Here is a 72,089-nt window from a genome sequence, read left to right on the forward strand (position 1 = left end):
TCGTCAGCAACACCTGATATGGACACTCCCAACGAACAGTCAAACAACCTGAATGCAAGAAATTTCTGATCATAACATATTCTCCAGGTTCAACATCATGACAGTTAGTTTCAGGCTTATCATGTGACAACAATTTCAGTTTCTGCTGTTGCTGTTTTAACTGTTTACTCATTGATATAAGATACCTTACAGTTACCTCGTTTTTACCCTTCAAGTCTTCCTGTGGACTTATAATCAAATGAGGTTGTCCACCAAACAGTATTTCAAAGGGGGACAGATTTAGAGAGGGTCTAGGAGTGGTCCTTATACTATGTAGGACCAACGGTAAAGCTTCCTGCCATCCTAGTCCAGTCTCTGCCATGATTTTACTTAGTTTATTTTTAATAGTCCCGTTCATCCTCTCTACCTTGGCACTGGCTTGCGGTCGGTAGGGGGTGTGAAGTCTACTATTAATACCCATCAGTTTACACATACTTTGAAAAACATTACCTGTGAAATGAGTACCCCTGTCACTCTCTATAATTTTAGGGGTTACCATATCTGCATACAAACTCCTGTACAATTTTCTTAGCAGTAAACGCTGCAGTATTAGTGGCCGCTGGTTATACCTCAACCCAATTGGAAAACACATCAGTGCACACTAATACATACTTGAGATTCCTCCAAGGTGGTAATTGGATGAAATCAATTTGTATTACCTGGAAAGGTCCATCAGTTGGTGGAATGTGGGATGGTTTGGTAGGGATCGTTTTCCCAATGTTTTTCCTCAAGCAGGTCAGACAGGACATTGCTCTCTTTTCTGCTTGAGAAGAGAAACCCGGTGCGCATCAGTATGCTTTCACCAATTTGCACATACCTTGCTTTCCCAAATGAGTCAGACCATGCGCTGCCTCAGCCAGGCTGGGGTAGTATGCCTTGGGAGCTACTGGCTTACCTTGTCTGTCCCTCCAGAGTCCAGAGGACTCTTGCCCACATCCTTTGGACTTCCAGACTGACTTTTCTTGGATAGAACACAAATTTTGCATCTCAATTAATTTCAGCATATCAATTGTTTGAATAGACATAATTTGTTCCGTTAGTACATTCATTTTTAACCCTGCTGCCCATTTTGCAGCTTCATCTGCTCTGTTGTTGCCCAGTGACACCAGATCATCCTCACATGTATGGGCTTTACACTTAATTACTGCCACTGTTTTTGGCAGTTGAACTGCTTTTAGTAATCATTTTATATGTCTGGAATGTGCAACTGGTGTGCCTGCTGCTGTCTTAAAATGTCTCAGATGCCATAGAGCTCCGAAATCGTGTACCACTCCGAACGCATACATAGAGTCAGTGTAAATGTTTGCAGATTTGCCTGCTGCCAATTCACATGCCCTTTTTAGTGCTACTAACTCCGGCACCTGGGCTGAGTGAGGAGGACCAAGGGGTTCAGCTTCTATGATGTCTGTGTCATTTACAACAGCATAACCTGTACATATTTCACCTGTGTCTGTTTGTCTAAGACAACTCCCGTCCATGTAAAATGTCACATCCACATTCTCTAAAGGTGTATCATGTATGTCAGGTCGTGCAGTAAAGGTCTGGTCCAGATATTCCATACAATCATGTGCATCACTATGTCCGCTGAACTCACTTCCCACCAGCAACCCATCTCCCTCCACCCCTTGTGCATCATGTTGCACATATGGTAAATAAATTGCTGGATTTAACGTACTGCATCATCTAACAGTGATGTTTGCAGGGGCTATTAGAGCTAGTTCCCACTTGGTAAATCTAGCCGAAGAGACGTGTCTGGTTTGGACAGAGTTCAGCAGAGCAAATACAGCATGGGGAGTAAAGACAATCATGTCATGGCCTAGTACCACATCCTCACTCTTACTGGCCAATAGAGCGGTTGCTGCTACACTTCTTAAACACATTGGGAGTGATCTTGCCACAGTGTCCAATTGTGCACTGTAGTATGCTACGGGCTTACTGGCATCACCATGTTTTTGTGTGAGGACACCTGCTGCACACCCATCAGCTTCCGTAAAATATAAATCAAAAGGTTTTTCATAATCAGGTATTCCCAATGCAGGTGCTTTTGTCAGACTATCCTTAAGATTAAGGAAAGCCTGTTCTTATTCCTCTGTGTGTATGACACGGTCGGGCTATGAGGAAGAGACTAAGTCCTGTAATGGCAAGGCCTAAATCGAAAAACCTGGGATCCACATTCTGCAGTATCCACACATTCCCAAGAAAGTACGAATTTGCTGTTGGTTCTGCGGCAGTGTCATGTTCTGTATGGCCTGGATTCGATCAGTAGTTAGATGTCGTAACCCCTGGGTTAGGCAGTGTCCAAAGTATTTTACTCTGGATTGGCACAGCTGTAGTTTCTCCTTAGCAACCTTGTGTCCTGTTTGCGAGAGATGAATCAACAAAAGTTTTGTATCATTTAAACATGACATAAACGAATAAGAACATAGCAATAAATCGTCTACATATTGTATTAGAACGGACCCATTGGTAGGTTGAAAAGATTGTAAACAGTTGTGCAAGGCCTGGGAAAAGATACTGGGGCTGTCTATGAAACCTTGGGGCAATCATGTCCATGTGTATTGTACACCCCTGTATGTGAAAATGAATAGGTACTGACAGTCAGGATGAAGAGGCACAGAGAAGAAAGCAGAACAGAGGTCAATGACAGTGAAATGGGTTATATTTGGTGGGATCTGCATGAGAATGACAGCTGGATTTGGCAATATGGGAAATTGGCTCTCTACCACCTTATTAACACCTCTAAGGTCTTGTACCAGCCTATAACCCCTCCCACCACTCTTCTTTACAGGAAAGATGGGACTGTTGGCTACACTAGCTGTACGAACTAAAATTGCCTGTTCTAACAATCTCTCAAGTATGGGATAAACCCCTAATTCTACCTCCTGTTTTAGTGGGTACTGAGGAATTTTTGGAGCTTGCCTACCGCTTTTTTAAATTTACCATTATGGGGCTTACATTTGCCATTAATCCAGTGACCTGTCCATATTTGTTCCAAAGTGATCCTGGAATTTGGGATAACATTTGATCTACCTGAGATGGATTTTCATCTAAACCGGTAGAGTGATACATTATCCTTTGAGGAGTGTCCAACTTATCCCTCACCTCGTGCGCAACTCTCTGGGATATCTAAAAATACACCATCAGGGGTGCAATATATGACACAACCCATCTTACATAACAAATCCCTTCCCAGTAGGTTAGTAGGAGCTGCTGCTGCCAGGTGGAAAGAATGCCTGGTATGCAGCAGCCCGATAGTGACCTCTGTGGATTTTGTTAAAGGGTAATGTTGCACTTTACCCGTTACTCCCATTGCTGGTACTGTCTCATTGGTTACCTGTAAATTAACAGGAGATTTTATCACTGACCTGGTCGCCCCTGTGTCTACAAGAAAAGGATACTTAGTACCAGCTACATCAACCATCATTACCGGTTCTTCCCTAGTACTTCCTGTTAACCTGGCTTTCTGTAGACTACAGGTATGACCTGACCCCTAGCGTTGGCTCCCACTCTCCAATAAAGCATTAACAGCCACAATTGGAGCAGGTGCCTGTTGGACATTTGCTGGTCTCTGTGTATATCCTTTATGGGGATATCCCGGTACTCCTTGGTTAGGGTGTCCTACCCTCTTTGCCGTACAGTTCTTACTTAGATGTCCTGGCTGGTTGCAATTAAAACACCTTCATGGGTGGGGTGGATGAAAGGATTGTTGTGTGGGTTGAGCAGAAGGGAAAGGTGGTGTGTATGGGTAAGGATATTGAGGCAGAGGATATTGTGGGAGATATGGGGTTTGTGGATAGTATGGGAATTGTGGCTGTGTGTGATAAGTGGTGGAGGATTAGTGAGGATGTGTAACTGTTCAGGTGCAGGTGTGGATGTAGGTGTGTCTGCTGGCTGTGCTGTTACCTTCATTCCTTCTAGAGCTTGAATACTGACCACCATTAGTTTCTCGCTCTGGGTCTCTCTCTTTTTAGAGATGTTCTTGTCATGTTCAATTGCGGATTCTATGAGGGTGTCTACTGTGACTCCCCTCCAGCCAGGCTGTGAGGTCTGAACTCGGGTCTTTAGGTTCTTTTTAAGACCATCCATGAGTACAGTGACAATCATTCCCCTGCGGTGAGTGCTATCTTTAATATCTTCTAACCCAGTGTACTGGGTGATAGCCTGCAGAGCCTGGTCACAATAATCTTCTGCAGATTCACTCTCTTTTTGTTTTATGGTGAAGATTTTGTTCCAGTTAACTACTACTGGAAAATATACCCCCAATTGAGCTACAGTCCGGGAAATGTTACCTTGATTAATTTTGTCTGTTAAGGGAACATCTCCATCTAATACACAATCCGTGATAAAATTTGTCACGTTGGTATTGCGTGGTAGACAGGTCCTTAACACCACTCGCCAATCTTTGTTGGTTGGCTCATGAGAACTACCCAAATTTCTCAAAAATCTTTCACATTTGGCTAATTCCTTTTTGGGATCGGGGAAATCATTCATTGTAGAATTTAGCTCCCCTCTTGTCCAAGGACAATGCATTACTACTTCCCTTGTGAGAACTACTCCGTTTGCATCCGCATTCCCATTCGGAACAGTTATTGTCCGGATGGGATGCAGACCGGCCGCACTGCTACTTTTGACCTTATTACCTGGCTGGGGGTTTAGTCTACTACTGCTACGTATAGGATTAACAACTTTCTCTATGGGTGCAGTGGATGTTAACACTTCCTGTACTATCACTGATGGAGATGGCGGCACCACTTGTGCTTGCTGTGGTGGAGCATCTAACACGTGTACAGCATGGAAAATGGCAAACATAACAATAGGCTCATTATCCACATCATAAACATTTTCCTTATGGTTGCTTAAGAGAGGGTACAAATTACTTGTTACATTTTTATGGGTCTTTTCAACAACTGTACCTGCACCCCCGTCCGCTAGTTTGCGTCGCTTGCACACCTTTAAGCCATGCATCCCCTTCATGCTTCACAATTTTAAACATTCATTATATTTACCTTTCACTTGAGAATGCACCAGACTGATGTGATCTCGGACATTGTTCAATACATCCTTCTCAAAACTACCAATTCTGGGAAACGGCCTTACACTCTTTTATCATCATCTTAAACCATATATCACAGTACCTAATTGCATAAGCACCATACTTAGTATGCATAATACGATGTGCCGATCCAGGAGGCGCTTCTATTAGCAGCACATAATTGTCTAACATCTCTACTGTTTGCGTGGCTCCCATCCTGGGACAAATCCTACGTTTTTCAATAAAGATTTAAACTGGTGAAAGACAGTCAAGATAATTTCACTTACCTGTGGACGTCTAGGAAAAAGGGTGTATCCACAAACCCTATGGAAGACCTCTAGACGCCTCCACTCACCTATGGAAGAAAAGCTGCTCCCACGCAGAAATCCCTTTTTGAATACATTTCAACCGCTAGGGGGGCAATATATACCCTTTGTTTTCCAGTTGATTTTGTCTACCCTCTCACCATTTCACAATCACAGTTTAGCCCAAAACTATGCGGTTCAATTATAGTGCTCAAATAAGCCTAACCGATTACTGAATACTATAATCACACTGGGAGCCGAACCCTAACAAAAATCACAACCCATACACCTGCCTTGTGTAACGTAAATGGTAAGCTGCTACCGAGTCACTAGGCCGTTCGTTACGCCTAGCACTTAAGGATCCTACGATACCCTTAACATTCCCGTGTTACACCATAAACAAATACTCAGTTACACACTTTTTTCCTGAACAGAAAAATACACATTAACCGAGTTATTGGCAACAATTCATAATGTAATCTCAACGGCTTTGTTTAAAACATGTGGCAGCTAGATCGGAAATACGTATACGCTATTGTGCAACTAGTCGCATACACAATAAAGCGACTATTACACAACCATATTATGACTCTTACACTTAGCTGCGTATGCAAAAATGCGACTCAGCTGCATACGCAATAATGCGACCAAGCTGTGTACGCAATAATGCGACACCCCCTTTTTAACACACAAAATAAAACGGGAAAAACAACCTATCGACCAAGGAAAACAAACTTTTTCCTCCCCCGTCCCTGGATTCTCAATCAGCGCTCATAAAGTCACAGTAACAGGTAGCGCACTCTCAGCAACAACAGTAGTAACAGATTCCGAACTCACAATGTGTTCTCCTGTCAGGCGCCTCCACCCTTTTGCTGAGAGTTCGATACCGAGTGTTACAGACCGGTTACGTGATTAACACTGCGAGCCCCCAACTAATGGTACTATATTTAAACCTCTATACGCTCCTGCCTATACCTTCTAAATCCTGCCAATACCTTCTAGAATTGCCGATATTTGCGTACGCAGTCATACAGTAAATAAATGCCTTCAGACCTTGAAATGTGTTTCCAATACACAAAGGTTATTATTCACCATAAAAACAGTAGGTTACACGATGTGATCTAAAGACAATTTAGCGCAAAGAAATCATACAGACCCAAGATACAGTTATTACATACGCACACGCTCTGGGACCAGTTACTGGCATCAACAAGAAACCTCCATCAACATCAGCAAGAAGACTCCAGATTGGGGTCTGAATGCACATATATACCCTTACAGGGATAAGCAATACAATAGGCAAGTTTGGCATGATTCCATTGGTTCTCCGTCACGGTGCTTCTGTTACAGGACATTTAACAGGTCGATTCAAATGGACACAGGTCAGCCTCCAACAGCCTTTTGTCTCCTAGCAAATCTAAGCTGCTAACATTACAGAGTACATTTTAGTGTTATAACTCTCTACAGTCCATAACTTGCGAATTCATATTGCAATCTTCTCACCAATGACACCGGAAAGCTGTTGAGACAGAGTAGATCAGTACAACACCAAACACGGTTTGCGTTTCATGTACTAAACCTTAAATGTCAAATAGTCTTTATTTCACAACATTAGTAATAAATGAATAAACCTTGAACATTACACTTTGAAGCTATGGGACCTTCTATGTGAGCGTGCAGTGTGTAAGTATTAGGGGTTTGGGAAAAGATGCTAGTTAGATTTATGTAGTGAGGACTTTTAACTTAGGGAAGATGTGTACGCATGAAGCTAATAAACAGCATCCGTATGCAGGGTATTATGCATTCGCTAATGTTCGTATTTTTAATGTGTGTATGGGGTATGGTGAAATATGCGATCGCATGATGCTAATAATAGCATCACCATATATACTTAAGTGTGAGTTTCTCTAAAATGGCACTGGGCGGCCTTTCGCAAAATGGAGTCGGGCAGATCTCATTTTTAAAATGGTGTCTTGTTGCCATTTGCAAGATGGCACCATTCCAATCTTTTTTTAAACTGATTCTGTCTCAGCCAATTATCCAGCTTCGGCAAAGCAATGCTCGCAGCACTCCAGGGCAGAAAGAAGCCACTCAGCTGTGGCGAGTGTCTGCAGGGCTGAGCAAGGCAAGCCAGCCACCCATACAACACTGCAGGTCAGAGTAGCTGCATGCGCAGGGGTGGGAGTGCCAACCTCCGTGCAGAGAAGGAGGGCATCATGCTGAGGACCGGGAGCCTGGCTCCTGGCGCCCCAGCTCCACGGCAAGGTAATCGGCACTGGAGGGCCGGGGGCTGTGTGCTGTGCTACAGCCCCGGCCACCCCGGAAGCTGCAGATCTGGATAATACCCAGGGGGACTGGACAAGTTGGCTCCCTGTGCGATGAGGTAGGGGTTAAAAGCGCCGCTATAGCCTGGGCTGTGGTGTTCAGGAGGTTTAACCCCTGGGGGAGCCCCAGCAGTCCAGGACTGCAGGGATAAGGGTGCCCAGCACTGAGCGCAGGGCACAATAAAATAATAAACAACAATAAATATATTTAAAGGGGTATGTGCAGCACTGAGCCAGGAAAGCAGGTCCTGGGCTGCAGTGTGTAACTGCGTGCTGCAGTGCACAGGCATGAAATATTAATGTACTTAAAATGTATGATTAAAGTGTATAATTTAAGGAAAAATGCACTTACCTGTGATGCTCTGGATGGCCAGGGGATCCAGAGTCCTCCGTGGGCTGCTGGATCCCCCAGCCCTTACCAGAGGAAATAAAATGTTCACCTATGCAGCCTCATGCCTGGAAGTGGTATGAGGGGGTGCATAGAAAGCTGGAAAATGTGGGCAGCTTAGTGGGTTTAGGGAGCTTTAAATAGCTTCCCTTCCGTTGCAAGGAAACTATGCCAGGGGACCCTGCTTGCCCATCTCTGGAGCTCAGATACAGGCAGAGGTGGCAGGCTTGGCCCCTTAGCAGATTCTTGGAAGTCTATTTTGGTGGGAAGTCTTCGGGTCTTCCAGACGAGTCGGAGCTGTGGGTGTGCTGAGCTCTGTAGGTGGGCTCAGACACCAAGGAGTGACCACTCCCCACCGTCCATAGTGATCAATGTTAAATGTGCATGTGGCCAGCACATGCATAGGTCTTGCATTTAAGGAGATTGGTTGAAAACCACAGGGCGGACTTACCCCCTGTGGTAATGTGTATTGAAGTAGCATAAAAGAAGGATTCGTGCCTGGTAAAATTGTACATCCTTGTAAATCCTGTGTGGAGAAGAATTGCTGTAACATCTTTTGTATGCTGATAGTCCCCTTCAATCTGAAGGTAGGGTCTTTTTTAAGACTTTGAGCAATAAACACCTTTGCCTATTCGATTGCATCTGAATCCTGCAACCAACAGAATTGCGCCAAATGCTATTCCGTTCTCCTACTGTTTTGGGTTGATCCGAGCGTCTCCAAAGTTCAAGCCCTCTGCCGCTACCGTGCAGAGCCTGCTCCATTGTGAGGGATCAGGTGGGAACAGCCGACACCAAACAGGAGGTGTGGCCGCAGCTAGTCGATGCATACGCAGCAGAAGCGGTTCCAGGCACTGGCGGTAGGAGCCTGGGTGTTCAAAAGCGGTTCCGAGTGCCCATAGGAGTAGCTGGGTGGTGGCAGCATCGTTACACGCCCACAGCGCAATGGGCGGAGTCATAGACAGGCGGTCACTGATGGTAAGCAGGAATCCCTGATACCCCAAGGTCTAGTGGGGATCGAAACCCCAACCTGTGATCAGGAGTCTGGGCTGGAAGCCATTCGTTCACAGATATGTGCAGGAGTAGGTTTGTACATTGCATTGTAGGATACATTACAGGGGAATATCTATTACAAGGTGGTTCTGCTTTTTCCCTTCATTCTTGCATTCCTCACACCTTTTCATCCAAGCTTACTGCAATACCTCTATCTTTTTTGTCAAACCCGGATGGTTGGCTAAGACAGAATCTGTTTAAATCAAAATCTGCACTACGCCAATTTGCGAATCCTACACATTATACGGCGCTATATTATTATTTAGCATTGTGCGTTTCCTACACAATAGAACACGGTTAAAAGTCCTTACAAAAACATTTATTAAGACTACACATATATCAGTGATGACAGACATGTCTGGTGGACATGTTTGTGACAAATAATTAAGAATACACAAGGATACTGTGAGTGTTTGCTCTGCATATTGATACAGTGTGTCTATGACAACTGAAGTATAACACAGACACTGATATGCTAAATGTAGATTTGGAAACAATGGTCAGACGTTTAGCCATCATTTAACAATTGTAGGCCTTGTATCCAAAGTTGATGTGGTTAAGTAGAACCAACAGTTGTATTCTGGAGAGCCTTTTGTTAAAATTATTAGATTGTTTGCCAAAGCTTGCTACATTTATCAACAGGAAAAACCCCATTGTCTGTCATTCTTTTAGTTAAGACAGAAGTAATATTAATAATAACCAGTTTGAAGCCATGTATATAAATTATATATGTGTATATATACACTTAAACAATCACATGGGCATCCACAATGCGTGTGCACATATATATACAGAAACATTTGTAAATAGAAACACACACACAGTGCATGTTTTGGGCTGTAACACAAACCCTGCACACATTGCACCTTTTCACACTGCATGTAGACACACAACGCATATTTACATATAATCATAAATATACACGCACTCATAAAAGGTTCCTGCACATTATGGTTTATATTAAAGTTATTAATTATGATGTAAAATGCATGTATTTGATATTAATGGTATACAACATGATAGACATGACATGTTTGGTACTAAACTGACACACTGTTTATTTCCAGATATCTGAACCTATCAGCGAGGGAGTCGCATCTTGCGTTCGATGGTTATGGAATATAGGAAATTATTGGTTAGAATGTATACATTGTAATGGAACCAATGGAATTATGTTTGTCTGTCTGCATTGTTGTTATCATGATATGTTAGGGTATATAGCCTGTGTCCCGGTCCCAGTTAGTAGCCATTCTCTTTAATGACCACAGACCTCTGGATTGACGACTGTAACTGGGACCGGTGCGCCTGCGTAATGTATCGACTATACCTTGTTTATGTATAAACTTTTGCGCTAATTGTATTTAGATTACAGCATGTAACTAAATGCTTTTTTATGTGAATAATAACTATTTGTGCTTTGGAACCACACTCAAAGTCTGAATAGCAATTATTTCTTGGCCGACTTAAAATGATAAATAGCGACATTTAGGTATATAGATCATTAGGAATTCTCAGATGAGGGCTCGTAGAGTGAGTTCACGCTGCCAATTTACATGGTAACACATGGTTATCGATCTCTCAGCAAGGGGTGGAGGCGCCATACGCAGGAAAGAATGCATTGCTTTCGAAAACCTGCTACCACTTGGTGCTGAGAGACCGCTATCCGTTATTGTGTGAGTTCATGGATCGCTGATTAGAATCCAGGGACAAGCAAGGAAAGAGTTTGTTTTCCTTCGTTGATAGTTTTGTGTTAAAAGGGGAAGTCGCACAATAGCATACGCATATTTCCTGCATTGCTGCCACATGTTCAAACGGTCATTGTATGCATAGTGTATGCTTGTTAAAAACTCTTTGTATTGTACTGCCATAGTAAGTGAAAAGGTTCTATTTTCTGCGCAGAAAAGGTGTATGTAAACTGAAACGTGTGATTGTAAAGGCTACTGTCTGTTAAGCCTAAATAGTGGAGGTTACTGTCTGTTAAACCTCAGTCTAACTCGGTAGGTGCATGACGGGGCAGTACAAACTACAAGGCCAGTGTACAAAGCAGGTAAATTGTGGTTATCGAGAAATTAAGTTTCTTGGTCCAGCACCCATTAATCGCAAAGTCCATTGATCAGTTAGGTTTTTTGGGCAATGCGATCGAACCACATGGTTATATAAACCGTGATTGTGAAGTGGGTTATTGTGGGAGTGAAACTGCTGGCAAGGTTAGGAGTTATTGAAATTTCTAGATGCTACCAGTGGGAGTAAACTCAAAGTAGGAAGCAAGCGATGGAAGCTTGAGTTAATATCGTCGCAAATAAAATAATTTGCTATAGGTGGTTATTCTGCTCCTCGTTATACAAGCCGACTAACACCAGGCGGGTCTGCTGTGTATAACAGGAGGTAGTGCGTGAACGTAGCTCACTGAAAATTGTTCACCAATCGAAATTCTCTAGAAATTGCTAAGCGTTTACTCAGATGGGTGTGAAGCAATCTCTAGTTATGGTCGATGATGTGCTGCAGATGGAAGGGCCGCTTGGGTCGGCCAGGTATTTTATGTTTAAAAAGTATGGAGAGTACACTACGGTGTACTGTGACATATGGGTCAAAAGGACCAAGAAATGTAGAACACCTTTTAGAAAAAATGGTAGCTTTGATCCAGAGGTTCTGAATAATGTTAGAGAGAGTGTATGTTTAGTAAAATCTCTAAAGAAAAGGATAAAGTTTAATGACTGTTTAAAGTTGTGGCAGCACGAGGGAAACATGTGGCTTAGTGGTGTGCACGTGATGCTAACTAGCATCACACCCACGATGCAAAAGAGCGCGCATGCACAGCAAGGTAGTGTTGCGGTAGGTATTGTTAGTAGCGCCTGCACACCACCTCCACCCTATGCGGATGGTGACCAGATCAGTGATAAAATCTCCATCTAATTTACAGGTGACCAGCAAAACAGTACCAGCAATGGGTATAATAGGTAAAGTGCAAAATTATCCTTTAAACAAAACTGCAGAGGTTACTATCGGTCCATTGCATACCAGGGCATTCCTTTCTCCTGGCAGCAGCGGCCCCTACTAACCTACTGGGAAGGGATTTGTTATGTAAAATGGGATGTGTCATTTATTGTACCCCTTATGGTATAATTTTAGATATCCCAGAGAGAGTTGCGCACGAGGTGAGGGATATATTGGACACTCCCCAAAGGATAATGTTTCACTCTACTGTTTCAGATAAGAATCCATCTCAGGTAGAGCAGATGTTATCTCAAATATCACGTTCACTTTGGACCAAAGATGGACAGGATACTGGTTTGATGGCAAACGTAGCTCCCATAATGGTAAATCTAAAAAGTGGAAGGCAAGCTCCAAAAATTCCCCAGTACTCGTTAAAACCAGAAGTAGAGATAGGGTTTTTTCCCATAATTGAGCGGTTACTACAACAGGGAATTTTAGTCCGTACTGCAAGTGTAGCCAGTAGTCCCTTTTTTCCAGTGAAGAAGGCTGGGGGGAGGGGCTATAGATTAGTACAGGACCTTAGAGGGGTTAATAAGGTAGTTGAGAACCAATTCCCTGTAGTGCCAAAAACAGCTGTCATCCTCATGCAGATCCCACCAAATGCCACCCATTTTACTGTCATTGACCTCTGTTCTGCCTTCTTCTCTGTCCCTCTTCATCCTGACTGTCAGTACCTATTTGCATTTACATACAGGGGGGTACAATACACATGGACACGATTGCCACATGGTTTCATAGAAAGCCCCAGTATTTTCTCCCATGCCTTACACGACTGTTTACAATCTTTTCAACCTGCCAATGGATCTGTTCTAATACAATATGTGGACAATTGTTGTATTGTTCTGATTCGTTTATGTCATGTTTAAATGATACAAAACTTTTATTGCTTCATCTCTTTCAAACAGGACACAAGGTTGCTAAGGACAAACTACAGCCATGCCAGTCCAGGGTTAAATACTTAGGACACTGTCTAATACAGGGGTTACGATATCTGACTGCTGACAGAATCCAGGCCATACAGACCATGACACTGCCGCAGAACCAACAGCAAATCCGTACCTTCTTGGGAATGTGTGGATACTGCAGAATGTGGATCCCAGGTTTTTCTATTTTGGCTCTACCATTACAGGACTTTGGCCCTCATTCAGATTCGATCACTAGATACAAGTGGTCGCTCTGAATGAGGGCGGACACTTGTGGTGTGAAGTGCGGCCTCCTGGTCGCTAGCTAAGCTGTGGGTTACCACCCACAGCACTAGCGAGCGACCAGGTTGATGGTCAGGACCATCGCGACCATCGGAGCTTGCAACGAGACCCTAAGGTTGGGTCTCAGCAAGCGCAAGCCCCAGGGAGCTTCCTGCTCGATCATTGCTGATGTCAGTGGGGCCTCCCCCAAATGGCAAGCGTTCCATCGGGAATGCCTACATTTGGCCGGCCACCCCCCCTGCCCGCCTCCCAAATGGGGTGAGCTTCAATGACCATCGACAGCTCGCCCCCTTTGGTGCGAGACCCGTAGTGACGGAGCGCCCGTTGCTAGCTGGGTCTCGCACATGCACACGTCTGAGCTGGCTCCGATGTGTGCATGCCTAGTGGGCAAACATCGACCCGGTTGCGAGCACTCAGCGCTTGCGACCGGGTCTAAATAAGGCCCTTAGTCTCTTCCTCAAAGCCCGATCGTGTCATAGACACAGAGGAAACAGAGCAGGCTTTCCTTAATCTTAAGGATAGTCTGACAAGAGCACCTGCATTGGGTATTTCGGATTATGAAAAACCTTTTCATTTGTATTGTATGGAAGCTGACGTTTGCGCAGCAGGTGTCCTCACACAAAAACATGGTGATGCCAGTAGGCCTGTAGCATACTACAGTGCACAATTGGACACTGTGGCAAGATCACTCCCAACGTTTAAGTAGTGTAGCAGCAACTGCTCTATTGATCAGTAAGAGTGAGGATGTAGTATTAGGCCATGATATGATTGTTTATACTCCCCATGCTGTATCTGCTTTGCTGAATTCTGCCCAAACAAGACATGTTTCCTCAGTGAGGTTCACGAAATGGGAACTTGCTCTAATAGCACCTGCAAACATCACCATTAAATGGTGCAGTACGTTAAACCCAGCAATGTATTTACCATATGTGCCTCAGGATGCACAAAGGGTGGAGAGAGGTGAGTCGCTGGCAGAAGGTGAGTTTTGCAGATATACTGATGCACATGATTGTATGGAATATTTAAATCAAACCTTTACTGCAAGACCTGACATACAGGATAAACCTTTAGAAAATGTAGATGTGACATTTTACACGGATGGGAGTTGTCATAGACAAACTGACACTGGAGAGTTATGTACAGGTTATGCTGTTGTAAATGACGAAGAAGACATCATAGAAGCCGAACCTCTTGGTCCACCTCACTCGGCCCAAATGGCTGAACTGGTGGCATTGAAGAGAGCATGCGAACTGGCAGACGTTAAGTCAGCTAATATCTACACTGACTCCAGGTATGCCTTCGGGGTAGTACATGATTTTGGTGCTCTTTGGCATCTGAGAAATTTTATGACAGCAGCAGGCACACCAGTAGCACACTCATACCACATAAAAGGACTAATGACAGCGATCCAAAAGCAGTAGCCGTCATTAAGTGTAAAGCCCATACATGTGAAGATGATCTGGTGTCACTGGGCAATAACAGGGCAGATGAAGCTGCCAAATGGGCAGCAGGTTTAAGAGTAAACATGCCAATTAAACAAATGATGATGGTTTTCCAAACGATTGATATGTAGAAATTAATTGAGAAGTAAAATTTGTGTTCCATTCAGGAAAAGGCAGTCTGGAGATCCAAGGGATGTGGGCAAGAGTCCTCTGGACTCTGGAGAGATGGACAAGGTAAGCCGGTGGCACCCAAGGCATATTACTCAAGCTTTGCTGAGGCAGCGCACGGTCTGACTCACCTAGGAAAGCAAGGTATGTGCAAGTTGGTCAGGGCGTATTGGTGTGCAGCAGGTTTCTCTTCCCAAGCCGAAAATGTATTAGTTTGTACAGATGTATTTTCTAAATGAGTAGAGGCATACCCAGCTGCCACTAATACTGCTGCGTTCACTGCTAAAAAGTTTTTACAGGAGTTTGTATGCAGATACGGCATCCCTAGAATTATTGAAAGTGATAGGGGTACTCATTTCACAGGTGAAGTCTTCCAGAATAAGTGTAAGCTGATGGGTTTTAATAGTAAACTTCACAACGCCTACCGACCCCAGGCCAGTGCCAAGGTGGAGAGGATGACCGGTACTATTAAAAATAAATTAAGTAATATCATGGCAGAAACTGGACTGGAATGGCCAGAGGCATTACCATTAGTCCTTCATAGCATCAGGACAACTCCTAGACCCCCTCTTAATCTGTCCCCCTTTGAAATACTGTTTGGTAGACAACCTTATTTAATTATAAGTCCGCAGGAAGATTTGAAGAGTAACAACGAGGTTACTGTGAAGTATCTTATAACAATGAGTAAACAGTTGAAACAGCAGCAGCAGAAACTGAAATTGTTGTTACCTGATATGCCAGAAACAAACTGTCATGATGTCAAACCTGGAGAATTTGTTACGATCAGAAATTTCTTATGTTCAGGTTGTCTGATAGATCGGTGGGAAGGTCCATGCCAAGTGTTGCTGATGAGTACTACATCCTTGAAGGTGGCAGAAAGAGATACCTGGGTCCATTCAACTCACTGCAGGAAGGTCAACCAACCGGTGGAGATGCAAGGCGGAGTTGAGGCAGATAATGTAGACCTGTCAATTGCGAGCTTGTTCCGGGAGGGTTAAAGGTTGCAGTGAGATACCTGAGCAAGAGAAATTTGTAGATCATTGTTTTCAGCGATGGAGTGGCCTGCTGTGGTTACCTTTGTGTTTTCTTCCAGAGTTTTCATCATCCTGGGGTGTTTGGGGATTTCTGGTTTCTGTGACAGAGGACAGATAACGGAGAGGGGAGCTAGTGTTGATATCGATGGAGTGGAGTTGGGAGAAGGAGCTCTAAACCAATCGGGGGAGTATCTGACCAAACCCAGCACAGTAATTGCTAAGAGATCTGTTATGCCTGAAACTCGGAGACAGTGTGAAGGTCTATCGTCTGAGGAAAATTGTATTTGTGAGTTTTGTGGGTCTCTAGTCGATGAGAGATGCATCCAGCAGTGCCAGCCTAAGTATAACCTGTATTGGGGTGGGTATCCTTTAGAGGATTATCATAATATGGTGGGCAAAGTCTTAAATCAAACTGGCTGTTGGGTGTGCTCTCACGTGCCTCAGGGACAGCATAATGTAGGACTAGTGCCATCTCCATTAAATGCCTCAGAGGTTTTAGAATTGCAAAAAGGGGATGCACAGGATGGAAAATTTCTTATGTCCAAACCACCTCATTTTAAACTCTACCATTACCAAGTGGATAGATCACTTTTATGTTTGAACATCACCAACTTCAATAAACAAGGAAGTTGGGAGGTGACTGGGAATAACCAGACGATGACCTTCTCACCAAGAGCTGATAATGAGCCTATAGATTTTGAACTGTTACGCACAATTAGGTTAAATGGGAGACACTTCCGGTATCAGTATACACGTAGTGATACTAAAGAAATGTTGGTAGGGTACCAGAAGGGTACTGTGCCAGGGTAATACAACCAGAAATATGTATTGATCAGATGGGAGAACCGGAAATAGGATCACTTGCTATGGAAGTGTGTTTAACGATTATGATGTTTTCTATCCCTTATGTTCTCCCCGATGATGTATATTTTATATGTGAAAGGAAAGCGTATAAGTGTCTCTCTCCGAGTTCTGAAGGTTTATGTTATTTGTGAAGGGTACTCCCAAAGGTTATGACCCCTACACATGGTGAAATGCTTGGTATCCATAAAAACACACCATCTCCATATCTTCATACGCATTATGAACACTGGTGACCCCAAGGGTTTGATAGACCGGAAGATGGATGAAATTCTGCAGCTGAAATGGGAATTTTGAAAGAACCATAATGCTTCACTGGTTGAAGTAGAGGAAAAGGTAGAAGAGTGGTTCACTTGGTTGAACCCTGTGGAATGGTTCTCCGGTCTAGTGTGGTCCAGGAACTAGTTGCTACTATGGGTAAACTCCTGATCCTTATACTGATTGTCATCTTAGTAATTGTCTTATGTGTCAGGTGTGTTCCTAATGTACTGAAGTGCGGAAAATGTACCAGGGTGAACAGAGAAACCGAGATGATGGTGATGAGCAATGATATTATGGATACCAAGGTCAAGGAGGAACTGTATTACAATCCTGAATTAGAGTGTACAATATGATGATATAATCTGGATTTGTTTGGTCATGCAGAGATGTATTGTTGATGTTGTTTTTAAAACATCCTAGATAATGCAGTCCCAATCCCTCTTCAAGACTTCCCTTATAGGTTAGGTGCATCCCCACATCTTTCCCATGATCCCTTATAGATCCGCGGTGTGCGCATAAGGGCAGTTTTGTGTCCCTTCCAGAGGCGCATTATTTAATGGTTCAAATGACCACACTATGGACCTCATTCATAGTCAGTCGAAGCGGCCGCACGGTCGTACGGAAAAAGGGGCCAGATATGCGAATGATGCACTCGCATGTTGCGTCCCTAAGTTCGGATCGTTAGCTGCCCAACCAAGGGGAGGAAGCGGCCGGAAGATAAAAAATACGCCCACTTCTCGTCCGCATTACACGTCATCTCCGGCCATATAAGGATTAATCGAGACCATCGGGCACCATCGGAACTGGTCATAGAGCTTAAGGTTGACCATACCCTCTCTTAAGCTCTACGATCATGTCAGTGTAAAAACCTCCCATGTCACATGTGCCATGATGCTACTTTGTTAATTATGCACTCCCATAAAATGCCATTCACATAATTAGGCACGCCTGCGTTCGAATCTCCACTCCCCCGTTTTCAAGCACCTTCCCCTGTTACCACCCACAAACGCCTCAATCTGTCACTCAAACTACCAACCTGGCTGTGTTCAAGGAGAGAGAAATTTCTGATCGCAGCAGCTAGTTTGCGCACGCGCATTGCGAACTTTATGCATGCGCAGTATAGCGAACATCGGTGGCGTACGACCGTGTGGCCGCTTCAACTGACTCTGAATGAGGTCCAATGTCATGCCATACATAACATTAAACAGTATATTATCATGCATGGCTAAACAGATTCAGGACAGGTTGTGATAGCGCTTGAATTGCTATCAAAGGGTGGACTGTCAAAGCCGGATGGTTGGCTAAGACGGAATCTGTTTAAATCAAAATCTGCACTATGCCATTTTGCAAATGGCTACTCAGCGCCATTTTGCGAATCCTACACAGTATACGGCGCTATGTTATTATTTAGCATTGTGCATTTCCTACACAATAGAACACGGTTAAAAGTCCTTACAAAAACAATATGTACATTTATTAAGACTACACATATATCAGTGATGACAGACATGTCTGGTGGACATGTTTGTGACAAATAATTAAGAATACACAAGGATACTGTGAGTGTTTGCTCTGCATATTGATACAGTGTGTCTATGACAACTGAAGTATAACACAGACACTGATATGCTAAATGTAGATTTGGAAACAATGGTCAGATGTTTAGCCAACATTTAACAATTGTAGGCCTTGTATCCAATGTTGATGTGGTTAAGTAGAAGCAACAGTTGTATTCTGGAGAGCCTTTTGTTAAAATTATCAGATTGTTTGCCAAAGCTTGCTCCATCTATGAACAGGACAAACCCCATTGTCTGTCATTCTTTTAGTTCAGACAGAAACCCTGCACACAGCGCACCTTTTTACACTGCATGTAGACACACAACGCATACTTACATATAATCATAAATATACACGCACTCATAAAAGGTTCCTGCACATTATGGTTTACATTAAAGTTATTAATTATGATGTAAAATGCTCGCCCGTTTGGCTGGGTGAGGGTGGGCGCCAGACCGGGTCCGGGATGCCATCGGGCTGGCCTGTCCAGAGGCAGATGTTGTGGCCTCTGGACTAGGCACAGGGCTAGGCACATTTGGAGGATTGCCTGATGTTGTGCCAGAGGTAGAGGATCTGGATGTTCCGGCAGGAAGGGAGATCAGCTCCACCATGTGCTGGCGAACGAGCTGCTCCAGGGCATCGGCGATGCGGATGTTGGCCCTGGTATTTTCCGCCAGGGCCTGAGCAATGGTCACGTTGGCCGCAGCATTTTGCTCCAGGGCCTCAGCCACCCGTATCAGACTGGCGTCCATCCTCTGCAGAATCTCCGTATGGCAATCCGATTTAAAATTGAGTTCTGTGAGGAGGCCCACTGCCTGCGAGGGGGCACGCCCTGGACTGGCTTCTGCAGGGTCCTCAGCCGGATGTACTGGTTCCTCCCCTGCAGAGTCAGCAGAAATTCTGCGGCCAAGGCTCCCCTCTGGAGCAGACTCATCCGCCTCTGTCTCTGTTAGGAAATTGGAGAAAAGACTCACATTAGAATCTACATATTGGCACAATAGCATTTCTGAGTTGGTGACATCACAAGACTTACCTTGGCCAACATGAGGAGCCGCAAAGTCTGGCATGTCCGTATCCATGTTGGACACGCCAAACACCTCCACAGCCTGCACACACCCCTGTGCCATCTCTTCTAAGTCTGTCAACTCCAATGACACAGGGGTGGGACCCCCACCTGTCCCCCTTGCATGCCTAGCCCTGTCGGCAAGTTTTTGTTTTAGACGATATTTGAAGTCTGCCCATCTGTGGAATGAATTTGGAACCATTATCCTTTTTTTTACAATGGGGTTTGTTTATAGGATGGGAAAGTGTTTACTTACCGCCGTTTGACATCCCGGGCTAGACGGACATAATCACCCACCCTATTGACAGCAACGGCGACCTCCTCCCACATTCTCCACTTCTGGCTTTGGCTCATATTCCTGGCTGCCTGGGGCAGGATGTCAATGCACTTCTGGATCAAAACCTCCATCTCCTTGCTTGTGAAATGTGGCTGCCTTTTTTTTTTTGCAGCTTTGGCGGGTTGACTGGGGCCAGCAGTCTCTTCCATGTCATCCTCCTCACCTATTTGGGTAAATATGCAGATTTAGCCACTTCACAACTTGCACAATATTATGTTTTAAAATACTCATTGACACAAAATGCATGAAGGCCTTACCGCCGCAATTTTGACCATTGTTTCCCTGGTTTGAAGCCATGTCTCTGCTTCCAGCATGAAATCATCCAGAAATTCTATGTGATTTCGTGACGTATTTATACATGCGTCGTTAGTTTGCGGCCGCATCATTGATTGTGCGTCCCTATGATTCATCCTTAATTTGTGCGGGAAAATAAACACTATTTATGGCTTGGTGTGTGTGGATTCGAGGTGGGGTTGTTGGAGTGTTGTCGGTTAAGTGGTTTGGATTTGGTTGGTTGGTTGCGTTTGGAGGATTTTGGAGAGTTGTTTTTTTGTTTGTTTTTGCTACATTTCTTTGGTTTTTCCGTTCGCATTTTTTTCATTGTTTCAACATCCTTTCCTGATTTGGTAAGTTTTGTGCATTCAAATTTGTGGCCAATTGGTGTATTCTTCTGTTTTGTGGTTAGTTAATTTGTTTAACACTCATTTCATCTTTTTTAGTTTTTTTTTGTTTTCGGACCCAAAGAAGTTTTTTGAGGACATCTTATATATTCGAGTTGGGTAAGTCCATTTTTTGTCTTGCATTTGCGAATGAATTACGGCATTTTTGACTGTTGGTGTAGCGCCTTGCATTTGCGAATGAATTACTGCATTTTTGACTGTTGGTGTAGTGACTTGCATTTGCGAATAATTTACCGCATTTTTGACTGTTGGTGTAGTGACTTGCATTTGCGAATAATTTACCGCATTTTTGACTGTTGGTGTAGTGACTTGCATTTGCGAATAATTTACCGCATTTTTGACTGTTGGTGTAGTGACTTGCATTTGCGAATAATTTACCGCATTTTTGACGGCTTATTCATCATATAATCCAGTTTTGCTTTTCCCTTTTCCATTTTTTGGGTCCATTTGAACCCTATTTGACGTACGGTGTGCAATGTAGTTTTCATCGATGGCCAAATGTGTTTTTCCGCTATTTTCTGTGTTGGCTTGCAACAATTTTTAAACAAAAAAAACACCCTCTAAATTTTTGAAGACTCATTGTTGCCTTTTTTACAGTTTATACGTATCATGACAATACCCCGGCATGTAAGCAGCTATGGATGGTATCAGAAAGCTAAGTTGTTTTTTCTTACTTTTGGGGTGGGTCAAAAGCCTTACATTGTAAACTTTGAATTTCAGGTAGATCTGGGGCGAATTGTTCTGGCCCTGCTCCCGGAAGACGACCAACCTCAAACTCGTCCCAGGCGTAGGCATCGTAGGCATGCAAGGCCCCAGATATTTCGAACACGTGTCACCCTTTTTGGAATGCCCGATGATGAGGTTTTAAGACGCTACCGTCTACCTCCCAAAATCATCATAGACACTCTCTCATTAATAGAAAGTGATCTTGAGCGGCAAATTGACAGTCCAACAGCAATACCACCACTGACGCAATTTATGGCGGTGTTACATTTCTGTGCTTCAGGATCGTTTCAAACAACGGTGGGAATAGTGGCGGGCATCTCCCAATCCTCCTTTTCCCGGATCCTGAGGGCAGTGATGGAGGCACTTTTCAAGCACCTCCATCATTTTATTAAAATGCCTTTGGATATGGGTGCCCTTAGTGTGGCCAAGGCCAATTTTTACCAAATAGCTGGCTTCCCACACATCATAGGGGTTGTGGATGGTACTCACATACCACTTCAGCCTCCAGCACGGCTGGAGGCAATATTTAGAAACAGGAAACACTATCACTCCCTGAATGTAATGGTGGTATGTGATGCCTCCCTCCAGATCCTGTCCCTGAATGCTAAATTACCAGGAAGTGCACATGACTCCTTCGTCATCCGGCAATCAGGGATATGGCAGAAATTAACCAACCTACAAGCTGGTGATGCGTGGCTTCTGGGTAAGTGGAGACCTTTAGTACATAACAATGTTAAGCTTGATACACAGTGTTCCTGATGTGGTCTATTTTTGTTCACAGGAGACAGTGGATACCCTTGCATGTCCTGGCTGCTCACTCCTTATTTGGCTCCCACACCAGGGCCACAAAGTGCGTATAATTCCGCACTTACAGCCACCAGGCAAGTGGTGGAGCGCTGTATCGGCCTTTTAAAAGGCCGATTCAGATGCCTCCACCGCTCTGGTGGCGAGCTCATGTATGTGCCGGATATGGTGTCTAAAATTGTGGTCCTGTGTGGGATATTTCACAACATTGCCATAAGGAGTGGTGTCCCAATGCAGCCAGAGGATGCCTTACCTGAGGATGGCCCCCCCGAGGTTGGTCGAAGGTCAGTATGTGGGGGGGCCATACGCGATGATGTGGTGGCCAGATTTTTTAGGTAAGTTTGTTCAAAACTCCAGTGTTTATACCTAATGTGTTTGTTTTTTTTGGCAAACATCTAATTTTTTTTTAATTTTCTCACCATCTTCTGTTTGTTCACATAATCTTTGGCACTCCAACGCTCACTACTTCCTGCTACCCTTACCAAACCTGGATCTGGTCCTTTTGGGCATATATTCTGGAACCCATATCGCAACGCCATGTTTGTGGAATCATGTTGGCATGGTCCTTCGTCAACCAGTTCTTGATTTTGTGTTTTTATTTATTTTTTTCTTGGTATGTGTTGTATTTGAATTTATCACTGTGTATTTTTTTTGGGAGTGACCACTTTGTTTTCTCTGTTATGTGGTGAATAAATGTTTGAAGAGTGAAATGGTCTTCCTTTTTTGGGACGTTAACAGCAAGTGTAACCAGGTTAACACCAGTTACATTTGACTAAGGGGTAAACCAGTACTGACGCCAGTTGAGCAAAACTGAAATATGTTTTCAGCTTTCCAATCCACACCAAAAGGAAGCCTGGCCCAACCTTGGGATTTGTAAGATTGGCCTAAGCAGCTTGCGCACCAAGTAGGAACCTGGAAAATGTAGAAATCTGAAATTGACACTACACCCAAAAAGGGAAATTACATTGTTACTGTTATGTGTTTCTGGTGTCTGTTTGACATACAAAGACAAAACACAATCTAACTTTTAAAAAAGGGAAATCCTTGCAGGAACTTATGTCAGGCTAAACTATCTTGGTTTTGGTTTTTAAAAATGAGCCACAACGTATATTTGTCTTTAAAAATTTATTTGGCAAATACAACAAAAAAAAAAAACTAATGCCGAAGGAGGCCAGACAGCCGGTCGAGGGCCACCAGAAGGCCGATTACATGGTGGCGCATCTGCCCCACAACATCCGCCACCTCTTGCCGACGCCTCTGTTCCTCTGTGGGTGAGAAAAGTGTGTGGGTTAATACAACAATAGGGACTCCACAGAAAAACATTAAAAAAAAAACAAATCACTCCTAAACCCAAAAACATAAATAAAAAGGGTGGGCTGGCAAAAATACAAGGCCTAGGTACAAATTCCCACAGGTATGATATGTGTATGCTTAAATCACCTGGAAGAGGTAAAGGCAAACCTTCACAATCAACAAAAGTCAAGCCACAAAAACACGAAGAAAGGCACGACACATGATTACATACAAACAGTTTGTGCTTTAAAAAAAAATAATAAAAAACATACCGGGAAACAAATCGGGAGCTCCGGCAAAACCTCCATGATCCTCCTCGGAGGATCCGTCATTCCCCAAAGAATGGGGCGGAGTTATGCTGGACTCCGGGGAGGGGGTAATTGGAAGAGGGGTGGGTGGAGGAGAGGGGGAAGTGGGACGGAGGGGAAGGAGGCCCGACATTTCCGGGAGAGGGTCTGGGAAGGATGGGGAGGAGTGGGGAATAGGCGAAAGATTTGGGGTGGAGTGTTGGCTGGGGGTTGGGGAGAGTGGGCGGGAACGCCGACGTTGACGGCGGAGTCTTGGCTGTCCCCCTAAAATATGTCAAATAAATTGCGTTTAGTTTATGGACAAATCCGGGCAAACAAACAAAAAAAAAAAAAGAAATAAAACCAAAAAAAATAGCAGTAGAATTAAAAATTCATAAAAAGAGGGAAAACATGCAGACGCAGATATGAGTACAAATAATAAATAGAACAGACAGGAAAACATGCAGACGCAGATATGAGTACAAATAATAAATAGAACAGACAGGAAAACATGCACACGCAGATATGAGTACAAATAATAAATAGAACAGACAGGAAAACATGCAGACGCAGATATGAGTACAAATAAATAAATAGAACAGACAGGAAAACATGCAGACGCAGATATGAGTACAAATAATAAATAGAACAGACAGGAAAACATGCAGACGCAGATATGAGTACAAATAATAAATAGAACAGACAGGAAAACATGCAGACGCAGATATGAGTACAAATAATAAATAGAACAGACAGGAAAACATGCACACGCAGATATGAGTACAAATAATAAATAGAACAGACAGGAAAACATGCACACGCAGATATGAGTACAAATAATAAATAGAACAGACAGGAAAACATGCACACGCAGTTTGCCCCACAAACACAAACATTAAAACCACAATACATAACACTTACTTGCCAGGATCTGCATGCGAAAGCATGCCAGCAAGCGGGGCGTTCGCCGTTGCAGGTCGGACCACCTGCGCTCCAGCTGCCCGATGTTGCGGCGTGATCCGAAGGACCGCAGGCGGGACCGTACCTCCGCATACGCGGAGCGCTTCTGCCGGTTGGTCATGGGTTCTGGCTGGCTGGTGATCCGGCGATCCATGACCTCCGTAAGCACCAGCAGCTCACGCCTGGTGAATGCGGAGGCTCTCATGATGGCAATGGTGTTTTTCTTAAAAATCATTTTTGATAAAGTGTGTAAAAATTTTCTGATTGGCTAATGTATTTTGGAAATTAACAGGAGCAATTTTATTGGTTAGTGTATGAGTCATGTGTTCGACAGGGCCAGAAATCTCTGGAGAGTTAGGATAGGCTTGATGCAGTGACATGCGTAAGCAAATTTAAATAAAGAAATGAACCCAGGGAAATATGCGGGGATACACAGCAATAGTACAATTGTTTAATTGTGGTTCACATGTTTTTTAAACAATAAAAGCGAATGTTTCATCCGTACGTATTCAGCGGGTAAACACAAACACAGACAAGAGTAAAGTTTCTTGCATTGTGTTGAAAAAAAACAAACAATTAAGCTAATTGATACATTGATTGGCATGATACGATTGATGGAGGTAGGCAGAATAAAGGAGCAGGTAATCGACATCTGACAAGGCCACTTCCTGTTTATACTTGTGCGTGCGTTCCTTTCAAGCCATTTCGGGGATGTACGCTCGCTATTTCGTACGCTCGTTAGTTAGAGGAGGGGTCGTCAGAGTTTAGGGAGGAATTTTAGATGCAAACGAAAATACGAGCGAGCCATTGAATTTAAATATTTTTGTACGTACGCCTAACGTACGTGCGCCCGCTTGCGTGCGGCTCTGAATGAGGGCCATAGATCATTAGGAATTCACATTTTGCCAATACAAAATTGTATTCATTTTTTTGTAGATCCATAAACCTATTTAAAAAACTGAAATAGAGAATTAGCATTAATGTGCATTTATCCTAATCAGAAAACTAGAATTCATTGTCACTGAATGTTCCGATTGCAGCATCTGCGAGAGGAGCCCTGTTACCAACAGCGTTTTTGGCCTCTTAAATAGTGGGGGTTAATCCAGTGTTTTCCCAGGCCAGGACAATGAGGCACGCCCCAGGAAGTAAGGTCATGATTGCACCAGCTGGTTGATTTGTGCTCCTGGATATTTAAACTCATTTGGATCCATGCTGCCTTACCGACTATACTGGATTTGTTGTTCCATCGGCTGCTATATGGTCAGCACGTTACTTACCTATTGCTGGACACACTGTCGTCCTGCCACCGTCGTGTATCTTTTGACTCCAGACCAACTGAATCCTGCTGACTCCGGGTGCTGGGCGCCTTCTCATTCCATTACAGTTTCTCCGGATCCCTGTGCTGCCATCGGCTCACTAGCCATCACCATCGGCTCAGTGGCCACACCATCGGTCCCTTGACCAAATCATCGACCTGATGGCCACTCGGCTCACTAGCCATCACCATCGGCTCAGTGGCCACACCATCGGTGCCTTGACCAAATCATTGGCCTGTTGGCCACTCCATTGGCTCACTAGCCATCACCATCTGCTCTGTGGCTGCACCATCAGTCCCTTGACCGAATCATCGGCCTGTCGGCCACTCCATCGGCTCGCTATCCATCACCATCGGCTCAGTCGCCACACCATCGGGGCCTTGACCAAATCAATGGCCTATTGGCCACTCCATTGGCTCATCAGCCATCACCATCGGCTCAGTAGCCACTTCATTGGCCTGTAGGCCACCATCATCGGCTCCCTAGCCACCACATTGGCCTGTTGGCCATCTCATCGCCACACCAGCCGTCACCATCGGGTCATTAGCTGCACCTTCGGCTCCTTAGTGCAACCCGCAGGCTGGTCTTGAGGCTATCGGCCCTCTTGACACTTCTGCTCCAACATCTGATTTTCTCAAATTCCCAGTCAATCTGGACTTTTGATGGTTACCTTAAAAGGTATATCAAGAGACTGTAACAAGCCCCTGGGATGGGGTATGGGAAAATACAATTTGCAACCCCCCCCTCCATACACCCCACCTCTCTTCCACAGTTCAGCAATGCACAATTTGCCATCAATCATTCCTATGAAAATCTGCTTCTGACACAGAAGCAAAATGTAGATCCAGAAGTTAGTTCCCTCGCCTATATGGTGCTAACGGTGTCCCTGCAGAATAGCAGCTCCTTATAAGGGAGCGAGGTGAAAGGATCTGGGGTGAGGTGGAGCAGCGTGATTGGCTGGCCAGTATCACAAAAACCAACTCTCTCTCCCCTAGCCTTTGGGAGGCAGGCTGCTCAGCCCCCTGTGACGTCACACACTGCCCATTCATGTGTTATTAATATTATTTTCTTTTATTTATATGGTGCCACAAATGCTCCACAGCACTTTAAACATAAGTGAACAAGAAACCAGTAACTTACAATAAAGGACAAGGATAATGGCATTGGTGATAATAACACTCAAATTAGGCAGCAGAGAGCCAGCAATCAAGTGTTAGATGCCCTTGTGGGGAGTGGAAGAAAAGTATAAGGAGAAGCACATGAGGGAAGACGGTCCTGCTCGTTAGAGCTTACAATCTAAAAGGAAAGGGTAGAAAAACAGGCATGACACATAGGGGTATACTGGGAGGAAGGAGCATGGTGCAGTAAGTTAGGATGAGAGCTGGAAGGCTTTGATGAAGTAGTGGGTCTTGAGAGCCCATTTGAAGCTTTGTAGAGAGGAGGAGAGTCTGATAGGGGGAGGTAGCAAGTTCCAGAGGTAGGGAGCAGCACGGGCAAAATCTTAGAAGTGGGAGGAAGTTATCAGTTGGCAGGAAAGACGGCATGTATTTGTAGAGCAAAGTGGACGGGCAGGAGTGTGAAGGGTGATGAGGTCAGATATGTAAATGGGAGATGATTGAGTGAGGTCTTTGTAGGTGAGTGTAAGAACCTTGAATTGGGTTCTGAAAGGGAAGGGGAGCCAGTGTAGGGCTTGAAGGAGAGGGGAAGATGAGTCGAGCAGCAGCATTGAGGACAGATTATTCTGTCACCTTCTTAGCCCTAGCATTAGACCAGTGTCACAGCCCTCCTGACTGACTGCTACATCAAAGTGTAAGGCATGCCTGAGCTCAGGGACACCTGCTCACTCCTGGGGGGTAAATAGTTTCTCAATAACCCTTTCCAGAGCTTAGTACATCATGAGGACACTACAGAGCTGCAAATGCGTCTTATTCACAGCAGCTTCTGCTGATTAAAATGATATGCAGCATGCCTATGTTCTGTCAGCAATTGCAGATGTATCTGCATGCGAAACCTACATTACAGTGTCACTGCCACTGAGAATGTAATGTAGCATTTCGCATGCAGATACACCAGCAGTCACTCTTAGAACACCGGCAAGCTTACAATTACTATGGGCCTGATGCAGTCCAGGTCGCTGCTGCATCTTTGGTAGGAACAGATCTGATAATTTTTATACTGCAGAAGCTGCCTTTTGTAAAAAGGTGCCTACTGCCAGCTTCTCAGATCTGCTGCCTAGGTCTAAAGATGGAGCATCAGATCAACATTGCAACCTATCCATAGGTTGCGCACAATGGGCCCGATTCAGAGCCGATCGCAAGCGGGCCGACGGTTGCCCACTTTGCACGCGCTGCTTAGAGCGTACGCGTGCGTGAGCCCCACTGAGCAACTGAAGTTCAGTCGCTACGGGGCTCGCAACAAGATGGGGCAGCTGTCGATGTTGATTGACAGCTCGCCCCGTTTTGTGGGCGGGTAGGGATGGTGGCTGGACAAATGCAGGTGTTCCCTTAGGAATGCCTGGCATTTGTAGAAGGGCTTACTGACATCACTAGTGATGTCAGTAGTGGACTTCCTGCTCTATTAGAGCAGGAAGTACACTTGGGCTTGCGGCAGCTAGACCCTGCCCCAGGGTCTCGTCGCAAGCCCAATGGTCGCGATGGTCTCCTGGCCGCTCGCACAAGCTGTGGGTGGTCTCCCACAGCTTTGCGAGCGGGCGGAAAAAGAAAAAAACTCCCAGATTCAGAGCGATCGCCCGCCAGCAGCGAGCGGCTGTGAATGAGGTCCAATGTCCACAACAACTAAAGTGTAGAGGCCAGAAAATCTGCATCAGAAGACGCAGCCACTGGCTTATGCCTGAGGGTAGTTTGGGCCTGATTCAGAGGCACTCGCAAAAAGCGAGCGCTCGCTCTGAATCAGGGCAGGCGCTGTTTTTTTTAGAAGCGGCCTCCTGGCCGCTCGCATAGATGTGGGTGACCACCCACAGCTATAGCAAGTGGCCATGATGATGGTCGCGATGGTCAAGACCGTCGCGACCATCGGGCTTGCGATGAGACCCTTGTGGTAGGGTCTCTTTCATCACAAGCCCCAGAGAGCTTTCGGCTCTAACAGAGCCGGAAGCTCTCCACTGACATCACTCGTGATGTCAGTGGGGCCGCCCCCAAACAGCAAGCGTTCCCTCGGGAACGCCTCCATTTGGGCAGCCACCCCCCCGGCCCGCCCACCAAATGGGGTGAGCTGTCACTCAACATCGACACCTCGCCCCCTTTGATGCGAGACCCAGAGCGACGGATTGCCCATCGCTAGCCGGGTCTCACTCATGCGCACGACAGAGCCAGCTCCGTCGTGCGCATGCACTGTGGGCCACCATCGACCCGGTTGCGAGCGCTCAGTGCTTGCGACCGGGTCTGAATCAGGCCCTCAGTGTGGTGCTACAGGGGGAGTGAGGTGCTTCATGGTGAGGGTGGGGAGTGAGAGGTTTTATAGGTCAATTATCTCTAGATAAACTCTGATACAAAAGTGGACAGCTTGTATGTGCTTTTCTCACGTGCATCAAGTATGAATTCCAAATACCTGGCCTAGTTATAATTGTCAATGCCTAGAACAATGAATACTCATTTATCGAAACAAGCATCTGAGGCTGTAAGTAAAGATCTTCTCCAATTTTTAGAAATTTCACAGCTTGTTGTTTAGAAATTTTTAGGTCAAAATAAGTAATTTTGCTGGATACATTGGACTGTGGGCCTGATTCAGACCCGCTCGCGAGCGCAATGCGCTCGCAACCGGGTCGATGGTGGCCCAGTGCGCATGCGCACGACGGAGCCGGCTCCGTCGTGCGCATGCGCGAGACCCGGATAGCGACGGGCAATCCTACCACAAGGGTCTCGTCGCAAGCCTGATGGTCTTTACCATCGCAACCATCTTCCTGGCCACTCGCTATAGCTGTGGGTGGTCACCCACAGCTATGTGAGCGGCCAGGAGGCCACTCTGAAAAACAAGGACGGCCCTGATTCAGAGCGAGCACTCTGTCAGAGCGTCCGGCTCTGAATCAGGGCCGTGGTTGAATAGTGGCTGCAGACACAAATTTCTTGGATATTAGAAGCTCTTATATATTGCTTTACGTTGGTTAAAAGTAATTGCCAGTTATAATTTATTTCCTAGTGCTGTACAATACCTAGAATGCATAGGGGCTTTATAGAACTTAACATTCCACTCACTTATAAACATGGTCATTTGTGGTGACCCTTTCTGATATTATACATACTTTCTTTTTCACTTTTCTGTAGAAATAAACAATTTTAATAATGTCAACTTATCAACATCAGAGTGGTGCGCAGAAACGTAAAAAGAAAAGGGAATACAATCTAAAAATGCAAAAAATGCCTAAAATAAGCTCTTTCTTTTCTGCTGCTAAACTTACTGTTGAAAGTTCAGTAATTAGTTCTGCTGAAACCCAAGTAGAAGCGGTTAGTACGGATACTGTTAGCCCCAGTGTCAGTGGAAAAGAACATGAGTACACTCATTCCAGCCCATCTCCTTTGCATGATTAGGACATATCAGACGAAGGAGTCACTGGATGTAGTAGTGTTGCAAATCTGGCAGAAAGCGAAGCCACTACATCAGGAACATCTGAACTAATGTTCACTGGGGAGCCAACAAGCAAATTAACCCCTAATATTATAGATTGCGATACTATTGCTGTGCCTTATATAACTGATAGGGCTAATTACCCAGTTACAATCACTGACCCAAATGTTAAACATTTCATAATTGCCCATGGTCTTTGTAGACTCTCTGGACCATTTCCAAGAGATAGCAAAAAGAGAAGATAACAATAACAATAACAAAACTTTTGGCGTAAGGTTCTTCAAAGAATTATCAATGTGACACTAAGGGGTAAATTTACTAAGAATCGAGATGGTCCTGATTTGCAAAGTGATTTTTCTCGCTGGAACTCGCCAAAACTCGGGTGATTTAATCCCTTTTTTATTCCACTTTAAGGATACTGGCTATATACCTTCCTACCTATACCTTCTAAAACCTGCCTATAACCTCTAAGATTTACGCTATTTGCGTACGCAGTCATACAGTAAAATAAAGACTTCAGACCTTGAACATGTGTATCCAAAGCACAAAGTATTATTCAACCAAAGTACAGATAATACACGCTGTGATCTAAGTACAATTTAGCGCAAAGAAATTATACAGACCCAAGATACAGTCATACATACGCAAGCGCTCTGGGACCAGATTCTGGCATCAGCAAGAGACCTCCGTCAATCAGCAATCAGCAGAATAGGCTAGAAACCCAGGGTCAGAGCACACATATTTATACCCCCCCCGGAAATAGACAACACAATAGAGGAGTTTGTTGCTGATCCCATTGGTTCCCAGTGCGGGTGCATTTGTTACAGGGCATTTAACAGGTTGATTCAAATGCCACAGTCCAGCCTCCAACAGCTTTTTGCCTTCGTTTTCCCACCTCATGCAAATCTAGACTGTTGGTTTTACAGAGTACATTTTGGTTCTTTATGTCTTTACGGTCCATAAGTTGCGAACGCATGTTCCGATCTTCACACCGATGATACCGGAAAGCTGTGGATAAAGGACCTCATTCAGAGCCGGACGCTATTTGCGCTCGCTCGTCCAGAAAAAGGGGCTGGCTATTTAAATTGACTGTTCGCTCTTTGCAGTCTGTTGACACCTCTATGTCTGAATGAGCGAACAAAACATGCGGACGTTTTTTTGTAAATAACGCCCCCTGGCCGCTCGCATCATACGTCATCTCCGCTATTTATTAGATTAATCAAGTACATCGAAAGGCGAATGAACTGCTCGCTATTCTTGTGGTTGGATTTTCCTACCGCAATCATGCGAGCAGTTCTGGCTAAAAGACACCCAACTGACGTGGTCGATGACGCTGCTTTGTTAATTATGCACACCCTTAAAACGCCCGTTTTGACCGTTTGGCACGCCTGCGTTCGGATCTCCACTCCCTGTTTTCAAGCACCTTCCCCTGTTACCACTCACAAACGCCTCACTCTGTCACTCAAATTAGCAGGCATTCGCTATTTTGCGAGCACACAATTTTCGACCACACTGACTGGTTCGCGCATGCGTACTAAAACCCATACGCATGCGCAGATGTGCGAACATCGCTCGGAACGAACGAGCGGCCGCTTACGAGCGGCTCTGAATCAGGCCCAAAGTGTGGATCAGTATAATATCAAACACGGCTTACTTATCATGTATTAAACCTTAGATACCAAATAGTCTTTATTTCACAGCATTTGTAATAAATGATCTTTTACTCTATAGCTATGGAACCTTTTGTGTAAGTGTGCATTATGTAAGTATTAGGGATATGAGAAAAGACGCTAGTTAGGTTTATCTGATTTGGGGCAGATGTGCACGCATGCAGCTAATAAACAGCGTTCGCATGCAGGATATTGTTGATTTGCTACTGTGAATGTATTATGGGCAGTGAGCTTCACTTCTCAAACAAGGTGGAGACCCCAGCTGTGAAACTGGGGCCATTCTGCCTGGGAGTGATACTAAAACATGTTTAGGATTCAGACAAATTCAATTGTGTAGATCAATGTCTGGGTTATATTACAATTGCCACAACTATACTTGTCTATATACAGGGATTCCCAATTTGTATGTAAAACACTCACAGTATTCTGGTGTATTGTCTATTCTATTTACTTTTCTCAGGAGGCTGTTTTTCTAGTTGTTTTGGTATTTCTCTATGCAAGGTTGTCCCCAGAATGGGCCTGTCATGGCATCTAAAAAGATTATCAAAAACATTGCCATCTGTACTAAGCTCGTGAGTTGTAACTTAAAATGGTGCTGGTCGCAAAATGGCGTCTTGCAAATTCTTGTTTCTAAAATGGAGTCTAGCTGCCATTCACAAGATGGCATCGCGCACGCTAATTTTTACGCTGATTCTGTCTCAGCCACTAATCCAGCTTCAACAAAGTTTACCAACAGGCGATTTGAGGCTAAACGAGTTTGCCGATGGTGGAGCAGAACGAGATATCGCTCCCGAGTAACTCGTTTTGCAGGAGATTACTCACCTGATATTGCAGTGTTTTCTCTCTGCAAATCTCTCCTGAGATAGCAGCCTGCACATATCAGTGAGATATGTGCTTGCTGCTTGTGTGTTAAGACTTGTAAGAAAGGGTTCAATGTTTTAAAAAAAATTACGTGAGGTCCCCCCTTAAAAGACTAACCAGCCCTGGACTTGCCAGCCTGTCCTGGTTCTTAATTTACAGGGAAAAAAATGTTTTGGGTTCCACTGTAAATTACGAACCAGCACCAGGCAGCAGGGACAGAGCTGGTTTTAAATATACGTAGAAAAAAAAGATGTGAGGTTCCATGTATATTTAAAACCAGCCCTGGACCCTGTCTAGTGGGGAGGGCTGATGCCACAGTCAGGGGTGTCCTTTCACTGGGCCCCCCAGCCGCAGCATCAGTCCTGACCGCTAGTTAGCCAAGGCCAGGGATCCCTGGGGAGTTGAGTGCCCCTCCAACAAAGGGGTACCCCTGTCCAGTGCACCCCTGGGCAGTGGGTGGTGGGTTGATAGTGTCTGTGTATTGTGTAAAAATTAGAATATTTCACATTGTCTATACAATGGAACTATAGGTCCCAGCAAGCCCCCCCCCCCCGCGCATGCTGGTACTTGGGGAACCACAAGTACCAGCATGCGGGGCATTAAGGGCTCAATGATACATGTAGTTCACCTGTAAAGTAATGTGTAAAAAAAACAAAACACACCGTGAAAGTAAAATTTTATTACATACATACATACATAAATACACATACATACTCACCTGGTCCCATATGCTCACGTCCCCTTGTCAACATACAGTATCCAATGGAAGTACCTGTAAAAAAAGCTCCAATACTCACCTTTTGTCCCACGATGTTCTCCGCAGTAATCCAGAGGGGCCCGGCTACTCTGTATCAATACGCATCAGCATGTTGATATAGTAACAATATTGAGAACTTAGGGCTTGAGCTCTCATTTTTACCAGGATGTCAGCCAATCAGCGGCGGCTTATATTAGCGGCCGCTCATTGGCTAGGACCCACGTGGACTTAGCCAATGAGTGGTTACTACATGTGGGTCCCAACCAATGAGCGGCCGCTAATGTAAGCCACCGCTGATTGGCTGACACCCTGGCAATAATGAGAGCTCAAGCCCAGAGTTCTCATTATTGTTACTGTATCAACATGCTGATGCATGTTGATACAGAGTAGCCGGGCCCCTCTGGATTACTGCGGAGAACATTGAGGGACAAAAGGGTGAGTATTGGCTTTTTTTTTCAGGTATTTCGAATGGATACTTTACGTTGAGAAGGGGACATGAACAACTGGCAGCAAGTAAGTGTGTGTGTGTATGTATGTATGTATGTATGTATATAATAAAACTTTATTCTCACGTGTGTGTTGTGTTTATTTACACATTTATTCACAGGTGAACTACATATACCAGTGGGCCCTTAATGCCCCGCATGCTGGTACTTGTGGTTCTCCAAGTACCAGCTTGCGGGGGAGGCTTACTGGGTGGGACCTGTAGTTCCAGTGTAAGGACAATGTGAAATTTTCAAATTTTAAAGCAATACACTAACACAATCAACCTGCCACCCACCACCCAGGGGTGGCGGGGATAGCCCCTGGCTATCAGACTAGGCCAAGGGTGCCCTGGAGAGGGAGAGGGATCCCTGGCCTGGGCTGACTAGCGGTCAGGACTGATGCTGCGGCTGGGGGACCCGGTGAAAGGGCACCCCTGGCTGTGGCATCAGCCCCCCGATAGAAGAGGTCCAGGGCTGGTTTTAAATAAACGTGGAACCTCACGTCATTTTTTTTCTACATATATTTAAAACAAGCTCTGTCCCTGCTGCCTGGTGCTGGTTCGTAATTTACAGTGAAACCCTACACAATTTTTTTCCCTGTAAATTAAGAACCAGGACAGGCTGGCAAGTCCAGGGCTGGTTAGTCTTTTGGGGGGGGACCTCACGTCATTTTTTTTAGAAAATTAACCCGATTTTAACCATTTACAGAAATAAACATACACAAATCACAATGATTTGTGTATGTTTCTGACCATCTCAGGGGGTTCAGAATTTGAAAAGTGATTTGGACAGAGAGTTTGCTCCTATCTCACCCGAGCTTGTCATCCCGATTCTTGGTAAATTTAACCCGATTTTAACCCGATTTTAACCATTTACAGAAATAAACATACACAAATCACAATGATTTGTGTATGTTTCTGACCATCTCAGGGGGTTCAGAATTTGAAAAGTGATTTGGACAGAGAGTTTGCTCCTATCTCACCCGAGCTTGTCATCCCGATTCTTGGTAAATTTGAGATGTATTTTTTAGGTGAAAAGTACTTCCAATTTGGCCCGATATTGATTTGATTCGAGATTGCTATATCACCCGTGTTTTACGAGTGAGATGAGAGAAATCTCTCTCTAACTCACCCGACTTTGCCTTTAGTAAATTTGCAAGCAGGAAAAAAATGAATAAATCACCCGAGATGGTCATCTCGACCTGTCTCGATTCTTAGTAAAATTACCCCTAACTATGTCAATGGCTAATTTAGCTTTTAGGGGTCACAGAGAGAGATTAGGTTCTATTAATAATGGGAATTTTCTTTCCATTATAGAATTACTTGCAGATTATGATCCTATTCTAAAGGAACTAATACAGTTGCCCAAGGATCTGTCAAGTGCCTAAGCCCAAAAATTCAAAATTAAATTATAGATATTCTGGCAAAACAAGTGCAGAATGAAATCGTAACAGAAATAAAACAGGCCCAGTTTTATTCGATAATCATGGATACTACTCAGGACATAGCTAAAGTTGACCAGTTGAGCCAGATAATCCGATTTGTTTCCATTGACAGAGATGCAAGCCTGAGAGCAACCTCTGTAAACATCAATGAAATGTTTCTAGGTTTCCATGCTGTCAAAGACCAGAGTGCTGCAGGTCTAGAAAAGGAAATAATTGCTTGTAAAGAAAATAAAGGCCTAGCATTGAACAGAAGTTCTGGAGAAGGGTATGATGGTGCAGCTACAATGTGTGGCATCTATTCTGGAGTTTAGGTACAAATTTTAAAGAAAGAACAAAATGCCCTCTATGTTCATTGTGCATCACATAACCTTAATTTGGTATTGCAAGATTCTGTTGCTGGAATCAAAGAAGAATCAAGTTTTTTGATGTTGTACAGAATGTATATACCTTTTTTGGTGACAGCATACAGAGATGGGAAAGTCTGTCCACATTTACTAGCGAATACTCCCTTACATTGAAAACATTATGTCCTATACGCTGGTCATCACATTACGACTCTCTGCTTGCTTTATGTTTCCAGTTTGTAGACATTATGCAGGCATTGTCCAAAATTATTTTATTATCCAAGAAAACAAAGGAGAGAGATGAGGCCATGAATATATAAAAAAAATGGAGTCATTCCACTTTGTATTCCTCATTGTTCTGCAAACAACTACATATTTTGAACATCGTGAACTCTGTATCCAAAATGATTCAGGCAAAGGACATGGATTTGTCCAAAGCAGCACAGGTAATAAAGAATGCTGCTGAGGCACTTTCCACTTATTGAAAAAATTTTGACAGTGCCAAGCAGACCTCAGGCCCTGATTCAGAGTCGGAAGCTCTGACAGAGCGCTCGCTCTGAATCAGGGCCGTCCCTCTGAATTTAAGAGCTCCGTCATGCGCATGCGCGAGACCCGGGGAGCGACGGGCTTTCCATCGCTCCGGGTCTCGCACCAAAGGGGGCGTGCTGTCGATGTTGATTGACAGCACGCCTTCTTTGGTGGGCGTGCCGGGGGCGTGCCTGCCAGACAGAGGCATTCCCATGGGAACGCCTACCGTCTGAAGCCGGCCCCACTGACATCACTAGTGATGTCAGTGGGAGTGATTTTGGCTCTGGTAGAGCCAAAATCACTCCAGGGCTTGTGGCAGGGAGACCCTACCGCAGAGTCTCGTCGCAAGCCCGATGGTCGCGGTGGTCAAGACCATCGCGACCATCTTTTTGGCCGCTCGCATATGCTGTGGGTGGTCATCCACAGCTATGCGAGCGTCCAAGAGGCCGCTCCATTTTCATGGAGGAGGGCCCTGATTCAGAGTGAGCGCTCTGGTCAGAGCGTCCGGCTCTGAATCAGGCCCAGAGTGAAAAGTGATAAGAAACTGATAAAGTGCCAGCCAATCAGCTCCCAGCTGTCATTTTTCAAACACAGCCTGTGAGATGGCAGTTGGGTGCTATTACCTCTATATGAATTTAAATATTACTTGTGCCAGGTACAAACAGGCCTGGGGTAAAAAGAATGTAAATACATTAAATCAGTATATTAACTTAGTTTTGGTAAAACTGTGTTAGTTTAACTTAAGATGGTGGATTACTTCAACTGAAAACATGTTAGTAAAACTTTCCCAACTGTATAACTTTCCAACTCCCAATTAACTGTTTACTGACATACAAGACCATTAATCAGAAAACACGTCGGCATGCTTTTACTTCAGCAAAACGGTTCACAATCTCATCAAGGTTTAGTTTTCTAGCTCTTTCATTTTTAATGCTTAGTACTGCAAGTCCAGAAAGTCTTTCTTCTGACATTGTACTTTGCATATAATTCTTAATGAATTTTAGCTTTTAAAATGATCTTTCTGCACTTGCTATGGTCACAGGAAGGGTTAGAAGAAGTAGCAATGCTACACACACTTCTGCCAGTGTTGATGAAAGAGCACTGTTTTCAACCAACAGAAGATGTGCAAGTTCTTTCACAGAGGAACATATATAAATGTCCTCCTGAAGTGCAAATCTGAAACTTAGGAGCTGTACAGGAAAGTCAGAATATAGATCATTGTGATAATTCTCCTGAAGACCTGATGCAGCACTGAATAGGTCATCATCTGATCAATGCTAGTGTTGCAGGCTGGATCATCTCAAAATTTTGGAGAACCTGGTTTAGTCTACTAAATCGGTTTGACAGCTGTTGTATTATTATGTCTAAACAGCGATTAAAAACTGTGGGGTCTATTTACTAAGCAGTGTTAGGAGACAAAGTGAAAGGAGATAAGGTACCAGCCAATCAGCTCCCAACTGTCATTTTTCAAACACAGCCTATGACATGGCAGTTAGGAGCTGATTGGCTGGTACTTTATCTCATTTCACTTTGTCTCCTAATACTGCTTAGTATATAGACCCTATAACTGTGTGTAATTATTAATTACGGAGCTGCTATCTAGAAATGAAAATATTTACCCATAAGATACATTTTACTGCTTTGATAGGACTTTGTAATAACCCAGCTCCTACACTGCAGCTGTGCTCAATCTGACCTTGACATATAAACAAATGTATGACATGACAGCGGGACTTAAATTAGAATACATATCATAATCTTTATGAAAGATACTGTATGTTGACTGAGAGTTTAATGCTTGATGAGTGAAATTTATTTACAGTATACAATTTATAAATGACTCCATATACATTATATGTACAGTACTCATTTATGAATGCTGTTACACTGCTGAACATGGTAACTTCATTGTCATCAAATTATTTGCAGCAATGATTTTGTTCATATAAAATAATTATTGTCCAAAAATATTTATTGTTACACTATTATTTCACTAAAATTCAACTACAATGGACCCAATAATCACGGTAACATTGGGTGCTCTGACTTTTTGCATGCACAAGAAAAATGTATGCCATTAAGGGGCATATACAATTGGGCGTGATGTTTAGTGAGGAAAAAACCTTGCACCCCTCGCACCCAATTTAGAAATACCGCAGGTATGCGTGCTCCCAATACCTGCGGTATCCAATTCATAAAATAGTGGTCGCTGGGTTTTCAGCTCTGAAAACCCTGCACCGTGTAAATTAATAGAAAAAATATCTTCCCCTACCTGGCCTGGGGTCTCTGGTTGTCTCCGTGGTTCTTGGTGGCTTCCCCTCTCTCTTCTTACTGGAGAGGGAACTACTGGGAGTCCCGGGGGCTCCTGGGAGGCTCCATGGGCTGGTGGGAGGGGCAATGGCTGCTGGGAGATGTAGTTCTCCCAGCGCCAATTCCGGGGGTCGCACGGACACACTGGCATTGGGGCAGGGTTGCCTACCTTTAATATTCTCTTCCCGGGAGAAGCCCGGGTAAGAGAAGCAGCAGGGGGCCGACGGGGCGGGGCTTGATGATTCGCGTCATTAAGCCCCGCCCCCTCGCGGTAAAATTGCCTCGATTGGGCGCAATTTACATAGGGGGCGGGGCCAAATGCTGTGATTCATGCAGAATCACAGCTTAAGCCCCGCCCCCTTCACGGAGACCCGCTATTGCCGCGGGTATTCTCCAAATTCTGCCCACTTCACTAGGAAGTGGGCAGAATGCGGGAGAAATGCCTACCCTTCCGGGGGTGCCGGGGGTTACCCGAAAAATCGGGAGCCTCCCGCGAAAACCGGGAGGGTAGGCATGTATGCATTGGGGGTCACACAAACACTCACTCATACACACTTACAAACACTACACACACTGACGTACTCACCCTGCTGCAGAAGAGCCGGCTCCCGACGCTGGATGCAGAAGGTAAGTAATTAAGGAGGTAATTGGAAACCTCCAGTTGCTTAATTAGTCCTAAGGGGGGGTGCCACCGGGGTGCCAGAGCAGGGTGTGGTATAAGAGATAGACAGTAATTAGATACAGTATCTAGATAGACCCCAGATGTTAGACAGTCAAAAGGTCGACAGGTACAAAAGGTCAACAGGTACAAAAGGTCGACACACTAAAGGTCAACATGTACAAATGGTCGACAGGGTCAAAAGGTCGACATAAAAATGGTGGACACATGCTTTTTTTTGTTTTTTAGCCCTAATCTTCACCCTAACTCTAACCCTAACCCTCCCCTTGGTGCCTAAACCTAACCGTCCTTCCTGGTGCTTAACCCTAACCATCCCTTCTAGTGCCTAATCCTAACCCTCCTTCGTGGTGCTTAACCCTAACCACCTTGGTAAGTGCCTAACCCTAACCGAGGGGGTAAGTGCCTAACCATAAACCTAACACTAACCCTAAAAAAAAATAAAAAATCATGTGCCGATCATTTTTGTGTCGACCATTTTCGTGTCGAACTTTTGACCCTGTCGACCATTTGTACACGTTGACCTTCTTACATGTCGACCTTTAGTGTGTCGACCTTTTGTACCTGTCGACCTATTGACTGTATAACATCTGGGGTCTATCTAGACATTGTCTAACTAATTAATGTCTATCTACAGTCCAGAAGCAAGTCCCACTGATTTTTCCTAAAATTAATGATTTTAGGAAAAATCACGCTTGCTCTGGAGGTGCGAGAATAAAACCTCCCGGCGTGAAAAAAAAACACACCTAACTGAATAGCAAAAAACCCGCACCTGCAGGAAAAACCTCGCAGGTGTGGGTTTTTTGCTATTCTCGTCGGCTCTTCTGCAGTAGGGTGAGTATGTAGTGTGTGTGTGGTGCTTGTATGTGTGTATGAGTTACTGTGTGTGTGTATGAGTGACTGTGTGTGTGTATGAGTGTGTGTGTGTGGCCCCCCTGGAATGGGCACTGGAAGAACTACATCTCCCAGCAGCCCTTGCCCCTCCCAGCAGCCCCTGGAGCCTCCCAGGAGCCCCTGGGACTCCCAGCAGCCCCCTCTCCAGTAAGAAGAGAGAGGGGAGGCCACCAGGAGCTGTGGAGACCACCGGCCAGGAAAGTGAAAAATTTTTTAAATAAATTTATTTACACGGCACAGGGTTTTCAGAGCTGAAAACCCTGTGACCACTATATTTTTAATTGAATACCGCGGTTAGCAGGAGTGCGCATACCCGTAGTATTTCTTAATTGGGTGTGTGGCCGGAGGCCGGCCTCACGTGTTGAATGGCAGCCGCGGCACTGAAGGGGTTAACCCCTGTACTGCGGCACCATTTTTAAAAGGACAAAAAGGCGCCAGGCGCCCACTGTAAATGTATACTCTGCACAACGCGCTGAGTGTTAATAAGTGTGTTTTTTAATGTTTTACATGTACCGGCCAGGACCCACTGCACTGGGGGAGTGTGGGTAGAGTGTGGCTGCAGGCTGGGAGACAGGGAGAGCCAGCTCCCACTGTGACCAGCGCTGAAACAGTTAAAGTCCCAGGACACTGGACAGTGTAAAAGCACACTGCACATGGTTTATAATAAACTGTATTAAGATATATATGTATTGCTTTAATGCACTGCAGCTGCTCTGCAATGTATTATTGCATGAAGCAACGTATATTTAATAGGCTATGCACTATATGGTTTTAAATGTATATTTTGTAGAGAAAATGCACTTCTTGATGCTGATTGTGATTTCCTAGTTGGAGGTCTGATGAATAGGAAGACCTGTTGTGGTCAGTGAACTCTGGCTGGAAGGTTTCTGTTTGAAGGTGTGAATGGTGTCATATAGCCAAACCCTTCAGTTACAGAACTTCCTTTGAAAAGACAATTTGTTTGTTGTACAGAACCTGAATGTTTTAAGGTTGGGAATGCCAAACTGATTGATACTTCCATTGGGAAGGATGAATGTCATTTACTATTTCCTTTGAAATGTAATTTGTTATTAATTTATATTATGTGAGACAGCATGATTGGTTGAGTTGAACCCAGGGTGGATTTACCCCCCTGTGATATTGTGTGTTGAAATGATATAAAAAGGGGACTGTGAGCCCTGTATGTGTACATCTTGAAAAATCCTTTGTGGAGAAGAACTGCTGTTAAGATTCTTGTATGCTAAATGTACCCCTTCATCCAAAGGGACGGGTCTTTTTAAAGACCATTGAGCAATAAAAATCTTGCTTTCACTTCGACTATATCTGTACCCTGCGACCAACAGAATTGCACCAAAACGCTATTCCATTTGTGTCATCTAGGAGACACAGTCCGCATCTGCACTACCTGCTGTTTGTGTCATCTAGGTGGCACGGTCCACATCTGCACTACCTGCCGTTTGTGTCATCCAGGCGACACAGGCCGCACTCAGAGTCCAGAGTGCACCATTCTATGTACTAACCGCTTGTGCCATCCCGGCGGCATTAAGCTCACCTGGGCATCCTGAGTACGCAATCCGGTGTATGACCGCTTGTGAAATTCTGGCGACACTGGCGCACCACAGCATCTCCTAGCCAAGTCCTTCAGCCTGGAGGCTGCAGCTTTACTTAGTGACTGTGTCTCGGCCCAAGGCGGCATCCTGCCAAAGTCTTCCTGCCCTCAAGGCAGCAACTCAGCCCAGCGGCTGCTACCAGCCCAAAGGCCACAATCTCATCTAATAGGCCCACAGGCCTCATCCAGACCAGAGGCTGCTACAGGCCCAAAGGCCGCATCTCATCTAATAGGCCCACAGGCCTCATCCAGCCCAAAGGCCGCATCACCACTTACTGGCCCACAGGCCCATCCAGCCCAGGGGCTGCTACTGGCCCAAAGGCCACACCACAACTCATTGGCTCTTAAGCCACATTTGGAGCCAGCTCCTCCAGCCCTTCAGGCAACCACCCAGCCGCATCCAGCCAAGGAATTCCAGCCCTCAAGGCTTAGCAGGACTTTTCCTCTTGGCTACCACTGAGACATAAATTATCACCGGCCATAAAATTATATACCCTCAGGGGATGACGTCTCATTATGGACCCCAGTCAAAACGGTGACACTCTCTATATTATCTGGGGGTCACTACAACACTATCTGCATTATCTCACAGTCACCTTTACTTTAAAATTAACTCCACCCAAGCTAATCAGTGCTGCAATTTGCTTTCATGCTAATATGGGCCTGTTTCAAACTAATAGTAATGTTGTACATTAATTTACATGAATTGTAAGTAAAGATGGATACACACCTAAAAGATATATCTACAGATGATGGTCATTCATACACACTGTCACCTATGCACCTCCCACTGGCAGGGAGGTGGATAGGGGCCACCCCCATCTCTGCGGCTGCCACTGTGTGTGTACAGGGAATCGGCTGATTGCCCATACATACTTGCCGATGGACAGATATGTCTGCAGATATATCTGTCCATCGGCTGTGCAGCACAGATGACACAATATGCATATCGTCTGTACACACTGGCCGACGGCCAGCAGATATATCGGCCGATCAATTCATCTGCCAATATATTGGCCAGTGTGTAACCAGCTTAAGGGATATTGGCCCTCATTCAGACCCGGTCGCAAGCGCTGAGCCCTCACAACCGGGTCAATGTTTAGGCCCTGCGCAAGCGCAGCGGCCGCACTGCACGTGCGCAAGCCCCGGAGCGAGAGAGAAATTCTCTCGCTCCTGAGCTCACTACAAAAGGGGCGGCTGTTGATGGTGATTGACAGCTCGGCCCGTTTTGTAGGCGGGGAGGTGGTTTCACAAACGGAGGCGTTCCTTAAGGAACGCCTGCCGTTTTGTGGGTGGCCGCACTGACATCAGCAGTGATGTCAGTGGGGAGCTTCCTGCCCTGAATGAATTAACTGTGTGGTTTATAGTGTCATATTTTTAGGTATGTGATTTAGCTCAGTATTATACATCTTTTCCTAATAATATCCTATAGCAATGGTTCTCAAACTCGGTCCTCAGAACCCCACACAGGCTACATTTTCCAGGTCACCCAGCAGTAGCACAGGTGTGTTCATAACTACTGACACATTTCCACAGGTGGAGCTAATTATTTCTCTTGTGAATCTGTGAGGAGACCTGGAAAACATGCACTGTTAGGGGTCCTGAGGATCGAGTTTGAGAACCTGTGTCCTATAGGTTTACTTGCTGTTTAAAATGTTTGAAATTGCTTGTGTTTCTAACAGCCCGGGAGATGGCAGAGAAGATGATTCATGTGGGAGGTGTCTGTCGCCAGGGTCGGCATGATACGATAAGCCGGCCCTGCATAGCAGGGAGGTGCCAGGCTGCAGAGGCACCACTGTGGAAGGTGGCCTTCTCCATTTGCCAGACACCCGCTGAGAATTTGTTACCAGCGGACGCCCGGCGGATCCCTCCCTGCAGCCAGAGGCTGGAGCTCACTCCTGTGCTCCACTTTCCAGCTCCCACAGAGTGTCTCTCCCATAGTGCCGAGGGCGAGGAGCTGTAGGACAGCGGCGGGTGCAGGAGCAGGCTTCAGGTAAGTATAGTGTGTCTGTGTGTCATTATTATAAGGGGAATTATTACTGTGTGTCATTATGTGTAAGGGACTCTAGTACTGTGGGCATTGTGTAAGGGGCACCATTACTGTGGCATTGTATAAAGTGCACTACTACTGTGGGCATTGTGTAAGGGGCACCATTACTGTAGTCATTGTGTAAGGGGCACTACTACTGTGGGCATTATGTGTATAAATCTGCACTACTGTGGGCATTGTGTAAAAGGTGCACTCCTACTGTGGGCATTATGTGTATAAATGGGCACTACTGTGGGCATTGTGTAAAAGGCACACTCATACTGTGGGCATTATGTGTATAAATGGACAGTACTGTGGGCATTGTGTATAATGGGCACTACTGTGTGTATGTGGTGTAATGTGAATCAGGGGCACTACGCACAGTGTATTGTTCTACTGTTTGGAGTAATTTGAATTGGGGGTACTATCGTGTAGCCATGTCCCTTTCTTGTTTGATCACGTGCCTTATTTGTGGTGCGTGCTGTCCCTTTAGAAAAGCTGGGAGAGAGGGCGCAAATTTATAGTTTGCAGGGGGGCGCTGAACACCCTAGCACTGGCCCTCGCCAGATGCCTACAGTGTTGTAGTGTAGAGCACAAGTAATTGTGCAGTGTATGTACTATTTATTATGTTTGCTATACAAGCATTGGGACACATCCCCTCACACACTGTACACCATGGGCCATGGACAGCCTATAAGAAGCACAGGTGGCCCAGCCCAGACCACCTGGTGACTAGCAATATAAATAGTGCTGTCTGCAGAGTAGGAGCTCAGAGTGTCACTAGTGCCCGTATACCCTCATGGAGAGAGTCAGCGTGGTACATAATGTTACCTGTAGGGCCTGTCTGAGAGTTGTTTCTTTGCACAGAGCTGCTTGTGCAGTTCGCTATGCAGTGCGGAGTGCTGTAGTAGTGTCTGTACTGATGATTGATGCATGGGAAGCCGTGGCCGCACCTACTACCACTTAGCCAGCCGGATGCTGTCACACACCACTGTAATTATTGTTACCTGGCTCAGTCCATGGGAATTAGGGACTGGTGACAACTGTGCACATGGGCGGGTTGTGTGTAGTAGATAGTGGCCTGGGTCTGGCTTTATGCACCTGAGGAAGAGGGGGGTCCTGTGAAATGATACACACCACGTTTCTTACTCCTATCATTGTTCTTTACTAAACCGGCTCTTGTTAGCATATAATAATCTTCATTCTGGCTTCTGGTGTGTAGCCTTATTGCCATATATGGGTGTGGGGTCTGGTTACCATGAATAGCTAGCTGGCCCAGGTCTTTAGCTCAGAGACAGTGTATAGATTACATAGGTGCACAATGCTGTCTTATGTTACTTATATATATATATCAGCAATAGCAATACTAGACTGGACAGCAAGGTTTAACTTACTATTGGCTTGCACTTTCAGTTTTACTTGTTAATGAAAAAATACAAATACAGTTTGTGCTCATGCACGCACATCTGCAAAGCAGAAAGTTAACATTTACCGACCTAGTTCAGTATTGTCATTGCAGTTATTTATTTAAAAAAAATGCTCATGATGTATTCTAGTAAGGGACTGAGGGCCTGATTCAGAGCCGGACGCTATTTGCGGACGGTCATTCCAAAAAAGGGACCGGCTATTTAAATTGAGCGCTCGCTCTTTGCGGTGTGTTGACGCCTCTATGTCTGAGCGAGCAAACGAAAAATGCGCTCGCTATTTTGTAATGACGCCCCTTTGCCGTTCGCATCACACGTCATCTCCGGTATTTATTTGATTAATCAGGTACATCGAAAGGCATCTGAACTGCTCGCCGTGCTTGTGGTAGGTTTTTCTTACCGCTATCACTGCGAGCAGTTCAGGGTCAAAGACAACCAAGTGACGTGGTCGATGACGCTCCTTTACTAATTATGCACTCCCATTAAACGCCCTTTTGACCGTTAGGCACGCCTGCGTTCGGGTCCTATACCCCCCCGTTTTCAAGCACCTTCCCCTGTTTCCACCCACAAACGCCTCATCCTGTCACTCAAATTAGCAGCCCCTCGCTGTTTTGCGAGCGCACGATTTCCGACCGCACTGACTGGTTTACGCATGCGCATTACGACTCATACGCATGCGCAGTTATGCGAACATCGCTCAGAGCGAACGAGTGGCTGCTTACGAGCGGCTCTGAATCAGGCCCTGATTCAGAGATGGACGGAATTACACAGCTACACACAAGCTGCTGTGTAATTCAGTCCATCCTAAAATGCAAATGCAGAAGGAGGTGTCAGACACCTCCTTGCTGCATCTTCGTGATCCGAGCGCTGCGACCGAGGTCACAGCCTGGGATCACCATCGGAACAATAGCGACCATCTGTTGAATGCAAATTGCAGAATTGCTACAATCAATTGTTGATGTATGGGGGCCTTAAGCTGGGTACACACTGGCAGATATATTGGCCGATCAATTGATTGGCCAATATATCAGGTGCCTGTCGGTCAGTGTGTACCAGCAATATGTCTGTGAATGGGGCGTCGTTCACAGACATATCACATTGCTATGCTGCCCAGCCGATGGACACATATCTGCAGATATCGTCCATCGGCAAGTGTGTACGGGTGATCAGCTGATCGCCTGTACACAAGAAGCTGCAGCTGAGGAGAGGGGGTTATGGCGCACGATCTGCAGATATATCTGTGCAGTATTTACCTAGCATTAGTCCCCAACTCTAAGTAAACTTGAGACACTGTTTTTTCGGGATGTGTGGGGGGAGGGTTAGGTTTAGGGGCTCCCGGGGAGACATGGGGTTAGGCACCCCCTGGGAGGGCTAGGCTAAGGGAAGGGGGTGAGGCACCCCCCCAGGAGGGTAAGGTTTAGGGTGTGGGTAGGGGGGTTAGGTTTAGGCACCCCTGGGGGAAGGTTAGGTTTGGGGGGGGGGAAAGGGGGAGGGATAGTATACTTACCTGCGCTGTCGGAATCTTCACCCATCAGGCTGCCGGCGTTGGGATTTTGACCGCCGGACTGCCATTCATATCACACCCGTTTTTTTATGTCGCCTGTGTCTGTTGGGATGTAGTTAAGACACCGGCAGATGCAATTTTTGCCCAACACAAGACTTAAGATAGGCGTTGAAATGCCGACGCCTTTCTTATCCACGACGCCGGGAGACCAACCCCCCGCCATCCCGGTCGTCTGGCAGGTAAGTATAACACTTAGCCCGGGGATGGGGGGGGGGTTAGGTTTAGGCACCCCTGGGGGGAGGTTAGGGTTAGGCACTGGGGGGGAGGGTTAGAATACTTACCACCGCCAGGCCCGCCGAAGCAGCGGCAGGCCCGGGTAGCACGGGACGTGGCCTAATCGCGGGAGGCGTGGCCACGCCCCCTTCCCAAAAAAAGTTTTGCAGCGCTACTTGCTGGGGAGGGGAGGCCCTCTGAGCCCCCACGGCCCGGCACAAAGCCAGGGGGGGTGCAATCAGGCATAGGAGACTGCTGTGTGCTGGGCTGCTGTGAGGGAGGGGGGGGCGGCGGCGGACCCGGGACCCCGCCGGCCCCTCAGGAAGCCGGGGCCCAGATAATCTGTACCCACTCCCCCTCCTCTCGGTGCCCCTGACCACCGCCCATCTGTTCAGCCACCGGTATTTCAATCCCATTCCGTGTCTGTCCTATTCCTTCCACTTTCTTCTGGACTCTACCCAGCCACGTCCCATGATGCAGCTGCGCGGAATTATTTATTGAAGATATGCGGTAGTCAAACACAAGTCAGCAACTTCCAGCACCTCAAAGACACTGTCGGCTACCGCTGGTTCTGCAAACCTTGTGGGCAGTGGGCGGGTGATCAGTGTTGGCAGCCTGAGCTCTGAAATATGCACATACATATATATATATATTAGGGGCGTGCACCGGCCACTTTTCGTGTTTTGGTTTTGGATCTTTCTTCGTGTTTTGGATCTGGATTGGTTTTGCCAAAACCACCCTTCCGTGTTTTGGGTTCTGGGTTTAGTGTTTTGGATCTGTATTTTTTTGAAAAAAAGAATAAAAACAGCTAAAATCACAGAATTTGTGGGTTTTTCTGCTCCTATGCTATTATTAACCTCAATAACCTTAATTTCCACTCATTCCAGTCTATTCTGAACACCTCACAATATTGTTTTTATGGCCAAAAGGTTGCACCGAGGTAGCTGGATGACTATGCTAAGCGACACGAGTGGGCGGCACAAACACGTGACCCATCTAGGAGTGGCAGACAGGATGGCAGTTTGAAAAACTAGGTCCCAAACAGTACATAATGCAAAGAAAAAAAAGAGGCGCAAGATGGAATTGTCATTGGGACCTCCCACCCACCCTTATGTAGTATAAATAGGACATGCACACTTTAACAAACCAATCATTTCAGCGCCAGGGTCTGCCACATGACTGTGGCTGAAATGATTGGTTCGTTTGGGCCCCCACAAAACAAGCTGGCAATTAATCTGTCCCTGCACAAACTGGCTCTACGGAGGCAAGATGTCGTCCTCATCCTCCTCATCCACCGATTCCTTGGATAAAACAGGAAAAAGGGATTTAGGTGTCCCTGGACTGCTTATGGTCTTACCCAAAGTTTCTGAACTTGACAGTAACTTTTTATGAATGCGCTGCAGGTGACGTATAAGGGAGGATGTTCCTAGGTGGTTAACGTCCCTACCCCTACTTATTTCACCTTTACATAATGGTACATATGGCAAGACAGTTGTTGTCCGGATTTGGATAGAAATATTGCCAGACCAAAGAGGTGGAATGTTTGGTCTTCTGCCCAGGCATGACCGTGATGGGCTTTTTCATCCCACGGACAACAACTGTCTCCCCCGGAGCCTGATTTAAACAAACCACATCACCATCAGAATCCTCCTCGCCAACTTCCTCCTCAGCACCAGCTACACCAGTATCCTCATCCTGTTGTACTTCAACAGTGACATCTTCAATTTGCATATCAGCAAGTGGACTGTGGGTGCTCCTTTCAGCACTTGCAGGGGGCGTGCAAATGGTGGAAAGAGCCACCTCTTCCCGTCACTTGCTGGGAAGGTCAGGCATCGCAACCGCCACCACACTTGTCCTCTCCTTGGGGATTTGTGATATCTTCTTAGAATGCACAGTTCTTCGCTGTGCTTTTGCCAGCTTAACTCGTTTGATTTTTTTAGCGGGAGGAGGGCTTCCATCGTCATGTGAAGCTGAACCACTAGTCATGAACATAGGGAAAGACCTTAGCTGTTCCATGCCACTCCGTGTCGTAAATGGCATATTGGCAAGTTCACGTTTCTCTTCAGATGATTTAAAGTTTTTTTTAAGGTAATTTTCCTGAACTTTGTCATTTGGGATTGTATGTGCCCTCTACTATGACATTGGGCATCGGGTTTGGCAGACGACGTTGATGGCATGTTATCGTCTATGTCATGCCTAGTGGCAGCAGCTTCAGCACTAGGAGGAAGTGGTTCTTGATCTTTCCCTATTTTATTTTTATCGGAGAAAGTTTGGTCCTCCTTTTATGTTATATTGATATATACGTGCGGCTAAGGCGCACACAAACACAGAAAATCATTTTTTATTTTTGTTGGAGACTAGTGCACTTTGTGGGTTACACCACCCTTTAAGAAATGAGCCAGCCGGCTCTTTACTTATGGGACACAGGCGAACGCTTGGCGCTGCTCCTTTGTTGATGCACGTGCAGCCACAGTGCACACAATTCACAAACACAGAAAATATTTTTTTATTTTGTTTGGAGTGTACTTTGGGGGTTACAGCACCCTTTAATGGACAAGCCAGCCGGCCCTTTACTTATGGGACACTGGCGCACGCTTGGCGCTGCTCCTTTGTTGATGCACGTACAGCCACAGTGCACACAATTCACAAACACAGAAAATATATATTTTTTTTGTTTGGAGTGTACTTTGGGGGTTACAGCACCCTTTAATGGACAAGCCAGCCGGCCCTTTACTTATGGGACACTGGCGCACGCTTGGCGCTGCTCCTTTGTTGATGCACGTGCAGCCACAGTGCACACAATTCACAAACACAGAAAATATATATTTTTTTGCACTTGGGGGGAGCACCCCTGATGGACAGAGCACCCCCTGGACAACACTACAGCACCCCTTTAGGACTGGGACACTGCACAGGACTTTGGAGTGGACACAGCCCCTATGGACAACTGACTGCACAACACAGTCCAGCCAGCCCCTATGGACTTTGGAGGAGTGGACACAGCCCCTATGGACAACAGCAGCACAGCGCAGCACAGCACAACACTACTCTGCACTACACTACACAGCCCAGCCAGACCTAACTCCCACCCTCCCTCTTCACTGTCCACAGCCGAGTGAGAAAATGGCGCCGAAGCGGGTACCTTATATAGGATCCAAAACCCGCGAGACCTGAAAGGCGGGATGATGACGTTTTGCCTCGATTTCAGATCGGAGTCAGGTGGGAAAAGTCGAGCCTGACTCGGATCGGGGGGGCTCGGATTTCAGAAATCCGAACCCGCTCACCCCTAATATATATATATATATACACACATAAACATACATGCATTTACATACATATACTAAAACATGCACACAGCCACTGGGAAAGATCAGAGCAGCACCAGATTATATTACACTGACCTCTGGGGATGGTCGTTATTTGCCTTTTCCTACTTCTGAAGGCAGTTCAGCCTCTCTTTAGCGCTCACTACAGTTTCCAAGTGACTCATTTACTTAGGTAAACGGACTAAACTGTTGGTTGCCTACCTGTGAGTGGGCGGAGCTTCAGATGACGCTGATGGGTGTTGTAGGGGCAGGGGTCTGGAGCTTAACACAGCTGCTCCATTGTTAATCCAGCCCTATTGGCAGCGCACCCCCCCTTTCGTGGCCCGCTAAGCCCCGCCCCCTCATAGAAAGGGGCGCATTCACAATGCCGTGCAGCCTACCGAGGAATTAGCCCAGTCCGAGCATGGGGAGGAGAGTTGGTCTCCTAGGGGTTGAGGGGGCGGGTCCTCGAACTGGCAGGCTAATGAAGGCATGAAGCAGGATTTTTTTTTTATCCTGTCTGCAACGGCCTTCACAGCAGATGCTGCTGTGGGCCTATTCTGGTGGTGGGCCTGGAGCTGTAGCTCCATCAGCCCCATTATTAATCCAGCCCTGTATGCCCCTAAGCCAAAGCTGCAGGATTCAGTGTGCGGAGCTATACAATTACCACCCATGGTAAGCCCACGACTGGCCATGGAAACACTAGTTAATGTGGATTTCTGTTCCTAGCAGAAATCTGTGTTAAGTGCACCCTTAGGGCTAGTCCTGGGCATTAATTAAATAGCTCTGGGTACCTGGGAGCTAAAATCCCACGGTAAGTCCTGCAGCTAATTAAATCTTCCCCTCTGTGTAAAGTGGTCTTTAGGCTAATGGTGCATACACATGGTCAGATTTTTCATCAGATTTTAGCGATAACTATTTTAAAAATCGTTCAAATCTGATGGAAAAATCGTTCATGTGGGCAACAATGAACGATGCGCGTTCACATTTGTCTGAGAGCGATATCTGACATGTTTGCAGTCAGATTTGTCAGATATCGTTCATAGTTCTTCAGATTTCGTTTATTGATGAACGATTTGAACAATGGACTATTTTTTTCAAGGTAGCCACTCCCCGGGTTCCATTTTGTCTTCAACGCGACGCTGACAGCACACAGACGCTGAAGATTTGGTGGTCAGCAAGCCCAAGACACTTCAAAATAAGGTACGTTGTTTTTTATATTATTTTAACCCAGCACGTCCAAACCGGGCTATGTGGGGGGGTGGCAGCAGCTGGGGCAGGCACCATGGGGGCACATTTTAAAGGTGGGGGGGCTGATTGGCTAAAATTGCGGTGGGGGGTAATGGAGAGCACAAGGGGACTATGTATTGGGGCTCCCCAAATGGTGGTTCTGGAGGGGGGGGGCTTAGAGAGAATGGAGACACCAGCGGTGCCCATGTCTGAGGCCTCACCTCACCTCCCCTGGGGGCACTGTATAAGGGGCCAGCCTGGGTGCAATGCTTAAGGGACACTATTAACCCTGGGGGCACTGCATAAGGGGCCAGCCTGGGGGCGCTGCATAAGGGACACTATTAACCCAGGGGGCTCTGTATAATGGGCACTTTTGACTGAGAGCCAGTGGGGGAGCAGCCTGAGACCTGTCGGGCTGGATTGGTAAGGGAGATACCCCTTTTCCCAGCGTGCACATAATTGTGAAGGCCGCCACCCGGCTACTTTTGGATGGCACCCGGGTGTGATAAATTTCTGGGGAGAACACTGCAGGTATATAAATGCAAGCAAAACCTGGCTTGTTTGTATTTTTATATCCGCTTTATTATAGAAAACCTGGCATGTCATAGAGAACCTGCCATGCTTATGCAAAACCTGGCTTGTTTTTTTTTTGTTTGCTTGTTTTTTAAAGTAAATATTAGTTCCCATATTTTTAAATGTTTTATTTCAAAACTTTTATATTGCAGTCATGGCTGGTAATACAGAATACTGGACAGGATTTCTGGAGCTGTACCAAGCCAATGAGTGTCTGTGGAATCTAAAGATGAAAGAATAATCAGATCGGGGTTTGATAAACAAGGTGTACGCCAAGCTGCTGGAGTATTGCAGGTGCCTGAAGCAAGATGCTACCATTGACTGGGTAAAGGAGAAGATGAATAATTTCCGAACAACGTTCATGCGGGAGCACACAAAATATGAGACTGCCGAACGTTCGGGAGCAGGGGCAGATGAGGTGAAGAAACCAACATTATGGTAATATGACATCCTGTCCTTCGTCCTGGCGAAAGAGCCGGAGACTCTGTCCGTTAGCTCACTGGATGAGGACATGGGGGTGGTTCCTCCTGTTGAAGTACCGGAGACTCAGGATTCCGTAAGTAGATACACTATTATATGGTATTTTAATAATTTTTAGGACTAGTTAAATTTAGTTTACAGATGGTATGTAGTGATGTAGGTACCACTTGAAATGTTTTTTTGTTAACCGCAAACAGCATTTTTTCCAGCAAGGTTTTTTTTTTGTATTTTAAAATGGATAATACTTATTTTCTCTCCTAGCTTCATCCAACGGAGGAAATGGATCCTGGGCCTCCGGCCAGTGAGCTAGTTGAACTTGAGGCGAGCATTGTGGAGGTGCCACCGTCACCGCCACCGGCCAAGAAGCAGAGGTCGGCAGGCAAGGCGGCACAAGCCTCAAGTTCCGGACACGTGCTGAGGAGGTTCTTCAGACGAGTTCTGATGATTTCACAGTTTTTGGTCTCAACATGGGCAATGAGTTGAGGAAGATTAAGCCCCGAACCCAACATCTTTTGTAGGCGGCTTATATATGGGGTTATCTATTGTGGTATGGCAGATGAGGTGGATGAAACCATGACGATAAGCCTATACATACCCCTGCAAAGTTTACCCACGGAAACCAGTACCAGTCACCTCCATGCGCCGATTCCCCTAAATCCTCCTCCACAAATGTCTTCCCGTTCTGCGTCGTGATCCCCTACGTCACCATTCAACCTTCCTAGCCCTTCCTCAATTGGCATTCACTCTGCTGTTGGGAGTGCATTGGCCACTCTTGCCCATGACTATTTTTTTTTAGGCCTAATTTTTTTAGAGACTTTTTTTTGATGGCATGTTTGTTAATTATTTTTTAGCCCGATTTCTCTTTCTTTCGCCAGGATGTTGGACACTTGGTCATAATATCATAATGTTGGACTTTATTCACCTTATTTTTGCCCTTGCTTCTGAATGTTTGGCATTCCATATTTTGTGTTGACTTCCGCTCACATTGTTCGGAATATTATTCCATCTTCTGTTTTACCCAGTTATGGGTGCATTTGTTTATTGGCCCCTGCAATACTTCAGCAGCTGATGAAGCTTTGTTGCCCCGATCTGAGTATTCTCTTTTTTTTTTTTTTCCCCAAGGCACTCATTGGCTTGGTACAACCCAGAAGATCCTGTCCAGTATTCCAGGGCTATTTTCTTTAAGAAAAATTATAAAGTTTTTTTTTTTTCAAACTTCAAAAATTGTCTGTCTTTATTTAACATATTTTAATTAAATGTTTTAATGCAAACTAATAATGTATTTTGAATTTTAAAAATAAAACATGTTTGAAATCATTGACCAGACAGTGGGCCTGATTCAGACCCACTTGCGAGCGCACAACGCTTGCAAGTAGATCGATGTTCCCCCACTGTGCATATGCATGCCGGCGACGGCCACTCCGTTGCTCTGGGTCTCGCACCAAAACGGGGTGGCTGTCAGAGTTCGACAGTTTGCGCCATTTTGGAGGCGGCCAGTGGGGGTGGCTGTTCAAACGGAGGCGTTTCTGAAGGAACGCTGGACGTTTGGGGGCGACTACACTGACATAGCATGTGATGTCATTGGCGAACTTCCAGCTCTATTTGAGCTGAAAGCTCACTGCGGCTTGGGTGAATGAGACCCTACCACAAAAGTTTAGTCTCAAGGCTCGGTAGTCGCGACCATCATCCTGGCCACTCTCTAAAGCTGTGGGTGGTCACCTACAGGTTAACGAGCGGACAGGATGCCTGGTTAAAAAAATAAATATGCTGCCCTGATTCAGAGCGAGTGCTCTGAAAGAGCGTCCATCTCTAAATCAAGGCCAGTGTCCCTGCATGTTCTGGATAGTACATCAAGGAGTTAATGTCGCATTTTGCAATGCAATGAGGGGCGTTACTGGCATGCCCTGATTGCATTTCAAAAACAATTTTTTTTTTTTTTTAAATGCAGCTTCAAATTAACATATTGGGTGGTAATGGACTGTGCTCCTGTATCTCTCCCCCTCAGTACAGAGGACGTTGGGTCACAGGAACACACCTCTCTCGGGACCTATCCAAATTCCTAAAACCCCAATGGTGCATATATACATTGTACAGAATTGATGTTGAACCCACAGACAGCAATATTTTGTACTTCCCCCGGGACCTTTTCTTGGCAGCAGAGTTCACGCTGCAGTAGTTTTTTTTTTTTTTCAAAGTCAGTATCATCTCTGATGCCAATCCCTCACTATTTTATAAAGAATTATATTAAACACAATGCCTCCTCGGGGACACAGCCCTTTTTATTGAATTGTCCATTTGATATTTGTGTGTATTTTTTATTAGCATACTGCAAATAGTAGGGCGCAAACACAATTTGGGTTATTTAAAGTTTTAAAAGCATTCACAAAACAAATCCGTACAGCACAAAAATTTTAATTTGTGGGTGTTAAAAAAACAATGTTGGGGGACAAAGTTAAAAACTAGCCAACTTGACTTTGGGGGTTTGCCGATATATGGCCCTGTTTTTTTATATAATTGCATCTGTTTGCAGCAGGGGGGGGTTTTCCCCACACTTTTTCCCTAATCTTTTTAGCAACTTAAAAAGATACTCATCCCTAATTTCAAGTTCCCCCAAATATGATGGCCATAGTTATTTTTCCCTTAATAAAATTACAAATGCTCTTCTGCTTCACCTTCTTCAAAGCCACATTTATGCACCTGGCGCGGCTATTAAGAGATAAACATGGGGGTACCCTTAGTAATCCTTTGTCTACACATCTGTTTAAGAGATAAACATGGGGGTACCCTTAGTAATCCTTTGTCTACACATCTTTAGGGGGGTCCCTGCAAAATTTCATCAAAATTCCTGTTATGATTAACCAGCAAAAAAATCAGAATAAAACGTTATAAAAATTGAAATAACATAGGGTCCACCCCCCCCCCACAAAAAAAATTGTGTTTTGTCCTTCTTTAACTATTTTTTATACAGTGAAGTTACAGGTGCCGCATGTCTGCTGGCACTTGTAGTTCCACAAGTGCCAAATGGCAGGCATGCTGGCACTTGCAGTTCCACTGTAATATACAATAGATTGAGATTATTTGCCCACCCAATTACCCCCATACACACCGCTCTAAGGGATAAGGGGAAGAGCCCCAGGCTTCACCGTAAACCAGGGGTGCTGGGGGGGCCCTTCTTTGGGGGTACCCCACTCCCTCGAGATCCCCAGCTTACGCTAACTGATTTAGGGTGGTCATGCTTTGGACCTAGAGCCCAGGAGTTTGGGTCTCTAAAGCTTTGGCATTACACCCTGGTCTGTTGAATTTGGTAATGTACAAGAACAAAATAAGTAGAGACACGAATTCAAGGCCAACACAGGAAAACGTATAACAAAGAAGTGTTTAAGTTACCGTTCCTTGTAATTTCAAATTAAGGACATTTTTACTGATAATAGTTTACAAACTTTTAGGCACGGTCTGCCTGCCAAGGAACGGCACCTTCAGTATTGAAATAAGGCAGGTATCGCTCCCTGATTTGCTTTGCCCCTGCTATGCCACCTTGGGGAAGCAAAGGAGGATTGACAGAGGCCCAGTTTTGACGTCCAGGTTCACTGGAAATTCCAGTTGTCAAACTTAGTTGTCCTTGGGTTTGATGCAGCAATAGATTATGTAATACACAAGCTGCCAGAACCACCCAATTTATCTTGTCAACACGGAGATTTATAGGCGTGTGGAAAATTCTAAACCTCAGATAGCCGATAGTTAAAAATACGCCTTTCTGGCATCAGTGTCCATTGGGCAAATGGTTTAAGGACATGTTCGTGCAAGGCAAATGCCTCATCTGCAACGAAAACAAATGATAAACCATGGGAACAATCATTAGCTGTAGGAAGATTTAAAGTCTTCTTGACTATCCTGTCATAAAATGTAGTGTTTTTTAAATGATCCACCATCGGACGCTCGACCATTCTTTCCAACATCAATAAAGAAAAGAAAAATTCATACTTGGCTGAAACTATCGCCATTAGCACAATACTGAAATAGCCCTTGTAATTAAAGTACAAGGACCCACTGTTGCTGGGTTGGGTAATCCTGATGTGTTTGCCATCAATGGCACCACCACAGTTTGGAAAGTCCCATCTCCGCTCAAAATCCGCAGCAATGCTCTGCCAATCAGCAACACTAGCAGGGAACTGAAATTAAAAACAGAAAATATGTGTCAGCAAATTAATTATTAATTTTATGACAAAAAAATTACGGTATTTAAAAGGGTCTATTTACTATGCAGTGTTTACAGAGACAGAGTGAAAAAAACAATAAGGTGCCAGCCAATTGGTGTGTTTGTAAAATGACAGTGGGAAACTGTTTGAATGCCATCCTTATATAGGATAAAACTTTGTGGCCAAAATAGTGCATCATAAAAAAAAACAATTAGCAAGGCCGGATTAATGGGGGGGAGTGGTTGTACATGGGCCCCCAAACACGGAGGTTCCCCAAACTAGCGGCCCATGTCTGCACTTGCTGCTAGTGTCCCCTCCACTTGTGTAGTGTAGACCGCAGGGAGCGCAGGCCCCACATCAAAAAATGACATACACCCAGCCACCAGCTGCCCCACAATCCAGCTTCTCCAGGAAAAAGCTAAAATGGGAAGACATTTCACCCATACTATAGTGCAAGAGAAGAGTTGAGTCTCGGAGCGGTCATTTACGTTTGTGTCAGGTGCGGGAATTAATTAGTTTTTATGAACGTTTTTTGTGTGTGTGTGATAGGGGGCGCTGTCACTGCATTAGGGGGGTGCAAAAACATGGCATCACAGTATAAGGTGGCCACTTCATGGGGGCACAGTATAGGAGGGGGGAAAAACTACTGTGGGCACTGCATAAGGATCACTACTACTGGGGTTAATGCATACGGTGGACTACTATTGGGGGTACTATATAGGGGGGGAATACTACAGTGGGCACAGCATAGGAGGTACTAATAAAGAAGGCACTACTTATAAGGGTTAACCATGACTAGGGAAATTGCAAAAAAAGGGCCACATGTACTGTTGTCTTTACTACTGGAGTTATTCAGGTGATTTGAAATACAACATATTTCTTTTGCGGGTCTGCCGTAAGGCTGCATGGGGGTTCCCTAACATTTCTAACCCCCAAACATAAATACAGCACTTTTTGCCTAACTCCATTGATACGCAAAGAAATTCATGCAATTTTTGGGCAAAGATTTACCTCACCACATAATTATCTAAAGAAATGAATATGTCAATACATATTGGCAGTGAAAAATTAGATCACCAACTAAAGTTTACCACACACAAAAAAAAAACAATAGTTTGTAAAAAATCATCCACAGTCTGTCATTACATGCAATTAACTCAGTACAAAAAGTACTAATTTAAATTACCTATAAGTACTGGGAATTGAGGGCCTGGTGTATGGCCTTGCACGTCTCTGGTATGATGACGCCCAAAGCCTGTGGTGAAATGAGGGAACCAAATTTCAGGTCAGCCAAGGATCTTCCGGTAGCCAAATATCGTAAGATAACCACCAGTCTCTCCTCAGCCGATATGGCCCTCCTCATATTCGTATCCTGTCGCTGGATAACAGGAGTCACAAGCCGCAGCAACTCCTGAAAGACGACGTCGTCCATCCGAAAGAAATTCCGGTAGTCGTCCGGATTATTCTCACAGATTTCCATCAACAAAGGCATATGGGACATGGTATCCCTCCGCAGTAGCCACTCCTTTGTCCAGCAAGAGCGAGGCCTCCTCCTCCTCCTCTTGGCCCTCTCCCTCTCAGACAAAATTGCGACTCCTGCGTAGGCCACCATCATTCGCTGACGAATGGGTTCCATGTCACAATAGCACAATAAACACACTTTGTAAAAGGCAAGCCAAAAACAAAGCGGAGCAAATTAGCAATGCAACGACGTTTAGCTGGTATAAACCAAACCAAACTTGCCACAGAGCAAGAAATGCAAAGTTTCAAAATGGCCCCCACCTTTTTATTCCCTCAGGGTAGCCACACCCACCATATCACACACACCTGTCAATCATTGTGTTTGGACCAATTATTCTCATTTGTTTTTCCCTCATTTAAATACTGTCAGATTTGTCCAATATCGTTCAAATTGTTCATAAAAATCGTTCAAATCGTTGACAAAATCGTTCATAAAATCGTTCATCGTTGAATGATATCGTTCATCTGACAAATCTGACCGTGTGTATGCTCCATAATACAGGCTGCAGTGCAGCCAGAAGTGAATTTGCCATCCACCAAGACATAACTACTGTATGAACACAGATCTTTTAATTTTAATGACATACAGAAATACACATGGCTGTCAGTTCTGGGCTGTCACAATAACTAATTTTTTTTTATTTAAATTTTTTTAAAGCTAAAAAAAGACCTTTTGGACTAGACAGAGCAATTATTGTAAATAAGATTTCAATATGATCACATGTAAAAATAATAGGCTGTAGTCTTAGCAAATTTAATTTACACAAGGTGAATGAACTAATATTTCTGTGAATGACCAAGTCAGTGAACAAGCCTGCCGAAACCCACAAACTAAACAAAAGCCACCTACCATGCTTGTACTTTGATTATACTAAAGACTCCACCTTCACAGTGGAGAGTTAAAAACTTGATGAGAACATAGCCTGCACAGGGGCAGCAGCCTCCCTCGCCCAGCCCACGCTGCTGTGTGCTGAACTGGGGAGGGTCCTGGAAGGCTGCTGCTGAGCACTAGCAGTCTCCCCATGACTGATGTGCAACTGCACTGCTATATAGTGGCCAGCAGCAGTGGGCATTAAAGAAGTGTTATACACAGGGCCGCCATCAGGGGGGGACAACTAGTACTCCTGTACCGGGCCCGGACAGCTGCCAGCAGAGTAATTGCTATAGTAATTCATCTCTCACACAGGACACAGAGAGAGTTCTAGGAATGAGTCATCACACACAGGACACAGCTGAGCTGTGTGTGATGACTCATTCATTAATTAAGTCTGTGGCCAGCGCAGAGCAGCTGCAGGAGGACCATCTTATAATAAAGTTAGGAGCACTGGCCCCCCTCTTACAGACAGGTCCCCCTCTCAGGACCCCATCAAATAAGTAAGTAGTATCACCTATGCGAGTCTGCCTCCATACTAGTTGCTCCACCCTCAGCTCTCCTCCTGTCCTCCCCCCAGGAACCGACACTATTAATGTCACTGGTTCCTAGCTATTACGATCAGATTATGGCCCGTATTCAATTTGGAGCTTCATTTTCACCTATTTCATATATCCCCGTATTCAATTTCACAGACTTTGCCAGTGCAAAAAGTCTTTGTAAAAAAAATGGGAATAAGTTTTCTCCACAGAATAGGTGGGGAAAAAAAGTGCAGAATTGGGGTTTAGGGGGCAGGTTTAAAAAAAAAATAGCCTGCACCCCTGGGGGACCTAAAAATAGCGTGTCAAAAAAAAAAGAAAAAAAAATCGGGACATCCCAAAAAAGATTAATTTTGGGGGTGAAAAAAAAAATGGGGGCCAAAACTAAAGTAGCGAAATTAATTTGAGGGATTTCCAAATATTCGGCAGGTGTTTTCTTCATTGCGGGTGGTAGCGGCAGGTGCATTTTTATAAATCATTTTAGGGACCTAAAAATATGCTTGCACCCATTTTCATGTACCCAAATTTGATGGGCATAGTTATTTTTCCCCAAAAAATTGCTAAATGCTATTTACCACCTTCTTCAAAGCCGCATTTATGCACCTGCCGTGGCTATTTAAAAACTCGTCTTCCCTTCAGCAGGCAAAACGGGGGTACCCATAGTGATCCCCCATGTCTGGACATCTTTAGGGGGTTACAAGGATGATTTCCCGAAAATTGACAAGACTTTTCGCCTGTTCCACTTCCGCCGGTTCCCGTTTTCGTGTCCTTAGGAACTGAATACGGGGTAAGCAGGCACACGCGCGATACTTTTCCACCAGGGAAAACAGGCAAAAAGTTGACTTTTCACCTCAAATTGAATATGGGCCTATGGTGTAGCGGATGTCTACATGTATATAAGTTTTCAAATGTTTACTAATACCCCCCCTCCCCCCAGGATCAGTTTTATGGGCGCTCCACGCAGCTTTTTTACATGCGCTTAAGTTACTGTTACCAGCACAGTAACAGAGATCCCTCCCTGGGGCGCGGTTTGGACGGTGGGAACATTGCAGTGAGGGTAGACTGAAAGTGCAGTTGTGCACGGTGTCTCATTTCTGGACATATTTATATTAGGGGTGAGCGGGTTCGGATTTCTGAAATCCGAACCCCCCCGAGCCCCCCCGATCCGAGGCAGATCAGAGTCAAGCTCGACTTTTCCCACCTGACTCGGATCTGAAATCGAGGCAAAACGTCATCTTCCCGTCTTCCGGGTTTTGGAACCTATATAAAGTACCCGCGTCTGCGCCATTTTCTCACTCGGCTGTGGACAGTGAAGAGGGAGGGTGGGAGTTAGGGCTGGCTGGGCTGTGTAGTGCAGTGCAGTGCAGTGTAGTGTTGTGCTGTGCTGTGCTGCGCTATGCTGCTGTTGTCCATAAGGGCTGTGTCCACTCCTCCAAAGTCCATAGGGGCTGGCTGTGTTGTGCTGTGCTGCTGTTGTCCATAGGGGGTGTGTCCACTCCTCCAAAGTCCATAGGGGCTGGCTGTGTAGTGCTGTGCTGCTGTTGTCCATAGGGACTGTGTCCACTCCTCCAAAGTCCATAGGGGCTGGCTGGACTGTGTTGTGCAGTCAGTTCTCCATAGGGGCTGTGTCCACTCCAAAGTCTTGTGTAGAGTCCCAGTCCTCAATGGGTGCTGTAATGTTGTCCAGGGGGTGCTCTGTCCATCAGGGGTGCTCCCCCCAAGTGCAAAAAAAAATATATATATTTTCTGTGTTTGTGAATTGTGTGCGCAGTAGCCGCACGTGCATCAACAAAGTAGTGCCAAGCGTGCGCCTGTGTCATAAGTAAAGGGCCGGCTGGCTTGACCGTTAAAGGGTGCTGTAATCCCCAAAATACACTCCAAACAAAATAAAAAAATATTTTCTGTGTTTGTGAATTGTGTGCGCAGTAGCCGCACGTGCATCAACAAAGTAGTGCCAAGCGTGTGCCTGTGTCATAAGTAAAGGGCCGGCTGGCTTGACCGTTAAAGGGTGCTGTAACCACCAAAGTACACTCCAAACAAAATAAAATAATATTTTCTGTGTTTGTGAATTGTGTGCGCAGTAGCCGCACGTGCATCAACAAAGTAGTGCCAAGCATGCGCCTGTGTCATAAGTAAAGGGCCGGCTGGATTGACTGCTAAAGGGTGCTGTAACCCCCAAAGTGCACTCCAAACAAAATAAAATAAATGTTTCTGTGTTTGTGAATTGTGTGCTCTGTGGCTGCACGTGCTTCAACAAAGGAGCAGCACCAAGCGTGTGCCTGTGTCCCATAAGTAAAGAGCCGGCTGGCTCATTTCTTAAAGGGTGGTGTAACCCACAAAGTGCACTACTCTCCAGCAAAAATAAAAAAATATTTTCTGTGTTTGTGTGCGCCTTAGCCGCACGTATATATCAATGTAACATAAATGGAGGACCAAACTTTCTCCGATAAAAATAAAATAGGGAAAGATCAAGAACCACTTCCTCCTAGTGCTGTTGCTGCTGCTGGGAGTTGTTCATCATCCCAGAGAGGAAGTAGGAACACCACTACTTTTACTAAACAATTGACCCTCCAACAGTCCCTAGCGATGAGGATGAAGTACGACAGCAGTCATCCTGAAGCAAAACGTATAACTGAGGCCTTGACTGCTATGTTGGTGTTAGACGTGCGTCCGGTATCCGCCATTAGTGCAGTGGGATTTAGACAATTGATGGAGGTAGTGTGTCCCCGGTACCAAATCCCATCTAGATTCCACCTGCATCCTCAAAGCAGCAGCGACAAGCATGCGTCTGTCTGTTAAAGGGTGGTGTAACCCTCAAAGTGCGCTCCACAAACAATAAAAATATTCTTCTTTTTTTTCTGTCTTTGTGAAATGTGTGGGCTGTAGCCGCACCTGCATCCTTAAAGCAGCAGCGACAAGCGTGCGTCTGTCTGTTAAAGGGTGGTGTAACCCTCAAAGTGCTCCAAAAAATAAAAAACAATTTTTTTTATGTGTTTGTGACTTGTGGGCGATGTAGCCGCACGTGCATCAACACAGTAGCAGTGCCAAGCGTGCGCCTGTGTCATAAGTCAAGGGCCGGATTGGACATCTGGTCCGGACTGAAGGACGTGCCAACAATTTCTGACAAGACTACTGTCACTGCATATGATACTGTCCTCAAAGCAGCAGCGACAAGCGTGCGTCTGTCTGTTAAAGGGTGGTATAACCCTCAAAGTGCGCTCCACAAACAATAAAAATATTCTTCTTTTTTTTTCTGTCTTTGTGAAATGTGTGGGCTGTAGCCGCACCTGCATCCTTAAAGCAGCAGCGACAAGCGTGCGTCTGTCTGTTAAAGGGTGGTGACACCCTCAAAGTGTGCTCCATAAACAATAAAAATATTCTTCTTTTTTTCCTGTCTTTGTGAAATGTGTGGGCTGTAGCCGCACTTGCATCCTTAAAGCAGCAGCGACAAGCGTGTGTCTGTCTGTTAAAGGGTGGTGTAACCCTCAAAGTGCGCTCCACAAACAATAAAAATATTCTTCTTTTTTTTTCTGTCTTTGTGAAATGTGTGGGCTGTAGCCGCACCTGCATCCTTAAAGCAGCAGCAACAAGCGTGCGTCTGTCTGTTAAAGGGTGGTGACACCCTCAAAGTGTGCTCCACAAACAATAAAAATATTCTTCTTTTTTTTCTGTCTTTGTGAAATGTGTGGGCTGTAGCCGCACCTGCATCCTTAAAGCAGCAGCGACAAGCGTGCATCTGTCTGTTAAAGGGTGGTGTAACCCTCAAAGTGCGCTCCACAAACAATAAAAAAATTCTTCTTTTTTTTTCTGTCTTTGTGAATTGTGTGGGCTGTAGCCACACTTGCATCCTCAAAGCAGCAGCGACAAGCGTGCGTCTGTCTGTTAAAGGGTGGTGTAACCCTCAAAGTGCGCTCCACAAACTATAAAAAAATTCTTTTTTTTTCTGTCTTTGTGAATTGTGTGGGCTGTAGCCACACTTGCATCCTCAAAGCAGCAGCGACAAGCGTGCGTCTGTCTGTTAAAGGATTACATCGGTGACAGCATCCAAGTAGGCATGTCAGACAGTCCGTACCTGTACTGGCAGGAAAAAGAAGCAATTTGGAGGTCCCTGTACAAACTGGCTCTATTTTACCTGAGTTGCCCCCCCTCCAGTGTGTACTCCGAAAGAATGTTTAGTGCAGCCGGGAACCTTGTCAGCGAAAGGCGTAGGAGGTTGCTTCCACAAAATGTGGAGAAGATGATGTTCATTAAATTAATTATCAACTCTTCCAGGGAGACCAGCCTCCAGAACGTACAGAGGGACCTGTGGTTGTGGATTCCAGCGGGGATGAATTAATACTCTGTGAGGATGAGGATGTACACAACACTGAAGAGGGTGAGGAATCGGTGGATGAGGAGGATGAGGACGACATCTTGCCTCCGTAGAGCCAGTTTGTGCAGGGACAGATTAATTGCCAGCTTGTTTTGTGGGGGTCCAAATGAACCAATCACTTCAGCCACAGTTGTGTGGCAGACCCTGGCGCTGAAATGATTGGTTTGTTAAAGTGTGCATGTCCTGTTTATACAACATAAGGGTGGGTGGGAGGACAATTCCATCTTGCACCTCTTATTTTTCTTTGCATTATGTACTGTTTGGGGCCTAGTTTTTCAAACTGCCATCCTGTCTGCCACTGCAGTGTCACTCCTAGATGGACCACGTGTTTGTGCCGCCCGCTCGTATCTCTTAGCATAGTCATCCAGCTACCTCGGTGCAACCTTTTGGATATAAAAACACTATTGTGAGGTGTTCAGAATAGACTGGAAATGAGTGGAAATTAAGGTTATTGAGGTTAATAATAGCATAGGAGCAGAAAAACACACAAATTCTGTGATTTTAGCTGTTTTTATTCTTTTTTTCAAAAAAATACAGATCCAAAACACAAAACCCAGAACCCAAAACACGGAAGGGTGGTTTTGGCAAAACCAATCCTGATCCAAAACACGAAGAAAGATCCAGATCCAAAACCAAAGCACAAAACACGAAAAGTGGCCGGTGCACACCCCTACTTATTACCAAAACTACTGACACAAGCAGCTCTGTTGTACCTAGAATTGTTCTATATAAGTCATTGATATGTGTAACGTGGCTGTAAATGACCTGACGTTTATACAACTAACCTATATCTTTCTCACACAGCTGTCACTTATATGCTGGAGATAGCGAGTACAGCCGCCATCATCCTCGTCTGTATTATAACAGTGCTAATCCTGGCCCTCGCCATTTACATCTGGTAAGTTCCATCATGTACTGATCATGTTACAGTTATTTACCTAGGTAACAGGAGTATTGTTACTATATTATTACCCAATATAACCAATGTGATGTGGGTGGCTGGTAGGCTAGTACTGTATGTCTCCAGTCTTTTCCAGGGCAGATGTGACATCATCTCAGGCTCATTTCCTGTGATTGCTCCCTAATGTTACAGCTATTGATTCCTACCTATCTATACACTCTAAATGTCGCTAAATAGCTTTATAGGTCGCACAAGAAATAATTGCTTTTTCAGACTTTTAAACAGAGATTTAAATCGGTGAAAGAATGTCAAGGCTACTTTCACTTACCTGCGGACGATATTAACAGGATGCGCCCACACACCTATGGAAGAATATCCAGGCTGCTTCCACGCACCTAATCCCTTTTGAGTAATTTGCACTGCTAGAATTTAAGCATTCCAATAACACCTACCCTTTTCAGTGATTTCGTCCACCACTACTCAGTTCACAATCACAATATGCAACAACTGTGCGGTTCAGTCACAATGCCCAATAACGCACAAAATATATATACACTGCGCTCAGCAGAAAGCTGTATGTATAGATTGATACAAAAATACCTGGAATTGTGTGGAATTACCCAGTGAGAGCCCAAGCTTCCCCACCGCACTCCTATCCCCCGGGAAGAAAGATCATCTATCACTATTAATCTACAGTACTTTTACATCATGTGTGACTAGCGGGACGCCGCCGTTTTATTTGTTCAAGACTAATACCCTTTAGTAGCACAATTCCAGTAACTTTATTTTTCTATTTATTTTTCATTTTTCTATTTATTCATTTCAATTTAATATTTTCTTTAAGATCTATAACCAGGTTAATATTTCTATTTAATAAATTAAGGTGTATTCCATCAATCATACATGTGGTCATAATTTGAGTACACTGACGTGAATTTGATTCACACACACAATCAAAGTTTCTCATATGTACAGTAATTAATATTGTCACTTAGGTATTTTTGTATCAATCTTTACATACAGCTTTCTGCTGAGCGCAGTATATATAAATTTTGTGTTCTCATGGTGGTAGAGTCAGCTATCATACACAGCAGCTTGCAGATTGTTATAACCATCTATATTCAGTGCGCAGATACTTCCTACTAGGGGTGTGCACCGGCCACTTTTCGTTTTTTGTGTTTTGGTTTTGAATCTGGATCTTTCTTCGTGTTTTGGATCTGGATTGGTTTTGCCAAAACCACCCTTCCGTGTTTTGGGTTCTGGGTTTTGTGCTTTGGATCTGTATTTTTTTTTAAAAAAGCATAAAAACAGCTAAAATCACAGAATTTGTGGGTTTTTCTGCTCCTATGCTATTAACCTCAATAACCTTAATTTCCACTAATTTCCAGTCTATTCTGAACACCTCACACCTCACAATAGTGTTTTTATGTCCAAAAGGTTGCACCGAGGTAGCTGGATGACTATGCTAAGCGACACGAGTGGGCGGCACAAACAAGTGGCCCATCTAGGAGTGACATTGCAGAGGCAGACAGGATGGCAGTTTGAAAAACTAGGGCCCAAACAGTACATAATGCAAATGCAAAGAAAAAAAAAAGGTGCAAGATGGAATTGTCCTTGGGCCCTCCCACCCACCCTTATGTTGTATAAACAGGACATGCACACTTTAACAAACCAATCATTTCAGCGCCAGGGTCTGCCACACGACTGTGGCTGAAATGATTGTTTCGTTTGGGCCCCCACAAAACAAGCTGGCAATTAATCTGTCCCTGCACAAACTGGCTCTACGGAGGCAAGATGTCGTCCTCATCCTCCTCATCCACCGATTCCTCACCCTCTTCAGTGTTGTGTACATCCTCATTCTCACAGAGTATTAACTCGTCCCCGCTGGAATCCACCACCACAGGTCCCTCTGTATGTTCTGGAGGATGGTCTCCCTGGAAGAGTTGATAATTCATTTTTATGAACATCATCTTCTCCACATTTTGTGGAAGCAACCTCCTACGCCTTTCGCTGACAAGGTTCCCGGCTGCACTAAACACTCTTTCGGAGTACACACGGAGGGGGGGCAACTCAGGTAAAATAGAGCCAGTTTGTACAGGGGCCTCCAAATTGCCTCTTTTTCCTGCCAGTGCAGGTACGGACTGTCTGACATGCCTACTTGGATGCTGTCACCGATGTAATCCTCCACCATTCTGTCAATGGTGACAGTATCATATGCAGTGACCGTAGACATGTCAGAAATTGTTGCCAGGTCCTTCAGTCCGGACCAGATGTCCAAACTTGGTCCTGCCTGCCCTGCATCACCGCCAGCGGGTTGCTTAGGATACCTAAGTTTTTTCCTGGCAGCCCCAGTTGAGGGAGAAAATGAAGAAGGAGCTGTTGATGTGTCACGTTCCGCTTCAGCTGACAGTGTTTTCACCAGCAGGTCTTTGCACCTCTGCAGGCTTGTGTCAGCCAGAAAGAGAGACACCACATAGGCTTTAAACCTAGGATCGAGCACGGTGGCCAAAATGTAGTGGTCTGATTTCAACAGATTGACCACCCTGGAATCCTGGCAAAGCGAATGAAGGGCTTCATCCACAAGTCCCACATGCTGAGCAGAATCGCTCCATCTTAGCTCCTCCTTCACTTTCTCCAGCTGCTTCTGCAAAAGCCTGGTGAGGGGAATGACCTGACTCAAGCTGGCAGTGTCTGAACTGACTTCACGTGTGGCAAGTTCGAAGGGCTGGAGAACCTTGCACAACATGGAAATCATTCTCCACTGCGCTTGAGTCAGGTACATACCCCCTCCTTTGCCTATGTCATAGGTGGATGTATAGGCTTGAATGGCATTTTGCTGCTCCTCCATCCTCTGAAGCATATAGAGGGTTGAGTTCTACCGTGTCACAACCTCTTGCTTCAGGTGATGGCGGGGCAGGTTCAAGAGTGTTTGCTGGCGCTCTAGTCTTCAACACGCAGTCGCTGAATGGTGAAAGTGGGCAGAAATTTTTCGGACCACCCAAAGCGTCTCCTGCACGCCCCTGTCGCTTTTCAGAAAATTCTGCACCACCAAGTTTATTGTGTGAGCAAAACATGGGACGTGCTGGAATTTGCCCAGATGTAATGCCCGCACAATATTGGTGGAGTTGTCAGATATCACAAATCCCCAGGAGAGTCTAAGTGGGGTAAGCCACTGGGCGATGATTTCCCTCAGTTTCTCTAAGAGGTTGTCGGTGGTGTGCCTCTTACTGAAACCGGTGATACACAGCGTAGCCTGCCTTGGAGCGAGCTGGCGTTTCTGAGATGCTGCTACTGGTGACACTGCTGTTGTTGCTGCGTAAGGTGAAACATCTACCCAGTGGGTTGTCACAGTCATATAGTCCTTAGTCTGCCCTGTTCCACTTGTCCACATGTCCGTGGTTAAGTGGACATTGGGTACAACCGCATTTTTCAGGACACTGAGGACACTTTTTCTGACGTTTCTGTACAGTCCTGGTATCGCCTGCCTAGTGAAGTGGAATCTAGACGGGATTTGGAACCGGGGACACACTACCTCCATCAATTGTCTAGATCCCACTGCACTAATGGTGGATACCTGGACGCACGTCTAACACCAACATAGCAGTCAAGGCCTCAGTTATACGTTTTCCTTCAGGATGACTGCTGTCGTACTTCATCCTCCTCGCTAAGGACTGTTGGAGGGTCAATTGTTTAGTAAAAGTAGTGGTGTTCCTACTTCCTCTCTGGGATGATGAACGACTCCCAGCAGCAGCAAAAGCAGCAGCGGCAGCAGTAGGCGTAGCAATGCAGGATCCTCCGGAGGAATCACGGATAGGAGAGTCAGACATGCCAGAGACATGGCCTGCAGGACTACTTCCGATCCTGACTAAGGAGGAAATTGACGAGGTGGGAGTTGACGGTGTGGTTTGCAGGCACTTGGATACAACAGGACAGCGGGATTTAGGTGTCCCTGGACTGCTTACGGTCTTAGCCAAAGTTTCTGAACTTGACAGTAACTTTTTATGAACGCGCTGCAGGTGCCGTATAAGGGAGGATATTCCTAGGTGGTTAACGTCCCTACCCCTACTTATTTCACCTTTACATATGGTACATATGGCAAGACAGTTGATATCCGGATTTGGATAGAAATATTGCCAGACCAAAGAGGTGGAATGTTTGGTCTTCTGCCCAGGCATGACTGTGATGGGCTTTTTCATCCCACGGACAACAACTGTCTCCCCCGGAGCCTGATTTAAACAAACCACATCACCTTCAGAATCCTCCTCGCCAACTTCCTCCTCAGCACCAGCTACACCAGTATCCTCATCCTGTTGTACTTCAACAGTGACATCTTCAATTTGCATATCAGCAAGTGGACTGTGGGTGCTCCTTTCAGCACTTGCAGGGGGCGTGCAAATGGTGGAAAGAGCCACCTCTTCCCGTCCAGTGCTGGGAAGATCAGGCATCGCAACCGCCACCACACTTGGACTCTCCTTGGGGATTTGTGATATCTTCTTAGAATGCACAGTTCTTTGCTGTGCTTTTGCCAGCTTAACTCGTTTGATTTTTTTAGCGGGAGGAGGGCTTCCATCGTCATGTGAAGCTGAACCACTAGTCATGAACATATTGAAAGACCTTAGCCGTTCCTTGCCACTCCGTGTCGTAAATGGCATATTGGCAAGTTTACGTTTCTCTTCAGATGATTTAAATGTTTTTTTTAAGGTCATTTTCCTGAACTTTGTCATTTGGGATTGTATGTGCCCTCTACTATGACATTGGGCATCGGCCTTGGCAGACGACGTTGATGGCATGTTATCGTCTATGTCATGACTAGTGGCAGCAGCTTCAGCACTAGGAGGAAGTGGTTCTTGATCTTTCCCTATTTTATTTTTATCGGAAAAAGTTTGGTCCTCCATTTATGTTATATTGATATATACGTGCGGCTAAGGCGCAGACACACAAACACAGAAAATAATTTTTTATTTTTGTTGGAGACTAGTGCACTTTGTGGGTTACACCACCCTTTAAGAAATGAGCCAGCCGGCTCTTTACTTATGGGACACAGGCGCAAGCTTGGCGCTGCTCCTTTGTTGATGAACGTGCAGCCACAGTGCACACAATTCACAAACACAGAAAATATTATTTTATTTTGTTTGGAGTGTACTTTGTCGGTTATAGCACCCTTTAACGGTCAAGCCAGCCGGCCCTTTACTTATGACATAGGCGCATGCTTAGCACTACTTTGTTCGATGCACGTGCGGCTACAGTGCACACAATTCACAAACACAGAAAATATTTTTTATTTTGTTTGGAGTGTACTTTGGTGGTTACAGCACCCTTAAACGGACAAGCCAGCCGGCCCTTTACTTATGGGACACAGGCGCACGCTTGGCGCTGCTCCTTTTTTGATGCACTTGCAGCCACAGTGCACACAATTCACAAACACAGAAAATATTTTTTTATTCTGTTTGGAGTGCACTTTGGGGGTTACAGCACCCTTTAATGGTCATGCCAGCCGGCCCTTTACTTATGACACAGGCGCACGCTTGGCACTACTTTGTTGATGCACGTGCGGCTACTGCGCACACAATTCACAAACACAGAGAAAATTTTTTTTTTTTTTGCTCTTGGGGGGAGCACCCCTGATGGACAGAGCACCCCCTGGACAACACTACAGCACCCTTTAGGTCTGGGACACTGCACAGGACTTTGGAGTGGACACAGTCCCTATGGACAACTGACTGCACAACACAGTCCAGCCAGCCCCTATGGACTTTGGAGGAGTGGACACAGCCCCTATGGACAACAGCAGCACAGCACAACACTACACTACACTACACTGCACTACACAGCCCAGCCAGCCCTAACTCCCACCCTCCCTCTTCACTGTCCACAGCCGAGTGAGAAAATGGCGCAGACGCGGGTACCTTTATATAGTATCCAAAACCCGCGAGACCCGGAAGACAGGATGATGACGTTTTGCCTCGATTTCAGATCCGAGTCAGGCGGGAAATGTCGAGCCTGACTCGGATCGGCCTTGGATCGGGGGGGCTCGGGGGGGTTCTGATTTCCAAAATCCGAACCCGCTCACCCCTACTTCCTACTACACAATGCCCAATAACCCTAATTGATCACTGGATGCTGCGATCACACTGAGAGCCGATACCTAATACAAAACAACAACTACACCTGCTGTGTGTATAGACTTCGGTATCTACTACCAAGCCACTAGGCCGACACCAGGCACCTAGACCCTAAGGGTCCTATGATACCCCTAGCTAGGGAACATGTTACCCCTACCAACACACGTTCACTGTTACACACCTTTTTCCTGCTCAGAAAAATACACGTTTTCCCAGATATGGCGGCACCGATTAAGATCTTTAAAACAATGCTATCACGCTATCAATATCACAATGCAATCTCAACGGCTTTGTTTAAACACACGGCAGCAATAAAGGAAATACGTATACGCTATTGTGCAAGTAGTCGCATACACAATGATGCGACCACTACACAAAACGTATTATTACCCTTAAGCTATTGTGCGACTTCCCCTTTTAACATGAAATTTTATCAACAAAGGAAAACAAACTTTTTCCTCCCT

Source organism: Taudactylus pleione, unplaced genomic scaffold, assembly GCF_031769625.1.
Source record: "Taudactylus pleione unplaced genomic scaffold, aTauple2 ptg000401l, whole genome shotgun sequence".
NCBI classification, from domain to species: domain Eukaryota; kingdom Metazoa; phylum Chordata; class Amphibia; order Anura; family Myobatrachidae; genus Taudactylus; species Taudactylus pleione.